Below are 53398 nucleotides of genomic sequence, written 5' to 3'. Positions count from 1 at the left end.
GAGAGAGAGAGAGAGAGAGAGAGAGAGACAGCATGACCAGGGAAAAGGTAGAGACAGAGAGAGGGAGACACAGCGTGACCAGGGAAGGGGCAGAGAGAGAGGCAGACACAGAATCCGAAGCAGGTTCCAGACTCTGAGCTGCCAGCACAGAGCCGGATGCGGGGCTTGAACTGATGGACCACGAGGTCTTGACCTGAGCCCAAGTCAGATGCTTAACCGACTGAGCCACCCGGGCGCCCCTTAATAGGTTTTTTAAATAACAGTTTTTATTGAGCACGCACCATGTTGATAGATCCATACTAGGACCCATGAAACACAAAATAGCAGCCGTGGTCCCTGCTCCTAAGAATTAGCAACGTCATGGGAAAATTATCTGTTCACTTATCCAGCCTGATTGTGTGCCCGGCCCTGTCCTCAAGGTCTTCCAATATGCCCTAACTCATTTGATTTTCACAACGATCTGATGCAGCCATTACAAGGTGGTCATGATTATTATTCCTGTTCTAAAGATGAGGACGCTGAGGCGGAGAGAGACCTCGGTCACAGCCAGCGAGGGACAGAGCTGGAGTGAATCCAGACCCCGGCACCCGGGGCTGGACCGCCATCCCGGCGCTAAACTGTCCTCAGTGGGGTTGGCACAGACTGAGGCTTGGGAAGATGTTGCCTCAGGCCCTTTCCTCCTCCTGGGAGTTCATGACTCCGAAGTAATAAGATTGCATTTTATACAAAAATAGAACCATAGGCTCTCCAATTCACAAGGAACGCAAAGGTTGTGGAGTCCAACAACCCAGCTGTTCTCTGGAGTTTTGCATCCAAATAAACATCCCCCTTTTCACCCTTGAAGGCCACACGGTGATGCTGCTGTGGTTCCAAACATTCTTGGCTTTCCAGTTTGGCGGTTGCTTCCAGAGACCGTTTTTGAGCATGACAAGAATCAGTCTCCAGAGACTCACATTTATTTTTTTATTTTTCCACCCACAGTGTTATTACCTAGTTTTATCACACCAGTGATCTGCCAGACTTCACGCTGCATGTCTTCTAACTATTACTGAAAGTCAGATCCGCTGCACGGCACTCACAGCCTTGCCACCACGGAGGTTATTCAGAGAATGTTCCAAAGGCTCTAAAAGCTATTCCTTGTGAAAAGCTAAAAAACTAAATCAAACCAAACCAAAGCTTCTGATCAATGGCAGCCTCTTTAGAAGGGGCGGGGTGGGGGGGGGATCGTCTCCTGTGGTGACTTTTAAAGGAGAGGACTCATTTGGAAATCTCAATTCTACACGTTTGTTAGAAATACCAATCTCAGGGCACCTCTTTCTGCCCACGGATCCTGTCCCCGTGCTTGAATATGTGCGTGCGCACGCGCGCGCACACACACACACACACACACACACACACACACACACAAACAAAACAATCTCACTGCCTTATGGCCATTTTCTGTCTGCTAGGTTATATACTCTAGAGGGCAACTGTTCATTTTGCCCACCATTGTATCCCCAGCACCTAGCATAATGCCTGACTCACAGTGGGTGCTCAATAAATGCTGTTGAATGGATGAATGAAATGATAAACCAAGTCATAACAGGAGCTATGACCAGTAAAGGGAGATTACAGATGGTGTATGTCCGTGGGGTGCCCTCAGAACCGAGAGATGGTCACCTTCCAGGGGAAATGAAAATCAAGGCATTCACCCAGAGGTAGAAGTGTTTCCCCTTGAAGGTTTGCGGATGTGCTGCTGTTGAAGACCAGGGAAACCCTCAGAACCATTCCAGGGTATACAGTCAGATCGAGAATGAAAAGGGCGTATAAGTAAAGTAATGGTTTCGTAACTTGGCTAAGAACAGAACGTCCTATTCGAGTGCAGGCATGGGGGAATCCACCCGCAATCTGGAAACCAGCAACCCGAAGAGCAAACACAAATCGTGTGATCTCCGGTGACAGATCCCAGGGAGAAGGTGCCCTGAGCGGTATGCCAGGCAGAAAAAGCCATCCCTGCAGAGATGAGGGACACCCGAGTGACCGGTCCCCAGTGCCGCCAGTGGTTACAATCCCCTGACCCCTGGCCTCTGATGGCACACTCTAAGGAACTGCTAGACAACAGTTTGTTTTCCAGGAGGCTTTCCGAGAATGGGCGTTTAGAGATCTGGTTGATCAGATTTTAGGGAATGTAACTCAGGTGAATCGGTATGAATAGATTCTCTTGAGCCTGGTGAACTCCAGATGCATTGACAGATCGTGCTTCTGGATCTGCACGGTCCAGCCTTGAGCCACAGTGATCCCCACGTTACTGCCTTTGGCATCTCTTAAGCTTTAACAAAGACAGTAATATGCGAGATGATAATAGCAACAACTATTGAACGCTTACTATGTGCCAAGTATGGTTCTAAGCACTTTTCTGGGAGGACGGGGGTTTACGTTGTGGTAAAATATACATAACAGAAAATTTACCATTTTGGGGGCACCTGGGTGGCCCAGCTGGTTTAGCATCCAGCTCTTGATTTCGGGCTCAGGTCCTGTTCTTGCGGTCTGAGGGATCAAGCCCCGCATTGGGCTCTGCGCTGACAGGGTGGAGCCTGCTTGGGATTCTCTCCCCATCCCCGCCCGCCCCTCCCCTGCTTGCACACATGCACACACGTTCTTTCTCTCTCTCTCTCAAAGTAAATAAACTTAAATTTTTTTTACCATTTTAACCATTCCAGTATCTGTCTGAATCCCTGCTCTTAATTGTTTGTGGTGTATACTTAGCAGAATTGCTAGATCGTGTGGTAATTCTATGTTTATAAATGCTTTTGTGTAATAAGTCATTTAATCATCATAGCAAACCTTACAAAGGAAATAGCATCAGTATTTTCATCTTATGAATGAGGCACAGAGAAGTTAGGTAACTTACTCAAGCTCACACAGCTAACAAATGGCAAAGTCAGGATTTCAACTCAGGGAATCTCCCTTCAAAGCCCAAATTCTTTCCCCCCTTTTCCTCCAGAGCTCACATTCTTTTTTTTTTTTTTTTTTTTTTTAACGTTTATTTATTTTTGAAAGAGAGGGACAGAGTATGAGTCGGGGGTTGGGGGGCAGAGAGAGAGGGAGACAAAGAATCCGAAGCAGGCTCCAGGTTCCAAGCTGTCAGCACAGAGCCCGACGCGGGGCTCGAACCCACAGACCGCGAGATCATGACCTGGGCCGAAGTTGGACACTTAACCGACGGAACCACCCAGGCGCCCCCAGAGCTCACATTCTCCACCACCATGGCAGAGCAAAGATGTTGCAAGATCTTCACAAGAAAGATGTAAGCAAGAGATAAATGTGGGTGTTACAGAGAGTGGATTGTACTGGAGTTCAGAGCAAAGAATCATGTGAACTGGCGTGAAACTGGGATTAAAGCTGAATCTTTTTTTGTTTGTTTTTTAAGTAGGCTCCACACCCAACATGGGGCTTGAATTCACGACCCTTTGATCAAGAGTCGCATGCTCTACGGACTGAGCCAGTCGGGCGCCCCTAGGGATGAAGGCTGGATCTTAAAAGCGGCTCAGTCGAGGTAGGGAGAGGGCACGGAGGTGGACTGAGGGTGGTGTGTTCAGAAGTCTATACGTAGAGCAGACTCTTCATGTGGAATTTAAATGTACAACGGTTGTCGAGATCAGACTGGGAAAGCTCCAGTTCCGCAGGTAATGGGGAGTCGTTGAAACATTTTGAGGATGGGGACAGGGTGTACGTACATTTTGGAGTGATTTCTCAGGCGGGAGCGTGTGCAGGACAGGTGGGACCGGGTCAGGTCTGGAGTCAGAGCCAATTTGGACAGCGATCTATCTAGACAGGGTGCCAAGAGGGTCTGGGCCGGAGGAGGGCAGTACAGGTGGGAGGAGACGCTTGAGGCTGTGACAGATACCAGACAGACCAGGTGACAGAGGGACAGATGAATGATAGTGGCAAGAGAGGACACATCAAATGCCAAAGATGACTCTGAGGTTCCAGCCCAAGCGACTGGGATAATCCTGATGAAGGTGACTTTTGGTCACACTGAATGTGAAGTGACAACAGGGCATCCAAATGGAAACGTCCAGGAAGTTGTTGGAAATGTAGACAAAGAGCTGGGGGAAAAGTTTGGGCTAGAGAAAGAAAAGTTGCAAGAAATCTTTGAGACAACATGAGCAGGGGAGGGGCAGAGAAGAGAGGGAGACATAGAACATGAAGCAGGCTCCAGGCTCTGAGCTGTCAGCACAGAGCCCGACACGGGGCTCGAACTCATGAGCTGTGAGATCACGACCCGAGCCGAAGTCGGACACTTAACCGACTGAGCCACCCGGGTGCCCCATTTTTTTTTAAATGTTTATTTATTTTTGAGAGAGCACGAGTGGGTGGGGGGAGGGGCAGGGAGAGGAAGAGACAGAGAATCCCAAGCAGTCTCTGCACCGTCAGCAAGGAGCCCGACATGGGGCTCCAACTCATGAACCGTGAGATCATCCCCTGAGCTAAAATCAAGAGTTGGATGCTTAACTGACTGAGCCGCACAGGTGCCCCAACAAGAAGTTTCGTAAAGAAAACAAGGAGTTTATCAGGGGGAGGCCCCCAGAGCTCCTCCTGCAGCCCCAGTGCTCTCTGGCCCCTATCTGCCAGAGGGTCCCAGGCCAGCTGAGGAAATGACACCCTCCTGGAGCCACCCAGGTGGACAGCTGAGCCTCTCCCTAGCCCAATTCAGGGTGCCAACATGTCCTTTTCTCTTCATTTCAACAGGACCAGCTTGCATTTTTCATACCAAACATTGTCTAAGATCCACTGGTTAGAAGGCTTTGGACCACAAGAAACCAACAAGAACCGTAGTAGTAAAAACTGGCTCAGGCAAGAGTGATCAGTGGACGCTAAATAGGAGAGAGGTCTCGATGAGGATCAGGATATTTACGCAGTCTCAAACTACATCCCTGCAAATTACTTATTAATTACAAAAGGATTAATAATAACCATACAGTAGAGAAACCAGACAACGTCCTCACCAAGCGATCAAAACTAACATTTCAGGGGTGCCTGGGTGGCTTGGTCGGTTGAGCGTCCGACTTCGGCTCAGGTCATGATCTCATGGTCCATGAGTTCGAGCCCCGCGTCGGGCTCTGTGCTGACAGCACAGAGCCTGGAGCCTGTTTCGGATTCTGTGTCTCCCTCTCTCTCTGCCCCTCCCCTGTTCATGCTCTGTCTCTCTCTGTCTCAAAAATAAATAAACGTTAAAAAAACTAACATTTCATTGTGGAGCAAAAAGAGACCATGTGTCTCCCACTGTGGTACCCTGAGAAGGACACCCTGTCCCTCATGTAATATTCAGGTCAAAAATGTGTAACCTGTGGAGCGCTTGGTTGGCTCAGTCATAAGAGCATGCGACCCTTGATCTTGGGGTTGTGAGTTCGAGCCCCACATTGGGTATGGAGATTACTTAAAAAATAAATAAATAAAACTTAAAAAAAAATCTACTTTGAGAGGGAAAAATAATGTGTAAACCGAAACTAATAATGAGGAAACACTGCACAAACCAAATTGAGGAACATTCTATAAAAGCCTGTTAAAAGAGTCATGATATCATGAAAGCCCCCCCCCCAAAAGGCCTGAGAAATGGTTACAGATTAAAGGAGACTGAACGGCAATGACAATGACATGTAATATGTCATCCTGAATTAGACCCCGTGCTGGGAAAAGCAAATACTTTACAAGACAACATTGAGACTGTTGACAAAATTAGAATATGAACTGTGGATTAAATAAAATTCTTGTATCAGTATACTCTCCCAGATTTGATAACCAGACTGTGATTGTGTAAGAGGATATCCTAGTTCCTAGGAAATACACTGAAGAAGAGTATAGAGAATAAAGGGGCATGAGATATGTCATCCATTCTAAATGGATCAGGAAAAAAAAAAAGTTGTCTGTGTGGGTATAAAGGGAGGATTAGAAAACAAATATGGTCAGGGGCACCTGGGTGGCTTAGTTGGTTAAGGGTCCAACTTCAGCCCAGGTCATGATCTCAGGGATCGTGAGTTCGAGCCCCGTGTCAGGCTCTCTGCTGACAGCTCAGAGCCTGGAGCCTGCTTCGGATTCTGTGTCTCTCTCTGCCCCTCCCCGACTTGCGCGCTCTCTCTGTCTCTCTCTCAAAAAGGAATAACATTAAAAAAAAAAATAAAAAAAGAAACAAATATGGCAAAACGTTAGAAGTTGGTGACTCAAGTTTATGAGAGTTCTCCTTACTATTCTTGCAACTTCTCTGAAACTAAAATTATTTGAAAATAAAGTTAAAGACAACCTCTCCCCGGCACACATCTAATTTGAACTGGCTTACACGGGGAGGCAGTTTATTTTCTCACGTAACAGCAAGTCCAGCGGAATGACAGGCTACAGGTTAGTGGTCCAGCGACCCCGTGATGTCAGAAAATCTAGGTTCTTTCCGTCTCTCCCTTGCTCCACCTTTAGTACGGACTTCATCCTCAGGCTGGCCGGAAAGGGCCCTGGCAGTCCCAGACTCACACACAGACACAACTGTGCCAAGGGAGAGAGACCATTCCCTCGTCCGGCTCTCTTTTGCCTGGATTCGTTTCTCTACTTTCTACTCAGACATATTGCTCTCGCAGTTAACTCTCTCTCTCTCTCTGGCATCAGCGCTTTTCATCATGTTTGCCCCACCCCACTGGATCATTCCATCGGCATGCAGACACTCAGTAATATCTTTGCTCTTGCAACAAAAACAGGCAAAGTGCTCTTCTAGCCACCACTCCTATTCTCTGTATAGCTAAAGCCCATCAGTCGTGTTACCTACATCGGTCTTCATTACACACACACACACACACACACACATCATTGGTGTCTTTACTCCCATCAGCTATGGGCTTTGCCCCCACCACTGCACTGAAACCACGGCCTCCAGCTTGCCAAGGTCACAGTCAATTCCCAGCCCTCAACTTAGCCAAATGACACTGTTGATCATCCCCTCCTTAAAACTCCTTTATCACCTTTCAGGACACATCCTCTTCACGTCCTATGTCCCTCCACCTCTTCTCTTCTTGGCTTCTAAACATCAGGGTTCCCACAGCTTGGTTCCTTGATTGTCCCAGGTGACTTCCTCCAGGCCCATGACCTTAACACCAAGTGTACTCAGATCATCTCCAAATTTTCACCTCTAACCCAGCCTCTTCCAGGGGTTCCAGGCTCATATACTGCCTGTCTGCCTGCTTTCCTTCCTTCCTTCCTTCCTTCCTTCCTTCCTTCCTTCCTTCCTTCCCTTCCCTTCCCTTCCCTTCCCTTCCCTTCCCTTCCCTTCCTTCCCTCCTCTCCTTTCCTCCCTCCCTCCCTTCTTTCCTTTTTCATTTTAGTATGGGAAAATTCAAATCTACAGAAAATAAAGAGAATAGAATGGTGAACCCCATGGTCCTAAGTGCCTCCATGATGTCTTGCCATGGGTTCCTAATGAGTATCTCAAAGTTAACTACAGCCAAATTAAAACTCTTGACACCCCCTCAAATACGCTCCTTTCTCACTCTTTTCCTTTCTATATGCTTACCCCCAAACCCAGCTTGTCATTCTTTGTTGAAGGACGGGCAAGCAAGGTCCAGACCACGCAGATCCTGTTATTCACCCTATGAAATCCCAGCCCTGGAGCTGGTAAGGGCTGCACGCTTATCTCTGCCCTCAGGGTAAATATACACCCTCAGTAGATAGGAGGCTATAGAGCCCTTACCGACCAGTGCTGGGAGGTTACCCTTATTTAAAAAAAATTTTTTTTAATCTTTATTTAGTTTGAGAGAGAGACAGAGTGTGAGCAGGGGAGGAACTGAGGGGAGGGAGACACAGAATCCGAAGCAGGCTCCAGGCTCTGAGCTGTCAGCACAGAGCCTGACGCGGGGCTTGAACCCACGAACCCCGTGAGATCATGGCCTGAGCCAAGGTCGGATGCTTAACCGACTGAGCCACCAGGCGCCCCATCCTCATTTTAATGAAAACTAAACCCAAGGGCTGACACAGAAGCTCTCTCATGTACCTCCCCCTTCCTGAGAATGTCAAGTGAGCTGGAGAGGAGCCACAGAGGTGTGTCTTAGGTTACAACCTTCCTATTGCTGCCACACGCAGGCCACACACCTGCTGGGACACTCTCCTGCTCTTCGTTTCTCAGCCTTAACATCGTCCCAAATCTCCCCTTTCTAGCCCTTGGCTAACTTCCCCATCCACTTCTTACTCCGGTCTGCTCTCTTCTCAAGAGGAGGGCAAAGCATGTCTTCCCGACCCCTGTCAAAGTAGGTTCTTCAAGGGACCAGAATGGAACCCCTCGTCTTCATGCTGCACAGTCTGCAAGACAGTGAGTTTTGACTCCGAACTCCCGCGCCAGCTCTGGACATCGATTTGTTCATTTACGCAGCAAATATTTCCTGAGCACTCTCTCTGGGTCAGGCGCCGGGCTGGGCACTGGGGATACAGGAATGAGGAAGATCCACGAAGGGGGCAGCAGATGAAGTAGCTGAGAAGTCCTGAGAGATCATCTTACACACGGCCTCACGTTTTTTCAGAGCTCAGTTGCCTCCGTCCTCTCTTCATTCCTCACATCCTTTTATGTAACCGTTGTGCCCTGCTGAAACTCAGGCCGAAGATTTTCAGAGCCCAAGGGAACAATCACAATCAGCTTCTCATTGGAAAGCTGCTCCTGTATAAGGCATCAGTATGCCTCAAGGGCACCCGGTTCCTTTGTTTCAGGAAAAAGCACTAAAATCAATCTTGTAGATACGGAAACGGAGAGGAACAGCTTTTTCTGAAATGGAGACGGAGGTATCCTGACTCCGAAGCTAAACTGGCCTTAGGGTGCTAAAGGCAAAGGGCAGAGGACTGTGGAGGGGAGGAGAGGTTGTGTCTGTCTCCTTCCTGGCCTCCTCTGTCTTGCTTCAGGTCCCATATGGTTTGAAGACAAGGGCTAGAAGCTTAACCAAACCATTCACAAATGGCTTTGGGAGACTTGGACCGTGCACTGAAGCTTTGGGGTGCGCTGACAATGCTTGCCACTAAATCGAGGAGAGGGGTATTGTCCCCACATAGACAGGCAGTCCACCTTCTTGGGGCACCCGGAAGCATGGGGGCCTGGGCTCCCCCGAGAAGCTCTGTGGTCAGCCGGTGGGAGCTGAAGCCCGGTAGAAGATGCCCGGTGACAGACTGGCTTATGGATGCTCGTGAGGCACCTTTGGGGACTCCCTGAGAGAGCTGGGGACCTTGGGTGGCACTGACTTTCCCCTCGGGCAGTCAAGGGGGTAAAAATCAGAATTCTTGGGGCACCTGGCTGGCTCAGGCGGTGGGGCGTGTGACTCTTGATCTAGGGGTTTTGGATTCCAGCCCCACGCGGGGTGTAGAGATTACTTAAAAAGAAAATCTTTTTTTTTTTTTTTAACGTTTATTTATCTTTGAGACAGAGAGAGACAGAGCATGAACAGGGGAGGGTCAGAGAGAGGGAGACACAGAATCCGAAACAGGCTCCAGGCTCCGAGCTGTCAGCACAGAGCCCGACGCGGGGCTCGAACTCACGGACCGTGAGATCATGACCTGAGCCGAAGTCGGCCGCTCAACCGACTGAGCCACCCAGGTGCCCCAAAAGAAAATCTTTTTTTAAAAAAATCAGAATTCTCTAAGGATTGTCTTACTTGCCTAGGATGGACCCAAACCCATGATGGGGTGACCCGTTCTGCAGAACTAATGTCATCTCTGGCATTCACGCCCGACAGTCTGCAGGCCTCTGCTGTTTGCTGCTGGCTTAGCGGGCAGTGTCCAGAGACGGGGCACAGCCTGGCATCCAGATGTCCCGTCCGTCAGTGGACAGGCCGGGCACTGAACGTGGGCCTGCATTCCGGAGGGGAAACTTCGGCGGCTGCCGAGGGAAACAACGTCCCTCTGCTTGGGGCACCACCTGACACAGCCCCAAAGCTTCTCAGCTTGACCTCTCTGGGTCCTCGCTCCTTGACTTCTCACTGCCATCTCTCCCGTCTGATCTTTCCCCGTTCTTGACTCAGATACCAGCCGCTGTCTGCACATCACCCCCACTCTTGTGGTAGCACCTCTCCTCCCCAAATCAAGTCCCAACTCATCGCAGCTCACGTGGTGTGTGTGTGTTTGTGAGTGTGTGCGCACGCGTGTGTGTGAGAGAGAGAGAGAGACAGATAGACACTTTCCAACTTCCCGGAGGCTCCTTGGCCTCATCAGTGAGTTCTCAACAAGTTAGATAGTTACTACTACCCCATTGGACAGACAGACTGAAATGGAGACTGGCTTGCCCAAGGTCATCAGGGCGACAGGCAGTGCTGGGGCACTGGGACCACCAGGCTCCCCGTTCCAGCCCAGTTGCCCCCTGCACCGCAGTACCGCCTGCATGAAGTGCGCCGGGCACAGGGATGGTGTGTCCCTTGTCCTCTAGGGCATTTCCAAACGGTCATATTTTCACGAACTCGGTCCGGCTCTGGGACCGCATGTCCCAGGATATGTGGTGATGGAGAGTCTCCTGGCATCACAGGGCCCAGGTCCCGTCCCGAGGGAGTGGAGCCATGAGGCCTTGTTTAGTGGAGGAAGAACACCGGGCCCACGCCTGGCTGGCCTCTGTGAGGGGAAGCCGATGGCTGCTCGCTGCCTACCAGGAGCCTTTATAAGGCCGTCGTAAAGGTCAGGGCCGGGAGTCACCCTCAGTCAGCAGGTCGACCGGAAAGCCAGGTGTGAGGATGCTGAGGTCACGTTCTAGGGAGCAAGGAAGAATTAGGTCTCCCTCCACCCTCCTGCCTTGCCTCTCCCTCCCCTCCAGGGATAGTCTGTCATCAGTCTCACTTCCTGCCCAACCACAAAGTGAGGGGCCACGGGTGGCATCAGGAATGCTGAGGCTTTCACGGGGAGCAGATTGCACAGCAGGAGGCACTACTGCTGAGCCCCCCAATTACTTGGGGAGCTGCAGGGAGAGCCGGATACAAGCAACAGCCACAGCTGTGGGGCGGCAGGGCCTGAGGCAACCCCACTAATCAGGTCCTCCAGCCCCCGGGGTAGGCTGGCCTCTTGGCCTGAGCTTGCTTTTATGGGGCTTTCTAGCTCTTTTCTTGGAGGAGAGAGCCACATCCCTCGGCTTCTGGGATTGCTGCCTTACAACATTGCTTCCTGTGTCTCCTGTCCCACCTACAGTGTCCCCACTTGGCCTTGTTGGGTTCTTTTTAGCAGCCGTGCCACAGATGGTCCTGACGGTGGAAATCACCTCAAGGCTGTAAACTTCCTCCAGTCCCAGAGAAGGGGCCCACCTTTCTCCTCTGTCACATCCTTCTAGTTTCCCTTACTCAGTGAGTCAGAAAGGGAGTAGGGGATTCTCATTCTTATTTCGTTTATACTTTCTGTGAGAGTACTTTCTAGGTCTAATTTTAAAATGTTTTTGCGAGGGGTGCCTGGGTGGCTCAGTTGGCTGAGGGTCCGGCCCTCGATGTTGGTGCAGGTCATGATCTCAGGGCTGTGGGACCGAGCCCCGCATCAGTCTCCGCACTGGGAAAAACCCTGGGTGGAACTAGTGGGAGTTGAACCTAGATCGCTGCTGGCCTGCAGGGTTGGCCTGTGCAGCGTCGTGAGGACCCCTGAATGGGGGACAGGGAGCAGCTCAACGGTGAGGCTGGCGGGTGGTATGGAAGCGGCGAGGCAGCTGGTGCCCTGGCCGTTCTCTAACGCCCGGTTTCATCTCTGATCCATGGAGGTGACCTTCCGAAGGCTGGCTGTGAGGCCCCCGCTCTGGTTCTGCTCACCCCAGAATGAGCCCTGGCCGGGCTCTTTGCTCAGTCTGGAGCTGTGTCTCCGGAGCTAAACGGTCTCCGCTTGCTTTCGGGAGGGGAGAACAGGCAGGAAGCGCTGGCACTCGCCAGGCTGAGCGTGCAGAAGGTGTTCCAGACTCCGGGCAGCCTGCCGGCCCAGGTCCAGGCCCAGGTGGCTATAGGCTACGGGCTGGATGACTCAGGTTAAGTTGTGCTAGACAAACAAGCCAGTATTCTCAACCCAGCCGGGTGACGACTGTAATTAGCTTTCTTTTTTTTTTTTTTTTTTCTTTTCTTTTCTTTTTTTTTTTTTCCAACGTTTATTTATTTTTGGGACAGAGAGAGACAGAGCATGAACGGGGGAGGGACAGAGAGAGAGGGAGACACAGAATCGGAAACAGGCTCCAGGCTCCGAGCCATCAGCCAAGAGCCCGACGCGGGGCTCGAACTCACAGACCGCGAGATCGTGACCTGGCTGAAGTCGGACGCTTAACCGACTGCACCACCCAGGCGCCCCTGTAATTAGCTTTCTTGTCGTCATTATCCCACCTCATTCAGAGGGTGGGCTTGCGGGGCCCGGAGCCAAGGCCTGAGGAGATGGGCAGGAATGTGGTTATCTTGGTCTGTGTCTTGTTGCCCAAGATGCCTTCTGATGCTTCTAGAGCTGGGCTGGGAGCTGAGCCAGCAGCACCTGCATTGTCTGATGATGTCACGAAGGCTGCTGGGCTAAAAGAGCCTACCTCGGAGTAAGAGAAAGGGGAAGAAATTCCGGGATGTCTCTTTCTCCTGAGCCCAACGTCTATTCTTTCACTGCTCCCTTCTCTCAGGGGACCCAGAAGGCCAGGCAAACTGGAGAAATGGCCAGCGAGACAAGTGGGCTGGACCCAGTAGGGGAGCTGAGTGGCCAGGTGTAGAGCTAAGTATTCTCATACCCGCCTTGTTTAAATAATACTACAAAAAATTAGCTATGTATTTTTAAACATTTTTTAAAGGTGTATCCATTTTTCAGAGACAGAGAGAGAGCCTGAAGGGGAGAGGGGCACAGAGAGGGGGAGACACAGAATCCGAAGCAGGCTCCAGGCTCTGAGCTGTCAGCCTAGAGCCCGATGCGGGGCTCGAACTCACAGCCCGTGAGATCACGACCTGAGACGAAGGCAGACGCTCAACTGACGGAGCCACCCAGGTGCCCCTGCTACACGTTTTTGTTGTTATCATTTTTTTTTTTTTTTTACATTTATCTACTTCGCTTCTCAAAACATCCCGACGATCTAGCTACTTGCACTAGCCTCATTTTATAGATGGAGAAACTGGGGCACAGAGGAGCTGGCTCGGATGCACACAGGTGGTAAGCAACGAATCCAGAATCTGAACCCAGGCTACCGAGCCCGAGCCCATGCTTGTAACTCGCACAATCCTGCCTCTCTCCTGCTGTCATCAGGGTGTACAAGGAGCAGCACACAGCATCTCAGGATGCAAGGCCTGACCCACTCACAACACCCATGGTGTGATCTTAGCTGTCATCCTGGCCTCCAGACTCCTCCCTGTAGAAGCAGAGGTAGTGGAGGGGTTATCGAGCCAAAGGGTCTTTCCAATGGGAGTTGCTAGTTCTATGGCTCTGGTCCACATGGAACAGCACTGGGGAAAGGTCCTGCTCTTCTCCTCTGAACAGCCCACGGGAAGTGTTTACTCCTGATTATCAAGGACAGCCTCGAGGGCATTTCAGCAGGGCAGTGATAAACTCGAGGCCTGGTGCCCCTGACTAATGGAGCAAAGCTGCTTCCCCACTCCATACCTCAGTTTCCCCCACTGGACTCAGTGGAGACAATGACCTCTTTGTGCTCAGTGTTACTGTGAGTCATGATTAATTACCATTAGTCACAGGCTTTGGAATCCTCACAAGAAAAGGGTCATCTGCTAGGTCCGGGCCACACTGCGGTCATGATGAGACACCATTCTGGCCCATGCCCCTATGAGCATGTCTTCAAAGCGTCACTAGTGGCTTGCCTAGCTTTGTGGGTTGACCCCGAGGTGACCCAGCTCCGAGTGCTGGTGCTGAGACTGGCAGGAGATGACCCCTCAGGAGGGCTACCGCATGTGTGCTGATGTCCCTGCCAGTGGCTGATCGTCCCCTGGGTTTCCTCTTACAGCTGAATTCCTATTCCAATCTGCTTCTCAACCGTGCTCCTCTCTCTCGCCTCTAATCCCGGGCACAGGGTCCTAACCCTAAGTTTTTGTTTTTGTTTTGTTTTGTTTTTTCCTTCTGTGGCTCCTCAATAAACATCCATTCTATTTCTCTCTCTCCCTACTCACTATCTCGTGTTTTCAGTCCATTTCTTTTTCCATCCTAGTACAAGCCTGTGGTAGAAACAAGGCAGCTTCAGCCTGTAAGGAACATCAGTTTGGTTAAGAGAGAAGACCGGTAGCAAAGCAAGGACAATGGGAGACTGATGCTGAAAATGAAAATAAGCCACTTGAGAAAATAAGAGCAGTAATGTCTGCCACTGGCGATCTGTTAGTCGTTCATACAAAGCGGGGAGGCAAGGTTTGTCTGGTCTCTCTCTGTTCCTGCTAGAATTCAGAAAGCCTGCAAGGAAGTCAGATGCGGAGCATGGGGGCCATCTAGCGGCTCCTGGCAGGTACTGCTGCACCACCGCTCAGCACCGAGGCCACGCATCTGATCTTGATTCGCAAGGAGGCTACGGGGACCTCAGCTCAGACCTCAGCTCTTCCGGGACGCGGCATGATGGTTAAGGAGGGGGGATCTTCTAGTCACTTAACATCTGCTAAGTCGCTTTTCACTTGACACACAATTTCCTCGAATCTACAAAAGAATCTATCACGTCCACTTTCTTCCCTTATTAGAGGAGTAACTTAAATGGAAGACCAAGACCACGGCACAGCCGGAAGGTCTCAGGGCAAAGATGTAAAAGGCATGTCAATAGAAAGAAACGGGATGATGGGCAATGTGGCCCAAACCTAGGTGGTAAGGGTTAAAAGGACAGTGTTCAAGTGGTGGTTTGCTTCTGTAGAAGCGGCCATTTCTTTTCTTCGTTAATGTGGCAACCACAACCACCAAAAAAGCACACATAACATAAAACATACCATCTTAACAATTTTTTAGAGTAGTGTTGACTACATGCATACTGCCGTGCTCAGATCTCTAGAACTTCTTCATCTTGCACAACTGAAACTCTATACCCACTGAACTTCCCCCTTCTCCCGGCACCTGGTAACCACGTTCTACTTTCTGTTTCTGAGTCTGACTCCTTTAGATCACAGTGGAATCACACAGTTTTTGTCCCGGCTTCTTTCCTTCGGCATAATGTCCTCAAGGTTGATCCATGTTGTAGCGTAGGACAGGATTCCTCCTCTTTAAATGGCTGAATAATACTCCATTGTACATATACCCCATTTTCTTTATTCATTTGTCCATGGACATTCAGTTTGCTTCCAACTCTTGGCAACTGTGAATAATGCCGCAGTGAACGGGCATGGCCCGTGAACAGGCATGTGAACGGGCAGTGAATGGGTGTGTGGCCATTTCTCTGTTAACAGCTATGAAGAGAGTCTGCTCACAAAAGGACGGGCTAGACTCCACAGCGGGGCGAAGGTGGCTTGAAGGTGAACAGAAGGAAGGGAGGGAAGGAGGGCACAGCTCCCTCTATATCCTTGACTGCAGGATTTACGACAGGTCACCCTCCTGCCCAGTCTATCAACTGTGAAAAACGATACCACTATGAGCTGGTAAGCTACAAAGAATGGGTTTTGCATATTTGTTTGCATATAAAATATTTACCAGAATGAGGTAATACATTACTTGGCCAACTTTCAAGATAAAGCTTTATTATTATTCTGTCTGAACACTCCCACTTACTGCTATTACTTCTATTGTTTCTCACCTACCTTCTATCACAGGCATACAAAACAGAACAGGAAAAACAACAAATATGAAAACTTAGATAGCTGGGGGTGGAGAGAACATAAAGTGACCAGAAACCTTTGCTAGGCCACAGACTACTGATTGTAGAATTACAAAGACTAAGGAGACCATTTTTTTTTTTTTAATATATGAAATTTATTGTCAAATTGGTTTCCATACAACACCCAGTGCTCATCCCAAAAGATGCCCTCTTCAATACCCATCACCTCCCCTCCCCTCCCTCCCACCCCCCATCAACCCTCAGTTTGTTCTCCGTTTTTAAGAGTTAAGGAGACAATTTTTTTTTTTTAATTTTTTTTTTTCAACGTTTATTTATTTTGGGACAGAGAGAGACAGAGCATGAACGGGGGAGGGGCAGACAGAGAGGGAGACACAGAATCGGAAACAGGCTCCAGGCTCTGAGCCATCAGCCCAGAGCCCGACGCGGGGCTCGAACTCACGGACCGCGAGATCGTGACCTGGCTGAAGTCGGACGCTTAACCGACTGCGCCACCCAGGCGCCCCAGGAGACAATTTTTAAATTAGCCACACAAGCGGTAGGGTGACGATTAAAAAAAAAAAATCCAAAGAACGTCACACGTCCCATTTTAATACATGAGCTTTTTATTCTCTCAAGTTTTCTTCTAGTCGTGGCCATGTAAACCACAGCGGAGGTACATGCCCTTGCACCGTTTTCCACACATGTCACAAACAACTTTCTGCCCCGCGACGGATTTATTACAACGATCATTTTAAGAGTTCGAATTGTGTTCCGCCGATTTGCACTCTGTGGAGTTAATCACTCTTCAACCGTCAGATGGTTAAGTTACATTCAACTTTTTGTGATAAGTAAGCATGTGCTGAACATCTTCCGGTAGATCACTTTTTCTCTTTTGAACTATATTCTTGGTTAGGAGGCAGATAGCAGAGTGTTAGGAAAGCAATGAACTTCTGCTTTAATGTCCTCACTTGTGAAGTAGAGATAGCAATGTGACTTCCTCATAGGCTTGTTCTGAGGCTCCAGTGAAATAAAACACGTGGTGTTTAGAAAGGTGGGTACCCACAGCCCTTACAGGGAATGACAGCTATCTGTAGCAGTAGTAAATTCAATTTTCAGGGGTTCTCCTGTTCCAGAATGTTCTTCTCTGGCTCAGGTCGCACGAGAGACGCGGGCTCCGGCTGCAGTCTCTGCCTCTCGAAATGGCTCGAAACCCACCCTGCCACCCAGGCACTCACATGTGTGTTTCCTTCTCCTTTGGTCCTAGTTAGGCTGGACAAGACTCGCTAGGAAATGGGCATGGAAGCTAAACAATGATCTTCTTATCTCTGGGACCTTGGTTTCCTCATGAGAACGGTGGGGTCCTGGAGGTAAACCTCCTTCCTGGTCAGACATTTTATGTTCCTACTCCCATCCTCCCGATGGCTGTTCCTCACCTACTGTGGGCAACAGGTCCATTCCCCCCCCCCCCACACCTACCTACTGCGATAGTGATAGGCAGCTGACAGAAGTGAAGTCAGAAAGCTGAAAAGCGTATTATTAAAGTGGTCTGAATCTTTGGATAATCTGAATAAACCACCAACTCTCCGCGGCCTACTGCTCCTCCCCACAGACCTCCATACAAACTTGGCTTCCCCTTTCCTGGTCTTCCTAATTGGCTTCAGTTCCACAACAGACCAGAGAGGCACCATGGAAAGAAAAACAGTGACCACCAGCAACACTTGAGCCACAGCCATGAGAGAGAAGAGAGAATGGGAGGCAGATGGAATGAGTGGTCTCTAATTAGAGACGCGGCATCTACTTCAGAGGCATGGGTCAGCTGACCCAGATGACCGCTACATAAAGCCAAAGAAAACCCAGGGTAGGAATAAAACTAAAAATAGCAAGGAAAACTGAGGAGGAAGTGTTTGTACTTTTGCTGCTGGTCAAGCTGTACGTGCAGCTGTTTTTGTTGCTAGGGTGGAATAGGGTGGGAAGGGATTTAAAAGCTGGCTCCGAGGGAGCCACGACTGGTCTAAGGGCTTGACGAATGAGGAAAGCCCCCAAACAGCATGTTGCACCCGCTAAATCGATTAAAGTTGGCTAAAATTTAAAAAGAGCTGGGCAAAAGACTCACCTCTGGATGCCAGCGTCCCACGGGCAGTTGCAAGATAGTCCTTTCAGCTGTGAGGGGCAGATCTCAACTCTGTGCTCGGGAAAGGAGGATCACAGAGTCACCACGCTGGAAGCTAGTCCCAGCTGTATGACCATGGAAAGATCAGAAGGGTGGGAAACACGGATTTAACTGCAACTCTGCCACATTCTAGCTGTACGACAGCACTTATTGTTAAATGTCATTGAACTTCAATCTTTCCCAAAGCTACTTGGATGGGAAGTGCAACCTTTGCTAAAACAGAATCCTTGAGGGGCACCTGCGTGGCTCAGTCGGTTGAGCTCAGGTCATAATCTCACGGTCTGTGGGTTCGAGTCCCACGTTGGGCTCTGTGCTGACAGCTCTGAGCCTGGGGCCTGCTTCAGATTCTGTGTCTCCCTTTCTCTCCGCCCCTCCCCTGCTCATGCTTTGTCTCTGTCTCCAAAATAAATAAAAACATTAAAAAAAAATTTTTTTTTAAACATAGAATCCTTGAGACCTTGGTGGACCAAAACAGTAAAAGGAGAAGCCGAAGGCAGGGAGGACTGCCCAAATGAGGGAGTCTAAATGACCCGGAATAGCAGGGGGTCTCCAAGATACGGCCATCCACCCTGATGCTGGGACCAAGACTGCAAAAGAAGGTTCTCACCTGCGAAGTAGATAGGAAGGCATTGGAAGTTCCATTTGCTGGCAGATGATGAACACAGAGATTCCACAGCATCCCCATAAGCTGCCTAGTGTGGCTAACGAAAGTAGGAAAATTCCTACAATGATGGCTTATAATGCCACCTTGGAGGATGGTAAAGTAGCAAAAATGAAATTTTAGGCAGTTATCTTTAAAAAAAAAAAAACAACTTTCATTTATCTTGAGAGAGAGAGAGCACGCACATGCAAGCAGGAGAGGGGCAGAGAGGGGGAGAGAGAATCTCAAGCAGGCTCCGAGCTGAGCAGACTCCACCAACCTCACGACTGCGAGATCACAAGCTGAGCTGGTATCAGGAGTTTGGACGCTTAACCGACTGAGCCACCCACGTGTCCTTAGGCAATTATCTCTTTTAAAAGGGCCTGCCGAAAGATAACTGTATTTCCAAGATTTTAAGTAATCCGTACACCCAACATGGGGCTCAAACTTACAACCCCAAGGTCAAGTTGCATGCTCTACCGACTGAGCCAGCCAGGTGCCCCGAAAAATTGTATTTTCAGATAAAAAAATCAAATCATGGTGGGGGTGGGCTGGGTGGCTCAGTTGGTTAAGTGTCTGGACTCGTGATTTATGCTCAGCTCGTGATCTTGTGGTTTGTCGGTTCGAGACCTGAGTCGGGCTCTGTACTGGCCGTGTGGAGCCTCCTTGGGATTCTCTCTCTCTCCCTGTCCCTCCCCTGCTCACGCTGTCTCTCTCTCTCTTGAAATAAACTTTAAAAAAATTTAAAAAGGGGCACCTGGATGGCTCAGTCAATTAAGCGTCTGACTTCAGCTCAGGTCATGGTCTCACGGTTCGTGAGTTTGAGCTCCCCATCAGGCTCTGTGCTGACAGCTCGGAGCCTGGAGCCTGCTTCGGATTCTGTGTCCACCTCCCTCGCTCTCTGCACACCCCCCCCCCCATGCTCTGTCTCTCAAAAATGAATAAACGTTAAAAAAAACTTAAATCAGGAAAAGTGGGTTTCTAGAGAGGCCATGCCAGAAAGAGTTATAGGAAGAACTCACAAGAAGAACAAGTAATAGCCCAGGGCTGAAGTGATGTCCTAATGTGTGGAAGAGACCAGCAGCTTTAGGAAGAAATTCATGAACTCAATGCCATCTTTATCGGTCAGGGTTCTCTAGGAAAACAGAACAGGTAGAATACATATAGACACATATGAAGAGATTTATTATGGGAACTGGCACACACAATAACAGAAGCTGAGGAGTCCCCTCCTCTGTCTCACGCAAGCTGGAGGCAAGCTGGTGGTACGGTTCCAATCCAAGCCTGAAGGCCCGAGAACCAGGAGGTCCGAGGTCCAAGGAAAGAAGATGAAATGTCACAGCTCAAGGGAAAAAAGCTTTCACCCTTCCTCTGTATTTGTTCTGTTCAAGCCCTCAATGGATTGGATGATCCCCACGCGCACTGGTGAGGGCGATCTTTACTCCTTCACCAACTCAAAAGCTAATCTCTCCCCGAAACATCCTCACAGATATGTCCAGCAATAATGTTTGCCTGCTATCTGGGCATCCCTCAGCCCAGTTAAGCTGACACATAAAATTAATCATCATGGGGCGCCTGGGTGGCTCAGTGGGTTGAGAGTCCGACTTCGGCTCGGATCATGATCTCACGGCTCGTGGGTTCGAGCCCCGCATCGGGCTCTGTGCTGATGGCTTGGCGCCTGGAGCCTGCTTCGGATTCTTTGTCTCTCCCTCTCTGCCCCTAACCCACTCGCATTCTGTTTCTCTCTCAAAAATAAGTAAACGTTTAAAAAAAAATTTTTTTAAGTCAATCATCACGCCCTCTGAGAACACCCATTACCATTTGAAAGTATACTCAGTACAGCCTAGCGGAGTATGTACCAGAAACTTGAAACCGGTAGCCTCAAGCCTCAGGTACGCGGTGACACAGGCTGACGATAAGGTGGATGGCTTCACCTCCACGCAGCTCTCTAGATGGCAGACATTTAAAACGATGAGCCTTGACTTCAACATACTGGATCCTCTTCTCCGGTCCTCTGGAACATCATTTCTAGACAGACACTGACCCCAAAATGTTAAACAATACAACTATTTTCTTCCCTCCCCACCTGGATTCTTGATCTTGAATGGCTGGCCAGATACCTCGAGGTCACCCGATTGCTCCTTTTTCTTCATGCCCAGACTGTTCATGTTGAAGTTGTCCTGACATTATTCTCAAGCCACCCTCTGTCCTTGCCATCGTACCTCCCTTAGAGCCTTCCTGTCTCCCCTAATGCGTGCTATCCACACACACCAGAATTATCTTCCTAAGCACTAATGTCACTTCCCCGCTCAAAAACTCTTCAATGAGTTTTCCGTTTTCCAACAGAATCAAGACCACGCTCCTCAGCAGAACATACAAGATTCCTATCTGGCCCAACTTTTATTTTCTTTTCCTCTCTCTTCTATCCCTCAGTGCAAAGGTCTAGCCACAGCAGAACACCTGCTCTTTCAGGAACACGTGAAATTCTGCTCATTTGCTCACAACATTCCTTTAACCTCAAATGTCCTTATTTCATTAAGTGTCTATCGTGAGCCAGGCAGTTTCAAGTGCTGACGTTATAAATAAGACAGACAAGGGGGCGCCTGGCTGGCTTGGCTGGTGGAGCATAGGACTCTTGATCTTGGGGTCAGGAGTTTGAGCCCCATGTGTGGGGGTAGATTTAAAAAAAAAAAAAAAGGGGGACAAGGTCCCAGTTCTCACAGAGCCTGTATCTACCACTCATCTCCAGGTCTAGCTCAAATCTATACCTTCCTGAAAATTCTCTCCAATTCCATACGGGAGAGTTGATTCTTATTTCTCTTAAATAGGCTCTATGCCCAACGTGGGGCTTGAACTCACAACCCTGAGATCAAAGGGTCGCATGCTCTACCAACAGAGCCAGCCAGGCGGCCCTCGCTTCTTTTGTTATACTAATTCTTCCAGAGTATTGAGCACTCTGTCTTGTGCAACAGGTGTCTATAAATGTGACTTTCAGCCTGGGAGACAGACTCCTTGAGGGCAGGAACCAGGTAGTCCTTCACCTTTGCATTACCCAAGGGCTTGTACAGGGCCTTGCACACGGAAGAGACGGAATGTTTCTTGAATTGCACAAAGCCCATCCCAAACTGCTTCCATTTATACTTTAAACACACACTCATAAACAAAACTTGTGGAGCTTTGTCTTTTTTAAAGAAATGTGGGGGCGCCTGGGTGGCGCAGTCGGTTGAGCGTCTGACTTCAGCCAGGTCACGATCTCGCGGTCCGTGAGTTCGAGCCCCGCGTCGGGCTCTGGGCTGATGGCTCAGAGCCTGGAGCCTGTTACCGATTCTGTGTCTCCCTCTCTCTCTGCCCCTCCCCCGTTCATGCTCTGTCTCTCTCTGTCCCAAAAAATAAATAAATGTTGAAAAAAAAAAAAAAGAAATGTGACTATTTTCCCTGGAAGGAGGTATAAATTAAAAATTGCAGTGGAAGGGCACATGGATGGCTCAGTTAGTTGAGCATCCAACTCTTGATGCTCTTGGCTCAGGTCATGATCTCACGGTTCAAGAGTTCAAGCCCCACATAGGGCTTGTGCTGACAGTGCTTGGGATTCTCTCTCTCTCCCTCTCTCTCTGCTCCTTCCCCACTGATGTGTGCACTCTCTCTCTCAAAATAAACTTAGAAAGATTAAAAAAAAATCTCTCTCTCCCTCTACCACTCTCTAGATCACAAGTGTGTGCACTTTCTCTCTCTCTCAAAAAAAAAAAAAAAATGCAGTGGAAAGACTTTTAAAAATTTACCCACATTATTATAACCTAGAATTAGGGTTGCAGTCCTTTTGAAGACCTTGTGTTAATGATTCTACACCACTCCTAAAGTGGTGACCTAGACGACAGGAGCTTCCAGAGAGCAGACTTCAAACTCACTTAGTCACCAGTCAGCAAAGGGCTTACCCCCTTGGCCCAAAGGCTCATGTCCATGAACATTAGAGAGCTGCCCGGCAGTGTGCCCCTCTAAGGAGACCACGGGGCCTGACAACGCACGCTCACACTAAAGGCAAAAGAGCACCCCTACAAAATAACCTGGAAGCAGCCTCTCCTGGCCTCAGCCACTGACAGGGGCTTCATTCAGAAGAGATATCAACACTATTTACCCTTTTAAAAATTAGGATTGAAAAATGACAAATTAGAAAATCTGACATGCATTAAAAAAAGGGACTCTCCTTCAAACTAAAGAGATTTATGTAACCCATGATCTTGAATTGGATCCTGGCTTAGACAAATCAAATGTAAAAACATTCGGAATACCCAGGAATTTTGCATATGGACTGGGTATTAGATGATAAGAGATCGTTAATTTTCGTTGGGTAAAGAAAATAGAAAAAAATGTATTTAGAGACGGAAACCAAAGTTTTAGCAGGGGCAGAATATTATGATGTCTTATTTTCTTTAAGATACTGGAGTATAAAAGTGAGTCCTAATTGGTCAAGCGTCTGACTTCGGCTCACGTCATGATCTCGCAGTTCGTGGGTTCAAGCCCCACGTGGGGCTCTGTGCTGACAGCTCAGAGCCTGGAGCCTGCTTCGGATTCTGTGTCTCCTCCTCATTCTGCCCCTCCCCTGCTCACTCTCTGTCTCTCAAAAATAAACGTTAAAAAATTTTTTTTAAAAAAGTGAGTCATAAAACAAACTACAGTTACTCAAAGAAAATATGACATTTCAGAGAAATGTCCCTTTATCAGTGTCCCTTTATCAGCTTTCACGGTCCCTTTATCAGGGAGCAGTCTTATTTAGACGGGGCAGGTCAGGGTCAATCTTCACCACAGAGACTGATGCTCACCAGCAGCAGTGAAGGAGCCTGGGGGAGTCCCCCTCGGGGGGAGCCATGTACCGGAAGGCATGTGGAGAGGGTGTCTCTCCTGAAGGACCTTCCTCCCTCACCTTGCCTATTGTTGTCAAAGTGAACAGAGAACACGAACAGCCTACCATTCACTGTAGCACATCAGGAGATCTCCCGGTGACATAACGAACACTCTCTGGTTCAGAAATACCTCTTTGAGGGGCGCCTGGGTGGCTCAGTCGGTTAAGCGGCTGACTTCGGCTCAGGTCATGATTTCACGGTCCGTGAGTTCGAGCCCCGCGTCGGGCTCTGTGCTGCCAGCTCAGACCCTGGAGCCTGTTTCAGATTCTGTGTCTCCCTCTCTCTGACCCTCCCCTGTTCATGCTCTGTCTCTCCCTGTCTCAAAAATAAATCAAGTGTTAAAAAAATTTTTTTAATTTAAAAAAAATAAAAAATTAAACAAACAAACAAAAAAAAGAAATACTTCTTTGATGAGAATCACAAGCAAATTTCAGGCTTTGCGGCCAATCTGAAAACGAAAATTTTGATTCTGCCTACTGCTCCACTGACGTGTGCTCAGTGTCTGCCTTGTTTATAACAGCCCAGAGGCAAGGAGGAACACAACTCACCGGCAGTAAGAATCCTAATAAGCATTTTATTAACACATTCTGTCACATTCTTGGGACACAAGGGTCTTCACAACACCAGCCCATACTGACAGACACCAGAAGAGCTCAAGTGCTCGGTCCTCCATCTAGTTTAACAACCCCGCACTCCCTTAACAGAGCCAGGCTTGGCGTACTTCACCTGTCCAATCCCGGCACGGAAACAGGCTTCCCCTCAGGCAGACGGCAGACAGTGACGCTGCCTTTTACAAAGATGGGGGATCCTTGTGGTTAAACCGGGATGGAGAAATCCGCCGCCCAAAAGGGAATTCAGACTCTTGCTTCTCCAAGTCACTCATTCCGCTTCTCTCCAGGAAGGGCTGGAATATCTTTAGGATGAGCATAAGGATTCCCACTGCCGGAATATTCGGAATACCTTCCTTGATTTCTCAGAGAGACTCTATAGGTAGAAAAGCTCATTGTTAGAGATTAAATTCTTTTATAGAGATGAAAGACGGGTAACGGCGTTAAGGCTTCGTCTATAAATTCCTCCCACAGGGATCTAGGTACATCTAGAATTGAATAAAACCCATTTTATATTTCGTATTACTTTATATTGTATACATAACACACACCTAAAACCAGACTAAAAATCTGCGTTCTGTCACAAGACTGCTAACATACTCTGAGCCTCTAACACATGGCTCATGTCCTCCCTCCAAGTATCTTCATCTGTCCTCATCTTTGTGAGGCTGACACTCCTGACCCACCATTAGTGCAGTGCACATATCCACCGGTTTCCGAATTGGCCCTAGTTCGTTATTTCTTGTGAACAAAGATTCACATTCATGTGATGCTTCACTGGGGTTAACAGTATAATTCAAGGCCAAGGAGTAAAATAAATGACTCTTTAGAGCTTAAACTATGACCCTGGCCTTCTCAGCTTCATTTTTAGCCAGCAGAGCTAATAATAGGAAGACTCTCACCGCCACTTGATCATGCCTATGAAGTGATCTGAGATTCTGAGAAATGGTGTTACAGGGAGACAAAACAATTCACTAAAAGATAAAAGTTCTCAGTGAATCAGAACACGCTGATCTCTCAGCCTTTGAGAGGCACAATAAAGAGCACAGGGTCTCAATGAGAACATAAATAATAATCTAGCAGATAATCCATAAAGTTATCTCCAGTTTCTGACATCAGATGACATTTTCACTGTTTTCTCATCCTCTTTGTGGATGAATGTTTCAATAAAATAAAAGTCCCGGGGTGGGAGGTGAGGGTGGGGGGAGTTTGAGCTCTTACTAATGACCAAGGGGAATTTAGTTAATACGGTGACAACGTTAAAAGGAACTTAAGTTGAAAAACAACATAAGCTTTTTTCTAACGTGAGGATCCTTTGTGTAGCCTCATTAAGCTCTGAACTTCCCAGTCACAGCAGCTGTGGGAAGGTTAAAAGACAAACCACCAAAAAGGATCTTAAAAGTCCTAGAAACCAGGGTCAATTATGAGGCCAACTTTTCCCACTACAAAAACAAAAAACCCCGTAAAAACCCTGTGGGATTTCTTGTTAGTAAGACAGTGACAGAGGGGAGTCAATAAAAACTTCCAGTACACTATTTCATGAAGATCTAGGCAGAAGAATTTACATGCAGACATTTGTCTTCAGATAGCTTGATGTATTTTCAAAGGTTTTAAATTAGAAAAACGGAGATTTTCTTCCTGCGGAAAAACCTGGAAAGCCTTCATTTGTGTAGGCTACAGGGTACAGATGTACATTCTCGGGCTCGCTATCGTTGTCCCCAGTAGAATCCCATGATCCTGTTGAGCCACGAACCTGGGACCACTTCCTTTAAACGTGTACCGGCAAGTATTATTTTACTTTGTCCTTGGAGGTTACGGAAATCAGAAATTATTCTATCTACACCGTGCTAAGAGGCAAATTTGGCAATGAGCCAGCAAAGGAAAGAGAACCCAGTTTCCGTGATTCCTTAATGCTTACCCTCCTATCACTTCCATCCTTTACACACAGTAAACACGTGACCCGTCTCCTCAGCTGTCACGATGGATTTGCATTTACCCACATGTGCAGGTAGCAGCAGTCACTACTGCCGTGGCTTGCTGAGGCTCAGGGCACAAGTCTGGGGCTGTGGAACAGAGCCAAGTAACGTGCCCACCGTGAGGAATGAAATCGCAATCTTGGGGTCAGGGCACAGTACTCAGAGGGCTAAGCTAACTGGCCAGGCTCCAAATGCAAGTGACAGCAACTGATAGAAAAAGCAGCTGTTGTGCAACAGGAGGCCGGAACAGCTGCCTCATCATCTAGTTCTGGTTCTGTATTCCTTTTCTACTTTGAATCACTTTAGTTGAGAAGACAAAGAATTTACCAGAATTTGATGGAATGCCAAATGCTAAACTGCAGGAAGACTGAATCAGTTCCACGCCTGTTCTCCCGGACGAACCCGGACTCAGTCTAACCTGACTTATGAGAGCTGAGGGCAGGCAGGGTGCTAATTATAGGACCAGCCCCTGTTCCTCATCCCATAAACAGCGAGTGCTGCACACACAGAGGTGACGGCTTATCTCACCATGGAGTCTGTGTCAGCTGGCTGGCTGGACTGCTTGTGGGCCAAGAGGATGTTCAGCACGGCCTTCCAGCCTGGCTCTGCCGCAGCACTGGCATCTGCCTCAGTTCTGCCATCCTCCCTGGTATCCTGGCCAAATGTGACATTCACCCAAGGGCACCAGTCTCTGTGCTGAGAGGTGGGATCAAAGAAGCTTCGGGAAGATGTGTCCTGAGAGGAGGAAAAGAAACAGTGCTGATGAAGGGCAGAGGCCACGTCAATCCAGAGAGGCACTGCTGTGACTTGTCCAGTTCAGAATCTCACAACTGCCCACATTTCCAATTTGATGTCTCCTTTAAACACTGCCTATGTCGGGGCACCTGGGTGGCTCAGCTGGTTAAGCATCTGACTTTGGCTCAGGTCGCGATCTCACGGTTCATGAGTTCAAGCCCCGCAACAGGCTTGCTGCTGTCAGTGCAGAGCCTGCTTGGGATCCTGTCTCCCTCACTCTCTGTCCCTCCCCAGCTCATGCTCTCTCTCAAAATAAATACACTTTAAAAAAAAAATTTGAACACTGCCTATGTAGTGCCCACTCTCTTTCCAAATTCTTTCATTCCCTTTGTGTTAAATCAACAGCACCTGATCAGGTATGTCCTCCCATCCCCCTGCCAGCCCCATGTGCGTGAAATAGTTACTACCTCTGCAGAATCCATTCCAAAGAACTGAAATGACAAACCTCTTCAAGTTTTTTCCTTTTGGTCACCCAACTATCCCATCTTGAAACTTACTCACATTGTCTTCTCACAGCCACAGGACCACACCTGCTTCTCTGTACTACGCGGTGAGGGTCTGGCGTGCTGTCTGCGCTCCATGACCTCTACACGCAGGTGGACTCACCGAGCTGCTAGAAGAGCAGAGGCGAGCCCGTTTGGCTCTCCGGAGAGGGCTAGACGGCACTTCCAGGCCAGTGCCGTCTCCTGTTCCCATACTTCGGGTCACAGGACGAGTTCTGGTGGTGGGGCTAGCAGCCTCTGGCTCAGGACGGTCAACGGGACTAGAAGAGTCCCAGCTCCGAGTTCGGGAGACGACAGGGCCTGGGCTCCTTTCAGCCTGAAGGAAAGAAGAGGGAGGAGAAGTACACCAATGATGGAAATGACTATGGTCAGAAGACGTATTTCTAGAAGCAGGTGCAAACAAATACTTCACAGTTTAAACTGTGAGAATTTACTTTCTGAACTGTCGACATATCTAAACTCTTCAAAAAATAATCGATTTTTATACAAAATCATGAATTTAGCTTCTGTGTTGCAACTGGTGAATAAAAACATGCGGTATTTTGATCACTGTGGTCAGAACTAAAGCTTCCCCACCTAAGTTAATCTCCAGCTTTTCCACCACAACACTTTTGGCAAGAATGCTTTTTTTTTTTTTTTAATGTTCATTTATTTATTTTGAGAAAGTGTGAGAGAGAAAGCATGCATGAGCAGGGGGAGAGGCAGAGAAAGAGGAGGAGAGAATCCCAAGCAGGTTCCTCGCTGTCAGAACAGAGCTTGACGTGGGGCTTGGTCTCAAGAACCACTGAGAACATGACCTGAGCCAAAATCAAGAGTCGGAAGCTTAACCAACTGAGACATCCAGGCACCCCAAGAACGCTTGCTTACTTGCTTTATTATTTTAAATGTTTTTTTATTTTTGAGGGACAGAGCACGAGCAGAGGAGGGGCAGAGAGAGAGGGAGACACAGAATCGGAAGCAGGCTCCAGGCTCTGAGCTGTCAGCACAGAGCCTGATGCGGGGCTCGAACTCATGAATCCTGAGATCATGACCTGAGCCGAAGTCAGACGCTCAAGTTGGTCTGAGCCACCGAGGCGCCCCCGAGAATGCCGCTTTTAAAAAGGCCACCCCAACAAGCCAAGTAAGTCTATACCTGCTCGGAGCCAGGGGAAAATGTGGCATCCTGACTCCGAGTCATCATCCTCCGAGGAGATTCAGGCACCAGAGGGAAGCGCTCTGCCCGCCCCTCAGGGCCTTGGATGGGGGAGCTGGTCAGGCCAAACGATGCATCCAGTTCAGTCATGGAAGACTCCATCTGCTGGAAGCCCCAGAGCCCCACCTTCCTCGTACACTGTGAACAGCTTATCAAGGAGAGCTGCATGGGTTCCAGACAAGAACTAGGTAGGAACAGAAAAGAGAGTTTTCTCAAAAGGTAACACTTCCAAGGGACTAAGTGTAATCATTTGTGAGAATGCTTTATCTCATCAAATAAGTCTCTGGAACAGTCCAGTGGATTGGGAATCATGGCATCTCGAGGCCCCTGTCCTCTGATCTCAGGACCCCAACTCCAGTGTCGCTCACAAAGTTCCTACAGAAAGATCTAATGGTCTTGGTGTCATCTCGAAGGCAAGACTACATTAAAGGTTATTTTATACATTTCTTCTGTTCTTTTTAAATGAAAATATTCCTGGGGCACCTGGCTGGTTCAGTCAGAAGAGCATGTAATTTTTGATCTCAGGGTCTTGAGTTCAAGCCCCACAGTGGGTGTAGAGATAACTTAAATAAACTTTAAAATAAACAAACAAACCTTAAATAAAAAATATCCCTTGATCTATCAAAGAATGCGTAGTTAAGGTAAATCAAGATTGGTTCAAACAGTTTTTTAGTTTTTTAATATTTTATTTTTAAGTTATCTCTATACCTAACAGGGCTGGAACTCATAATCCTGAGATCAAGAGTTGAATGCTCTACCGACTGAGCCAGCCAGGTGTCCCAGTTCCAACAGTTTTCTATCTCAGAGGGAGTCTATGCTAAATTGAGCAGCTGGAAGAGAAATACCAACATGGAGGCTCAGAGGACTCTGGCTGACGTTTCCTTTGGTAGTTTTTATGAACTCAACTGATTTTTCTTCCTTTCTATAAACAGAAAGGAGCTTCACTGCTTACAGGAGCACATATTCCCAGCTGGGAAGCGATAGTAAAAAAAAAACCAAAAAAACCAAAGTTCAGGTGTGTCCAAGAATTCCCGCGTTCTAATTCTGGAACTGTTACTGATTCTTATCATCCCCTCACCACCCTCTTAGGTTTTCTTTGTCTGCTTTTCTGACAGGAAAACACCAGGTGATCTACAAATACTATCAGTGACTGATGTAAACCAGTGTATGACGATATCAAAGTTCATGTCACCCTGCAAATTCACTGACTGACCTGCATGCCCAGCCGCACAGAGAGAGGACACAGGCAGTGACGTGGACTTGGATGTCTGAGCCTAATTTGCTTACAGCTTTTCTCTCATCCGTTCGGTGATCAAGTTCGTCTTCAAGCAGGTGCAGGAGAAGACTGATCTTGTCTTCTGTCAAGCACTATAAAGGAACCAAGGTTCCTTAAATTAAACGTCCAACCACAAAAATGACATATAATGATGTACTTAGATGGTACAACGCAAAAATCATGAAAGAAGTGCCAAACACGAAGACGATTCTCTTCGTTACGGAAGGCTTACTTCCAGGACAGGGCTAAGGTATTCCAAACCTTTCTGAATTGCTCTGAATCTACTGACTGAGAAAGGTAGCAGTTTTCCTAGAACTACTAAATCTTTTCTTAGTACTAATTTGTTTTCAATTTACCAATTGCAGGGGCACATGGGTAGCTCGGTCAGTTGGGCGCCCAAGTCTTGATTTTGGCTCAGATCATGATTTCACGATTCATGGGACGGAGTTCACTGTTGGGCTCCAAGCTGACGTGAGGAGCCTGCTTGGGATTCTCTCTCTCTTCTCAGCCCCTCCCCCACCTCGCTCTCTCAAAATAAATAAATTAACTTAAAAAAAAATCAATTTACAAGAGTGCCTTGGTGGCTCAGTCCTTTAAGCACCTGACTCTTGATTTCAGCTCAGATCATGATCTGACCATTGGGGAGATTGGGTTCTGCGCTGACCGTGAGAAGCCTCCTTGGGATTCTCTTTCTCCCTCTCTCTCTGCCCTTCCCCTGCACGTGTACTCTCTCTCGCAAAAAAAGACATTTACCAGTTGCGGATTTTCTCTCAAACCTGTACACTTCAAACCAAAATAGGAAAAACAGATTACTATTTATATCTTGACCTGACACTAAATTTACTTCTTGACAAAATGAGAACTTACCAAGGTCTTTATTTTTGTACTAAGAATAATAAAGAACTGACAAGGTGAACAAAAAAGCTGCCTTGGCTAGGGACAAGGGACATTTATAATAGGCACAGAGGGTAACACTTCAGTTAAAATCCAAATGGCCTCGCAACTTGAAGAAGCAAAATAATAGCTACTATTTCCTACAGTAAAGCTTGTCTCCAGAGTATGTGCAGGGTGATGAAACAGGACACTAGATAGGGACACTAAAGATAGGGCAGAGCATTTCTAATTTCTACTCACAGGGGAGAAGGGAGTTTATAACTTCTCCTGGAGTATTTTCTTTGGGAAATGATAAGCAATAAATCATATGAAGTCACATTTCAGTATCTTCTGTTAAATAGTTTAAGTAACAACTCAAGATAAAATTGAATGTATGCCATTTAAAGAATATCTAGAAGTTTTGAGGGAACCATTTACTTAACTGTCAATAGCTGCCCTTCTAGCAGAGACTGAAAAAGTCCAGTTGAGGGGCAAACAACTAGCTCTCTTCACAGCAATCTGAATCCTCTGGTCATTTAAGGAAATGCTTCACGTACAAGTGCTAGTGACAACTGAAGACCGCTGTAGGCTCGCTAAGGAAAACTCACCATAGTTTTCAAGTCCTCTGGCCTCAGGGAAGGAAGCTGAAGGTCCAAGTGACAAAGGCTTTGAAAACGATCTGAGAATTCGCTAACAAGAACAGCAGGCTCATCCAACGGCAACATCCCAAATCGATCTGCGGACAAGGTAAACTGGAAGATCATATTTGTGTAAATGGTAAAAAGTCAAAGACGTGTATGGAACGACAGGGGACAGGTACTGATAAAACTGATCAAGCACTTGAAGATATTAAGAATTATTGACTTTTTTTGACAGAGCTGTGATGTTTTTGTGAATATGTGTAAAAAAGTAGATTTCTCGAGAAAGGTTTCTCAGAAGCAGTCAGGTCTAAGCTGAATTTGAGACCAACAACAGTGTGCAAAAGCAAAGGCCCAAAGGATGGGACAGGGGGACAGGTGCGGAGTTTCTCAACAGTTTCACGGGACTGGAACCCAGTGCGCCTGTGGGGAAAGTAGTAGGAGATGGGGTTGAAGTGTAGAGAGTAACGAGACCATGATTTTACTAACGTATGTGAAAAGAAATTACCAAAAAGATTTTTTTAAAGGAGGAAGTGATATTATAGATAATATGCAGTAGTTTAGAGTAGAGATCATAAAGGGCCAGCTGGGATACAAAAAAAAAAAAAAAAAATAAGCTTAGCAGACATTAAAGTGACCTAAGGTAATAATCCCTGCAAGATACTGGTGGCATAAAGATGGAGAGAAGGAGCATCCATGTTATAAAACTCTTAACGATCAATGACACTTCATACTGTAAGAAAAATAGGGCATAGTAATATATAGTGTTAAATTGGGATAATGATATCAACTCCTGATGTTAAATAGAAATCTAGCAGTGATGGTTTCACAAGCCCACAAGTATGTCACAACTTACCAAACAGTATACCTAAATATGCACATTTTATGTCAATTATTCCTCAATAAGGCTGTTTAAAAAATGGGGGGGGGGCGGTTCTGGGTGGCTCACTCAGTTAAGGGTCCAAATCTTGATTCTGGCTCAGGTCAACAATCTCACAGCTGTGAGATCGAGCTCCATGTGGGGCTCTGTGCTGGGTCAGACTCTGAGCTGGGCACGGAGCCTGCTTAAGATTCTCTCACTCGCCCTCTGCCCCTGCCCCGCTTGCCCACATATATGCGTGCTCCTGCTCTCTCCAAAAAATAAATAAACAGAAACAGAAAAAAGAAAAGAAAAGGGCATCCAGGTGGCTCAGTCAGTTAAGCGTCCAACTTTGGCTCAGGTCATGATCTCAGTTTGTGAGTTCGAGCCCCGCATCAGGCTTTGTGCTGGCAGTACAGAACCTGCTTTGGATCCTCTGTCTCCCTCTCTCTCTGCTTCTCCCCTGGGTAACCTCTCTCTCTCAAAAATAAACATTTAAAAAAAAAAAAAAAGAAAGAAAGAAAAAAATCTCTTTTCCAGTTTTATTACTAAGAGGTACAGGGGCACCTGGGTGGCTCAGTTGGTTGAGCGTCTGACTCTCGATTTTGGCTCAGGTCGTGATTTCACGGTTCATGAGTTCAAGCTCCACGTCGGGCTGTGTGCTGAAAGTGCAGAGCCTGCGTGGGATTTTCTCTCTCCCACCCCACCCTCTGTCAAAATAAATAATAAATAAAAACTTAAAAAAAAAAAGAGAGAGATACAAAAGTAGTTAACAATAGCACTTTTGTCCGCCATTTATTGTATCATTAACAACCAGATTTTGGTCTCTAATATTATTAAATATTATCAAACTATTTAAACTTGTTGCCAGTAACCAAATATGTCAAAAATATATGCCATCAATTTATTTTTATTTTTATTTTTTTAATTTTTTTAACGTTTATTTATTTTTGAGACAGAGAGAGACAGAGCATGAACAGGGGAGGGGCAGAGAGAGAGGGAGACACAGAATCTGAAACAGGCTCCAGGCTCTGAGCTGTCAGCACAGAGCCCAACGCGGGGCTCGAACTCACGGACCGTGAGATCATGACCTGAGCTGAAGTCGGACGCTTAACCGACCAAGCCACCCAGGCGCCCCAACCATCAATTTAAAAAGATGTATCATTTTACAAGGAATGTCTGATTATAAAAAACTAAGATCAACAAAAAAGGTATGGACTTTACAAAATCAAGCGAGGTTTAACAATAAAAATAAAACATGTTCTGATGACCAGTGGCTCAGGTTTGACAAAACTTAGGAGAAAAAAATAGATCCCAATGTCCTTCTGATCACCTTCCAATTTAGGGTTTGGTCTGATCCCTACAATTCTAAGAAAATACTAGTAAAAATTGATGAAGGCAAAAGAGCAAACAGAAGAAATTAAACCCATCATGTAAATGTTTTAACATGAATTAAAATATGTTTTATAACTAACATGTGAGTATTTGGTCTACTTCAGTGTTTGATATGTTCAAAATAATCAGTCTAGTAAATTAGTAATTATAATTATTATAATTTGAAATGTTTAAAGGGATTTAGTTTTGTTTGTAAATACTGGTAAATGTTAGAAAAAAATTACCTACAAAACTGTATTTATTAGATATGCTTAATAAATAAAAGCACTAAAAGTACAGATAGTTGTCGGTGTTCCTTTCTTCACACTAAAGTCTCTTGAACGTGAAAGAACCAAACCAAGGGATGATATAACTGAAAGGTCACATTTCAGATTTGGGAGGTAGGATGGATAGGACCAGGTGGTGACAACAGGGAAGAGCATCTAAGGTGACTTCCAGGTTTCTGGCTAGGACAACTGGTAGGGGGGGTGGGGGGGTGGGTGTCAGTACCATTTACCAAGATGGAGAACATAGAAGATGAGAAGCAAGTTCTAGGTATAAAATGAAGCATTCAGTTTTGTATATGTTGAATTCCAGGTCTGCAGCAGATATTACATGGAAATGTTTAGAAGGCAGCTGGAAATGAGTCAAGCTCAAAAGAGAGGTCTGGATAGGAGTTAAAGGTATGCAAGTAGGTGGCAGCTGAAGTTATGAATAGGACCAAGAAAGCTGAGTGTGTGTAGTACCAAGAGGCAGGAACCACCAGCAGGGTCCTGGGCAGATCCTAGAAACCTGGACAGGGCACACGGAGAGACGATTCACATCCTCAAGGAGCGAATGTGGTTGTACTATCCAGAGAAATAGCTGGGCCAACAGCAGAAACTTCTGTTACCATGACCTTCACTTTACAATGTTATTTCTTGGGTCACCTGAGTGGTCAGTTGGTTAAGCGACCGACTGCAGCTCAGGTCATGATCTCGCAGTTTGTGAGTTCGAGCCCCGCATCAGGCTCTGTGCTGACAACTCAGAGCCTGGAGCCTACTTCGGATTCTGTGTCTCCCCCTCTCTCTACCCCTCCCCTGCTCATGCTCTGTGTCTCTCCATCTCTCGGTAACAAACAAACGTTAAAAAAATTTTTTTTTTTAAATGTTATTTCTTGGGGTGCCTGGGTGGCTCAGCTGGTTGAGCGTCCGACTTTGGCTCAGGTCACGATCTCCCGGTTCATGGGTTCAAACCCCACGTTGGGCTCTGTGCTGACAGCTCAGAGTCTGAAGCCTGCTTCGGATTCTGTGTCTCCCTCTCTCTCTGCCCCTCCCCTGCTTATGCTCTGTCTTTGTCTCTCAACAATAAATCAATGTTTTTTTTTAAAAAAAAGTTTAAAAAAAAAACCTGTTATTTCTCGGGGCACCTGGGTGGCTCAGTCGGTTAAGCATCTTACTCTTCCTTTCGGCTCAGGTCACAGTCTCACAGTCTGTGGGTTCAAGCCCTGCATCAGGAGCGGAGCCTGCTTGGGATTCTCCCTGCCCCTCCCCTGCTCACTCACTCTCTCAAAATAAATAAACACGTAAAAAATGTTTAAAAAAATCATTTCCTAATAGTCCCTTTCTAGCACCTGTTCATCTATCAGTAGATGGCACTCTATGAACATTTTCAATCTATTTTTTTTTGTTCTTAGTGGTTATTCATGGAATATTCCCAGGTGTCAGTGACCCTGGAATTAGCCTGAGTTGTCCTACTGAAATAATAAAAAGTATACCTACTTTTTGGCACTAATGTCTGGTCAAGCATTAAGTTTTGCACCTGGTCTTGGTGAGCCCTCCAGAAGGCTCTGCTGTAGAAGTTACTCACTCAGCAGGAATATGCCCATGTGACCAGTAAAATATTTAAAACTCCCACTTGTGACATTTTGGGCTCCCTCATTCTGAAGCATTTTGTGCATACAACACTTAAGAGTCTTTAAGAGTCCAAGATACTATTGGGGCACCTGGCTGGCTCAGTTGGTAGAACACACGGCTCTTGATCACAGGGTCATGAGTTCAAGCCCCACATTGGGCATGGAACCTACTTAAAAAAAAAAAAAAGAGTATAGATAAAAAAAAAAAGAGTATAGATACAATTAAAAAGAAAAAGAACTAAAAGAACTAAAAGAACTTTAAAAGACATGAAAATATTGGGATGCCTGGGTGGCTGAGTAGGTTGAGCATCTGACTTCGGCTCAGGTCGTGATCTCACAGTTTGTGAGTTCGAGCCCCGCATCAGCCCCGCATGAGCCCTGTGTCAGGCTCTGAGCTAAGAGCTCGGAGTCTAGAGCCTACTTTGGATTCTGTGCCTCCCTCTCTTTCTCTGTCCCCCCCACCTTGCTTGTGCTCTGCCTCTGTCTCAAAAATAAATAAACATTAAAAAAAAATTGAATTAAAAAAACATGAAAATATTAGCAACTGCATCACCTTAATATTTTTCACAAAACAAGTTCTAAATCAAGATCCTAAGACCAGTAACAAAGGAGCTATCACGTATTTTATAAGGCAGGGCATTCTAGAGTATGAGGCTTCATAAAATTCCTGTCTCTTTGCCTAAGTATAAATTTTGGAACCCTAAAGTAAACATATCCTGCTGTTAGTTTCTCAGACTACATAGTCAGATTCACTCTAAAGTAGCCTAGTTTTTTAAAAAAGTAATGATTAAAGTCAATAACTCAAGTGAAGACAATCACAAATTCACCGGATTCAAGAGAGGGCTTTGGCTTCAATGCTGTTGTTTATATTGTGTCACTTCACTGGGACAAATTATACATTTGTAATCACTCTCATCTGGCTTCCCGTGAGTTGGTTTTAGGAACCGAACCCCAACTCCATTTAACTGCCACGGTTAGTGCACCAAAGGAAGCCTGGGGAGAACATGGGACTGCTTGCTATGGGGGGCAAAGCAGAGAGTTTGAAAGCAGATAAAACCACAGTTTTGCCTCCTCACCAGTTGGTTTTAAGATTCCTGATTCTGGGTGCCGGGGTGGCTCAGTTAGTTGAGTGACTGACTCTTGATTTCAGCTTGGGTCATGATCCCAGGTTCGTGGGATCGAGCCCCGTGTCAGGCTCTACATTGAGCCTCTTTTTTTTTTTTTTTTAAATTCTCTCTCTCTCTCTCTCTCTCTCTCTCTCCCTCCCTCCACCCCTCTCCCTTACTTGCATGTGCGTGCTCTCAAATTAGAAAATAAAATAATAAAACAAAAATAAAAACGTTAGGAAAAAAAGATCTCTGATTCTGTTTCCTCACTTAAAAAACTGTGTTGGTAATCTACCTCCTAGGGCCCCTGTGAGAATTAAATGGGATAATGTATGCATGGCTAAGCTGTCAAATGCCCTTAATAAAGTTAAGTAATAACCTAACAAGTAAATGAATGTAAATTCTTCTTTAAAAACCCAAATAGAAAGGAAAAAAATGAAACTTCAAAGACTAGATTTTCACAAAGAAACAGACAATATTAGAAATGCAACAACCAAGAAGGGATGGTCAATGGGAAATGCTGGAAATAAGTACCTGGGGAGGGGCTGTCTGGCCAGAAACAGAACTTCTCATGGGCGGTGCACAAGGCTTTCTTCAGCTCAGCACATCGGTCCTTATCTGAAACCCATACAGGCAGCAGTGCCTTAGAAAACACTATAGGGATTCAAAATCTAATGACTAAGAACCTTTAAGAGTGTGGATAGAATTAAAAATAAAAATGACTAAGATAATTTTAGAAGATATGAAAATACTAGCAACTGCATCATCTTAATATTTTTCAGAAAACAAGTTCTAAATCAAGATCTTAAGGTCAGTAACAGTATTATGTATCTTATAAGGCAGGGCGTTCTAAAGCACAAGGCTTCATAGAAGTGCCTTGTCTCTTTGCCTAAGTATAAATTTTGAAACCATAAAGTAAATATACTCTGCTGTTAGTTTCCCAGAATACAGAAAGTCAGGTTTACTCTAAAGTAGCTTAGTTTTAAAAAACATTAGTAACTGAAGCTAATAATTAGGACAAAGACAATCACAGATTCGCCTTGCTATATGTAACAGTACACATTCTTTGATCAAACACAAGTGACTGATCTTCTTAGAAAACCAGTCTAATATATCTTTGAAAATGGAGGAAAATGTAATTTGTACTTTATACTTACATCTGTCAAAATCAAAAGCTGGTTGTAAACTGGCACAGAGAAAAGCCTGACAGCTGGAACACTTGAGCATATCACATTCAACTGTGACCCAGCCGTACTTTGCACAGACAAGTGGAGACAGCTCAGAGGGCTTACCTGCCCATTTCAGAGAGTATTCATGTTAAGAAAAACAATGCTGCAAGTATATTAAGATGAGTAAGTCAGAAATGAAAACTTTAACTCATTCTTTACATATATAGGAATAAACACGTTAGATTAAGAGGAAAAGCAAGTAAGGAAAGTTTGGAAAACTAATTTTTACTTTTTTATTTTTTATTATTTTGAGAGAGAGAGAGAGAGAGAGAGAGAGAGAGAGAGAGAAATATCCCAAGCAGGCTCCATGCTCAGTACAGAGGCTGACATGGGGCTCGATTCCAAAACCTGGGATCATGATCTGAGCCGAAATCAAGAGTTGGATGCTCAACCGACTGAACCATGCAGGCACCCTGAAAAACTATTTTTAAAGCACAGGCAGGGCGCCTGGGTGGCTCAGTTGGTTAAGCCTCTGACTTCAGCTCAGGTCATGACCTCATGGCTCATGGATTCATGCCTCACGTCGGGCTCTGAGCTGACAGCTTAGAGCCTGGAGCCTGCTTCAGGTTCTGTGTCTCCCTCTCTCTCTCTCTGCCCCTCCCCTGCTTGTGCTTTGTCTCTCAAAAATAAATAAATGTTAAAAAAAAATTTTTTTTTAAAGCACAGGCACATACTTCACAGAACAACGGAAGTCATTTGAGTAATAACCAGAGGGAAAAAATTTTGAACTTTTCCTCTACAAAGCCCGATGTATTCTACATGTTTAAAATGTTGATGCTGGGGCGCCTGGGTGGTTCAGTCGGTTAAGCGGCCGACTTCGATTCAGGCCATGATCTCGCGGTCCATGAGTTCTAGCCCCGCGTAGGGCTCTGTGCTGACAGCTCAGAGCCTGGAGCCTGCTTCAGATTCTGTGTCTCCCTCTCTCTGCCCCTCCCCTGTTCATGCTCTGTCTCTCCCTGTCTCAAAAATAAATAAACGTTAAAAAAAAAAATTAAAAATAAATAAATAAATAAATAAATAAATAAATAAATAAAATGTTGACGTTATTAATGGTTGTGGGGTGGAATACAGAAGCCATTCCCTTTCGCTTATTGTGAAATACTAGAGATTTAAAAACACTTCTAAAAGTACAGGGATATCCCTCAGCAATAAGGATGGTAAAAGTCAAACAAGCAGAAATATTTTCTGCCACTCATCTATGCTCTTTTATTTTACCATGTTTGCTTTTACGTTCTAAAGAATAGTCAGTAAAATTAATAATGATAATATTCTTCGTTATTTCCCCTGCCCAAAATTTGATTATTATGAACTAATGTGTGCACGTAGTCTATGTGTGTTAAACAGGCTGAGAGTACCCAGAGCATCTAGAAGTATGCGCTTGGGAAAATGTCCTAAAACATCTATTGATCTTTAAAACTCAATACTCAACATTTTACCTAAAGAGCTCTATTTTACAGAGTACACACACACACACACACACACACACACACACCAACACACACACAACACATGAAAGAAGATGCAGGAAACTTCTATATTTTTATAAGGGATACAGGAATTTGAAAACATTCTAATATTAGCAAAAGAAGGACTGAAGCCTAGAAAACAGAATTTAGATACAGATGTTAAAGGAGTTGGCATCACCTAAAATAAAAGTAACAGGATTACTTAACTGGCTAAGTGAAAGAAATGATTATCATACTCAAAGCGGTGGTCAATTTATATCCAATGAAAACAAAAAAGAACAAAGGACAAGGTTCCTTTGCAGAAAATGAGGAATTAGTCCAAGGTACGGCAGTAGATGATTAAAATACCTTCCTCTTCCTGAGAAATTTAGTCCGAGAGCCATCAGGCGGTGAGCAAGGAGAACAGCCAGGAGGGTGAGGGAGGCAGTTCAGCACAGGGTGTCAGAACCCAAGTTGGGTAAAGAGGGGCTGCACCTTGAGGTGTTGGGAGTCAAGTGGAGTGTAAAGAGAATCTCTACAGGGCCCCCACTCACCAAATCAGGGATAAGTGTAATATCAAAACATATAATGATAGTAACAGATTAAAATCCACTGAAAAAGCAGCCCATGCTGCTACAAATAAATAAATTACATAAAGTTTGATGAGGAATGGGATATTTGTATATTTTCAAAGCACCTCTGCACAAAACACTTTTTTTAAATGTTTGTTTATTTTTGAGAGAGAGAGAGAGAGAGAAAGAGCTAGAGCAGGGTAGTGGCAGAGAGAGAGGGAGACAGAATCTGAATCATGCTCTAGGCTCCCAGCTGTCAGCACAGGGCACAACTCGGGGCTTGAACACATGAACTGCGAGATCACGACCTGAGCCTCAGAGGTACCCCCCCACCCCGCGCCCCGCCCCCACACTTTTTAATTACAAAAGAAGTGTTACAATGGAAAAGACGGGCAAAGATGGGCAGACGCTCCCTAATCAAGTGATCAAAGTGATTATCACCAGGAAAGGGATAAATCAAATTCATGTGCCACCTGACAGGATACAGTGAGAACACAGCACCATTCTGTGATATTCCTAAGCTACTTGAATCTAACTATAAGGAAACATCAGATGGATGTGAATTGAGGTACTCTCTACAAAACTACTGGCCTGTAATCTTCAAAAGTATCACGATCATGAAATTCAAGGAAAAACAAGAATCTCAACTGGATCCTTTCGCTATAAAGAATATTATTAGGGGGTACTTGGGTAGCTTAATTAGTTGAGCATCCGACTCTTGATTCTGGCTCAGGTCATGATCTCATAGTTCGTGAGTTTGAGCCCCACATTGGGCTCTGTGCTGACAGCAAAGCACAGAGCCTGCTTGGGACTCTCTCTCCCTCTCTCTCTCTCTCTGCCTCTCCCCTACTCACTTTCTTTCTCTCTCTCTCAAAATATTTAAACTTAAAAAGAAAAAAAAAGAATATTATTACAACAACTGATGAAACGACTGGGGTCTGAGGGTTGAATGACAGTAATTTATTATGTGAAATTTCCTGATTTTGATGGCTGCATTGCAGTTACATAGGAAAAAAGTCCTGGTGTGTAGGAAATATCTGGGGGTAATGAGGTATCACTTTGGCAACTTACTTAAAGGTAGCTTAGAAAGGAAGTTCTTTGTAACCTGTGCAACCTTTCTGCAAGTCTATAATCGTTTTATATTTTTAAAAAATCACTCTAGTGAATAGAAAAGGGCACAAGTGATGGGATGTCACCTGTGAGATTAGGTTACAAAAAGAGTTTAGCTTCTGTCTTGCTCTCTTTCACTTGCACACTCCGATGGAAGCCAGCTGCCACGTTTTGTGAACTGTCCCTGTCAATAGGCCCATGCTGCAAGGTACACAGGGAGGTCTCTACCCGAGAGCCACTATAGAGCCGAAGCCCTCAATCCAGTAGCTCGTGGGTGAAGCTTGGAAATGCATCTTTTCTTAGCGGAGCCTGGAGATGACTGCAGCCTGTGAGGAACCCTGAGCCACAGGACCCAAGTAAGCCATGCCCAGATTCCTGACCCACAGAAATTGTGACAAAAAATGTGTTTTTTTTTAATGCTTATTTATTTTTGAGAGAGGGTGAGTGAGCGGGAAAGTGGCAGAGAGAGAGGGAGGCAGAGGATCCAAAGCTGGCTCTGTGCTGACAGCAGGGAGCCCAATGCGGGGGGGGGGGGGGGCTCAAACTCATGAATCATGAGATCATGACCTAACCTGAAGTCGGATGCTTAACCTACTGAGCCACCCAGGCACGCCCCATGTTTGTTGTTTTCAGCCACTAAGTTTTAGTGTAATTTGCTATACAACAGATAACTAATATATAGGGGAAAATCCAGAAAGAGACAGGAAGTGTAGTATACATAGCCTCATGCTATAATCCTGGCTCTGCCATTAGCTAGCAGGCTGATCAAAGGCAAGTCACATAACCTACCTGAAACTGTTTCCTCTTCTGTAAATGAGTATAATAATGATACCTATTTTCACGGGTTTAAGGTGAAGACTGAATGTGATAATATACATGAAAACACACCACATACAAATGTTAGTTACTATTCCTTTTCCTCTCAAGCTCTTAGTGTTTTCTTCTGCAAAAAGAAAAGGTCAGAGGCACCTGGGTGGCTAAGTTGGTTGAGCATTTGACTCTTGAATTCGGCTCAGGTCATAATCTCGAGGTTCGAGAGTTGGAGCCCCATATTGGGCTCTGCACTGACAGTGCAGAGTCTGCTTGGGGTTGTCTCTCTCTCTCTCTCTCAAAATAGTTAACAAAACAACAAAAAGCAAAGGCCAGATCATCTCAAATATCCCTTTGAGGAATAACATTTTATGATCATTTATGAACATTTCCTATAAAATATCTTACCAAGTTTAATTCTTTTTTTTTTCCCCCAAGTTTAATTCTTAAATTTACAACATCAAAATAAGTGCTGTTATTCCTCGTTCCAGGAGTGGAAAGTGCAACTCACATGAACTAATAAAGAAGGATATAGAAAATGTTTCCACCCTGCTAAAGAAGGCTTCTTTGCTTGTAGATTCCAATGGCGGCTGTTCCGCTTGGGGTGACCCATTAACTGACTGGAATGTGGCAGATGTGTCCTTCCTAAAATAAAGTGGCAGAACTCTCAGAAATCTTTCACAGCATCACTTTCCCTAAACATTTTGCATCTCGCTTCTCGGCACATCACAGCGTCAATCACGCCACGATGGATTTTAACCTTTCTAAAAATCATTTCAGTAATGTCATTCCTCTGCTTAAAATTATTAATTAGGTTCACAATAATTATTAAATAGAATCCAAATTCGTCAGTCTGGCATTCAAATTTCTTTACCGTTCGTTCATATCTAAGTTTCAAGTCATTTCTACCTCCACGGTGCTCCACTAATCCTATACCGGAGAACTTCTAGCTCACTTACTGTTCTCCAACAGTATTTCACACAACTTTAGTAAACACAAAATGAGACTCAAAGCTTCTATGCATTATAAATTTAAGCCATCTTACAAATCGAACTCCTTTAAACACAGAGAAAAATAATTTTGATAGGTTTCTACCTGAGTCGACCATTGATACCCACTCTCCCAAAACAGAGTTTCAGAATTCAAATCAAAGTAAAGATCTTTGGGCAATTTCATGAAAAAAATTCCGGGAGGAAAAAACCCAACAATACAATTATCTATTTTTAGTGAAAGGCATTTCAACAGCACCTGGAAGGGGTAGAGGGAGGGATCCTTGAGGACAAAAATCATCTTAATAAAAACAGGATGACAGCAGCTATTATAACTCGAAAGATATAAACTCATTCTGGGAATCTTTCTCAGAGAGCCAGCCTCAGGGAGGTGCAGTTCTTGAAAGAAATTCAGAGGATCCATAAACTTGGATGAGAAAAAAGCGACGTTTATTTTATTAACCTCTAGCTGAAATTCAGCACTTCCTTCAAATACGAATGAAGGTACTAAAAAACCCCTCACAAAACATAGTAGCATCAGCAGTACTTATGAATTTGTCACCAGTGGAAATCACAGGCATTTTGTCACATTACGGTTGTTGAACATGTTGTGAAATATCACTTATGCCCATGATTACTTCAAAATTATGGTAAATAATAGACTTATTACTAGAGATTACTTAACTTTCCAGTAATGAAGCATGTTACTGCACTTTTTTTCTTTTACTATCTTGATAACCGCATTCTAAAGTAATTGGTCCCCTTTATGTTGCTATGCACTTTATTTTATGCATTTAAAAATATTCTGAGAAGGGATTCATAAGCTTTGCCAGGCTGCCAAAGGTGTCTAAGGCTCAAAAAAGATTAAGAAACCCCACTAACAGATGTCAGGTGCATATTCAGTTAGCAGTCGCCTTTTCTTCCCTTCCGCCCCCAACCCGTTTTATAGCAAAATGCCGCCCGTGGTGCTGAAACCAGTACATCCCGAGACTAAAACCGAGTAAACGTAGTAAACCCGGTCTCTTTCAGATCCCGGGACGTTGCCAACCCTACAGACAAAAGTGCCGACCCAGAGGATTCCCCCCACCCCCGCGCCCCGGGCCCGCGTTCCCCAAACCCTCTCCAATCCGCCGGCGCAGGACCCAGGGTGGACTCGTGAACTCACGCTTCGGCGCCTCCTTCTTCTGGAGCAATCCCCTCATCTATCAGCTGCCTGACTTTTTGGGGCGTCCCTTCTGGGGAGCGAATAACCGCACCCCAATTCTTTTCAACCCCCGCGGCAAACGCCTGCCCCTCACTGGGCGCCGCCATCTTGGTCCGTTGCCGACTTGCTTCCCCGCGGGCTTGAAGGCTCAGGAACTTCCGTTCTGCGCGGTTAAGATCCTCCTCTGGAGGCGCGGTCCGGCGCGTTTGCCCACGCAACTCGCAGAATCTGACCGCGGGGCCCACCCCTTCGTGGCCATCTTAGAGCGAGGTAAACCCTCATTACAGAACGAGGTAAACCGCCTTGGGAGCTCCTAGTGTTTAAGCCTAGGTTGAGGCTTATGATGTGGGGTGTTTGGAGCGGTGTTTCTGCAAATTCGACAGGGATGGGGGGCCAGGTTGAGTCTTAAATTAATTAACTGATAGGGCCTTCCTGAGTTCCGTGTTTTTACAAGGGAAGAAATGGCGACCGTTTCTTGAGAGTAAAGCATTTCGAACTTTTCTTAGAAACCGAGTTACAGTGGGTTTCTAAGAGAGAGAGAGAGCGAGTGTCTGTGGCATTGGCACTGAGCACCCTCCCTCCTTTGTCTAACAAGTATTTATTGAGTGTGCCCTACTGACGCCGTCCTAGGCGTTGTCAATGACAGCGAACAAAGGAGACAGGTGTTAGTGAAGTTAGATATTCAACAAATACGTTTTCCTGTAGTTTTGAGATTATGATTGGAAATGCTCCGAAGACGTACTAAGTACTAGGGACCCAATTTAGTCTGTCCCGGGACAATCAGGTGCTGGAGCTAAAATAGATGTGATTGGGGGAAAGAGATCAGATTGGAAGGAGTTTGTCTCATACGATCAACTGGCAAAAAAGACTTGTGACTGAGCAATAGGCCGAGATGAAAGTGAGACCACCTTTAGCATAGGGTTGTGGAGGCAGTGTTGCACCACCGAGGGCCCCCTTTAGGAATAAACTAAACCTCCTAGCTCCTGGGAGTACCACCAGCAGGAAGCCCTTCCCTCAGCTGTCAGTTCCTGGAGGAGTTACTTGAATGAAAAGAGCCATTTGCCTTCCCCAGGGAATCTGCATCCAGGGACTAATCAAGAAGGGGATATAAAAGGCCCAGCATCCTTGTCCCAACTCAGGACAATGCTAAAGGGCCATCCAGCTTTGGAGTTTCCTGTAGGGTCCCCTGGGGCCAACCTTGAGACTTCATGGCAGTCCAGCTTCTTCCCTGCCCTATCCTGCTTCCTTCCCCTCCTTTCCATGGTGTTAATCCCAAATGCCCTCTCCCAAACCCTCTGGCATGCTAATCTCACTCTCAGGGTCAATTTATCCACTTTGTTTATCCCAGGGAAGCAGACAGTTCTGCTGATAGCTCCAGCTGTCAGACTGTCTTTATTGTATGTGTGGGGTGTTGTTTATTTATTTATATTTTAGTAATCTCTATACCCAACATGGGGCTTGAACTCACAACCCCCAGATCAAGAGTCGCATGCTCTTCCGACTGAGCCAGCCAGGCACCCCTGTGTGTGTGTGTGGTTTTTTAAATGTGAGAATATACAAAAATTTATGTAAGTAAGCTTTTTATGCCGTGTTGGACCTCTTAAGAATGAGTCAAATATACTATGTTTGCTAAGTACAATTCTTTCATAAAGTACAAAGATGTGTCCAACAGCAAGATTGACGTTTTCAGTGAAAATTTAATTTCTATAAAACATGACTAAGTTTTTAAGTGGATATACATTTATCAAACATTTTTTATTTCTTATGGGCTACTTTTTATTGATATGTAACTTACATAACATAACATGGTTTTTAGTATACTCACAGAGCTGTGCAACCATCACCACCATCTAATTCCAGAACATTTCATCACTCCATGAAGGATCCTCATACTCATTAGCAGTTATTCCCTATTCCAACCTTCCCCCAGCCCCAGGTAACCACTAATCTATTTTTTTTTTTTTTTTTTGGTCATTATGGATTTGCTTTCGCTGGGCATTTCATATAAATGGAGTCATACAATAGGTATTTCAGAGATTTTTTTTTAAGTGATCTCTACACCCAACATGGACCTCAAACCTACAATGCCGAGATCAAGAGTCGCACGCTCCACCGAATGAGTCAGGCAGGTGCCCCGATATGTGGCTTTTCGTATAATGTCTTCAAGGTTCATTCATGCTGCAGCTTGTATTAGTACCTCGTTTTTTTAATGACTGGATAATATTCCATTGTACGGATGGATGCCTTATTTTGTTTTTCCATTCCCCGTTGATGGACGTTTGTGTTGTTTACATTTTTTGACTGTTACGAATAATGCTGTTGTAGATATTTGTGTCCCAGTTTTTGTGTGGACATAGGTTTTCATTTCTCTAGGGTATATATCAAGGAGTAAAATTTGAGTCAGCTGGTAACTCTAACATTTTGGAAACTCTTAAACTTTTCCAAGGTGGCTGTACCATTTGACAATCCCATTAGCGGTGTATGAGGGTTCTAATCTCTGCACATTCCTGTCAACGCTTATTGTCTATCTTTTTTATGTTAGCTAACCTAGGTAATGTGACATGCCATCTTTTGTGCTCTTGATTTGCATTTCCTTAATCATAGTGGTGAGCATGTTTTAAAAAATTTTTTAATGTTTATTTATTTTAGAGAGAGGGAGAGACAGAGGGCAAATCAGGAAGGCGGTGGGGGGTGGGGGGGGGTAGCAGAGAGAGAGAGAGGGAGACACAGTATCCGAGGCAGGCTCCAGGCTTCTAGCTGTCAACACAGAGCCTGACGTGGGGCTCGAACTCACGAACCCCGTGAGATCATGACCTGAGCTGAAGTGGGACACTTAACTGACTGAGCCGCTCTGGTGCCCCAAGTATCTTTTCATGTGGTTATTGACCGTTCTTATTTGGAGAAGTGTCTATTCAGACCCTTTGCCCATTTTTCAACTGGGTTGTCTTTTTGTTGAGTTTTAGGAATTCTTTATGTATTCGTGACATTAAACTCTTCTCAGATACATGCTTTGCTTATACGTTCTCCTATTCTGTAGGTTGTCTTTCACTTTCTGGATAATGTCCCTTGATGTGTAAGTTTTAAATTTTGTTGAGATCCAATTTTTCTGTTTTATCATTTGTTACTTATGCTTTTGGTGTCATATCTAAGAATCCCTTGCCAAATCCAAGATCGTGAAGATTCACCTCTATGTTTTTCTTCTAATACTTTTATGGTTCTAGCACTTATGTTCGGGGCATTGATTCATTTTAGATTTATTTTTATATATGGTCTGAGGAAAGAGGTCCAGCTTGATTCTTTAGTGTGTGGAAATCTAGTGGTTCGAGCACCATTTGTTAAGACTGTTATTTCTGCATTAAATGTACTTGGCACCCTTGCCTAAAATTGGCCACAAACATAGGGTCCATACCTCTTTTTAATGAGGCATGTTTACTAGTGTTTTTTAATTTCTTCATTATATGGTATTTATAGTTTGTATTTATCCAAGGATTCCTTAAGTCTATGAGACGTTGTACATGTTCTTTTTATACTAAAAGAATTAAACATGACTGTACATTTTTCCTCGAGAGAAACTTTTCTGGCTAATCTATAACCTCACAGACATATAAAAGCAGGAGCCTTTTACCCATCCAGGTCCCTTTGCCTTTATGCCAATAAAATTATCTAAGGCCAAATTCAAAGAACTTTTATTATCTAAAAAGTTGCTAATGATTAAAATCAATAACATGTCATAATTTCTTTATTTTTTTACTCTGAAAGTAATAAAGTCATATTCTAGAACTTTCTAAAATTAGAGATAAGGAGAAAACAATCCATAATTTCACTCTTCAACACAATAACCATTAGCATTTTTCATCATTTCTCTCTTTCAGACTTCGTACTGATTCCACTTAAACCAGGGAATGTGAACTTGGATAGTATACTGGGTTGAATAGTGTCCCCCACCCCCCCACCAAAAGTTATGTCTCCCTAGTACCTATGAATATGACCTTATTTGGAAATGAGGTCTTTGTAAATGCAATTAAGTTAAGATGAGGTCACACTGGATTTGAGTGGGCCCTAATCCAAAATGACTGGTGTCCTTATAGAAAGAGGGAAATTTGGACACAGAGATGCACAGGGAATGCATCATGTCACAAGATGGGAGTGATGTAGCTACGAGCCAAGGAATCCCAAGGATTGCCAGAAACCACCAGAAACTAGGAAAGGGACATGAAACAGATTCTCCCCCAGAACCTCCAGAAGGAACCAGTCCTGCTGACACCTTGGTCTCAGACCTCTAGCCTCCAGAATTGCGGGAAAATACATTTCCATTGTTTAAGCCACCTACTAAGTGGGATGTTGTAATGGCAGCCCAAGCAAGCCAATGCACCAAGGAAACTAATAGGGGAAAAAGTCCCATGATTTTCACAATCCCCTAACTGAAATTTAACATTTCTGTCAATAGAAATGTAGGCAATAAACTACAGTCGTATTTTTTTCTTTTCTTTTTTAAAATTTTATTTAAATTCCAGTTAACATACAGTGTAATATTATTTTCAGGTGTAAAATATAGTCATTCCACACTTCCATAAAATACCCTGTGCTCATCACAGTAAATGCGTCCTTAATTCCCATCAGCTGTTTAAACCACAGTAGTATGAATTGTACTGTCACTTTGTCACCCATAGAAATCCAGATATTGTCATATACCACTAGAGTTACTGCAAGTACCTTAAAATATTGTTTATACCGTTTTAAATATAGTAGTTATGGAGACTCCCACTCAACTTTGTTATTTCATGTGTTAGTATAAGAGGCATATGATTTACTATATCAAAAAATTAATTCTTTTAATATTTTGATAGCTATCTTTTAGTATAATTAGTCTCCTTGGTAATTTTATACATTTTATTTTATGCATTAAAAAGATTATTCTGAAAAAAATATCCATAGGCCTTACCAGGCTAAAAGAGTTTCAGAATCCTTGATTTAAGCAGTGAAATTTGCATGGAGAAACAAGAACATAGTCTTGTGAAATCTCTCAGGGGAAATGAAAGTCAGTGGAGTTTTTCAGCCTACCATGCAGCATGGATAAAGGTATTCCCAGATCCACCCAGACCTTGACAAATTATCTTTCCCATTTAGAGGAATCCTCCCTCCCAAATCCTATTCCTTTGTTTGTTTTTCGGTGTGAAAGATTATTCAGGTGCTGAAAGCAATTCCAACTTTGCTTGAATTTATTTGGAGTGTCCTTGGATTTCTTTACATCTTTTCATTTGCTTTTTGCTGTGTTTGTAAATTTACATCCTAAAAGACAACGGGTGCTGTTTTGGGACTAAGAGATCTTCACTCTTACTGTTTCCACCAAAGGACAGAAGAATGTCTGCAGGTTAAAAAAGAATAACGAAATCCTGTTAAAAACTAGTAAGAATGTGCCCAAGACATATTGTATAGAAGAACAAAAACTGCCTGCAGAATACACCGTGTAATCCCATCTGTGTAACAAACTAAAATAGAATACCTGCATGTGTGTGTAAAAGATCTGGAGGGGCATCTGGGTGGCTCAGTTAAGCATCGAACTCTTTTTTTTAATGTTTATTTATTTTTGGGAGAGAGAGTGGGGAGTGGGGGAACAGAGAATCCCAAGCAGGTCCGTGCTGTCAGCTCAGAGCCCCATGTTGGGCTCGAACTCACGAACCATGAGATCATGACCTGAGCCGAGATCAAGAGTTGGATGCTTGGGGTGCCTGGGTGGCTCAGTCCCTTAAGCGTCCGGCTTTGGCTTAGGTCATGATCTGGCGGTTCACGAGTTCAATTCCCACATCGGGCTCTGTGCTGACAGCTCAGATCCTGGAATCTGCTTCAAATTCTGTGTCTCCCCCCCACCAAAAAAAATAAATAAATATTAAAAAAAAAAAAAAAAGAGTTGGACACTTAACCAGTTCAGACGCCCCCAACATCCAAGTCTTGATTTCAGCTCGGGTCATGATACCACAGTTGTGAGATCAAGCCCCATGTTGGGCTCCTGCTTGGGATTCTCTCTCTCTTCTCCACTTTCCTGCTCATGCTCTCTCTTTCTCTCTCTTTCTCTCTCTCTCTCTCTCTCTCTCTCTCTCTCTCTCTCTCTCTCTCTCTGTGTGACTCTGTCTCTCAAAATAAATAAAAATAAACTTAAAAAAAAAAGATCTGGAAGAATAGACATCAAACCATTAATGGTCTTTTTTTTTTTTTTAATTTTTTTTTTTCAACGTTTATTTTTGGGACAGAGAGAGACAGAGCATGAACGGGGGAGGGGCAGAGAGAGAGGGAGACACAGAATCGGAAACAGGCTCCAGGCTCTGAGCCATCAGCCCAGAGCCCGACGCGGGGCTCGAACTCACGGACCGCGAGATCGTGACCTGGCTGAAGTCGGACGCTTAACCGACTGCGCCACCCAGGCGCCCCATTAATGGTCTTTTGGGGGTGGAGAGTAGGATTGGGTAGCAAGTGAATGGGAGAGTTTCACTTTTTCTATATCTTCTATTTACAGTTTATGCAGTAAGGATGTATTCATTATTTTACAAATCAGAGTTTGATATAAAGACTCAAAATCATTTTCCATGTGGCTCTTGGACCAATCTTGGGACTATTACAGCTTTATGTCTTTTTATCTTATTTCACCTCTCCCAGCTGACTAATTAAAAAGCATTTTTTAAGAATCTACTTTGTGTAGGGTGCCTGGGTGACTCAGTCGGTTAAGCATCCAGCTCTTGGTTTTGGCTCAGGTCATGATCTTACAGTTTCATGGGTTCAAGCTCTGCATCAGGCTCTGCACTGACAGTGCAAAGCCTGCTTGGCATTCTCTCTCTATCCCTCTCTCTGTGTCCCCCACGTGGGCTGTCTCTCTCGAAATAAATAAACTTAAAAAAAAAAGTACGTTACGTAGGAAATCCCTCACATTTGTATTATACTGTATGGTTTACACCTGTTTCTTACAACTCTAGCGGTAGTATATTAATTAGGATTATATTGGTTTCGCGTGACAAACTCAATTAAATCTATCTTAAGCAAGAAGGAGCATTTGGTAGAACAGTATGTCTTAAAATGATTAATGTTCATTCTCCCTTTTGATTTTATTCATCCTGTTTTACACAGAAGAAAACCTCCTCTTCAATGTTGACATGTTATTTTTATCAGAAGTTCAATGCATACATTATTTATAAGCTTCTTATATATGCTTATAGTGCTTTAAAAACAAAATCAGAATAAACTTCTAAATTAAATAACCATATATTCAAAACAGTTCACATTACTGAGTGATGTTTGCTGAACTATAATCACCAATGTGGGAGAAAAGTAGAAAAATATGGCCTGGTTTAGGCTCTTTATTTAATCTTGTGTGTGATTTAGTTTCAATAGTATTAACATATGCAGGGAGTGCCTGTTCATATAAGCTTACCACACCAAAAATACAAAATGATATTAATAGTTTCAAGGTTTTGTTTATTTGTTTGGGATGAGACTTAATACTTGACAAATCTTTGCCAGAGAGCATTCTCCTGAAGTCAGTTTAATGAGATGTCACTTAATATCTTCATAAAATTATCTTGTTCCTTTGCAGTTAAGTTAGTGTCACTTAAATCTGAATCAAATGAATATGTAAAACAATTATTACTGGAATTGGTAACAGTAAATCCTATCTGGACTTCAAGTTCAATATTTCAGATGTTGAAAAAACTGTCCAGGGGCACTGGGCTGGCTCATTCGGAAGAATGTGCCACTCTTGATCTCAGGGTCATGAGTTTGAGTCCCACGTAGGGTATAGAGATTATTTAAATAAATAAATAACTTAAAAAAAAAAAGTCTGGTCTTAGCCCAGAACTTTCTATTAGATTACTGAAGTAAATAAGTAAATATCCAAATGACTCTATCACATAACTTTAAAAACGATTGACCATTATTCAGTTTTCTGTAGAAACTTACATTTCTTATTGGACTTGGAACATTAGGAGCACTGTGAAACTCGCTTTTGGATTGCTTTCTGTGATGGCATGCAACCTTCAAATATTCCATGAGTGTATTTTTTCATGTTATATGGCAGTCCTTGTCTTCTTCTCATTAGCCTGCAACAGCTAAAGTAATATGTTACTACATCTCATTATGTCATTTTTCTGATGTCAAGTGTAAAAGTAAATTTATCAAAAGACAATAAACTAGTTTAATTCTGTTTCAGTCTTTCAGTTATAAAGCACTGCTACAAGAGTGTTACTTTTTTAGGTTTATTTATTTCTACTTTTTTTTTTTTTTTTTTTTTGAGAGGGAGAGAGAAAGTGCATGAATGAGTGGTGGAGGCAGAGAGAGGGAGAGAGAGAATTCTAAGCAGGCTCCATGTGCTATCAAGCGCAAAGCCCGATGTGAGGCTCAAACCCATGAACCATGAGATCACGACCTGAGCTGAAATCAGGAGTCCGATGCTTAACCCACTGAACCATCCAGGCGCTCCAAACGTTTTTTTTTTTAATGTTTGTTTACTTTTGAGAGAGAGAGAGGGTGAGGGAGAGAGGGAGAGGGAGGGAGGGAGACAGAGGATACAAAGCAGGCTCTGTGCTGACAGCAGAGAGCCTGATGTGGAGCTTGAACTCACAAATGTGAGATCATGACCTGAGCTGATGTTTAACTGACTGAGCCTCCCAGGCACTCCTATTTGTACTTTTTAATGTACAGGTTCCAATGTAGAACTTGAACTCACGACCCCAAGATCAAGAGTTTACTGAGGTAGCCAGGTGCGAGAGCATTGTCTTTATAATTGATGATTATAAGACTACATGGCTTAGTGCTAGAGCAATATTGCATTTAAGTAATAGCCTAAACAAGTATTCCAATCTTTTGTGATACTGCTCAGAAATATGCATGTGAGAGTAGATTTTTTTTTAAGTTTATTTATTTTGAGAGAGAGCACAAGCAAGGGAAGGGCAGAGAGAGAGGGAGAGAGAAAATCCCAAGCAGTCTCTGCACTGTCAGTGCAGAGCCCCACTTGGGGCAAGGCCCCGGTTTCATGAACCGTGAGATCATGACCTGAGCCAAAATCCAGAGTTGGACGCTTAATGGACTGAGCCACCCTGGTGCCCCAACATGATAGATCCTTAGTGTGGCCAGGAGAAGATATTTGGGAGCAGAGGTCTTTTCCCTGAGGGTGCTGCCTATAGGCAGGTTCACCCACAGCAATGGACAGCCTCCCATATAAATCCTCAACCCAGTTCTCTGGAGTGATCTTTGAAAACTAATCTGATCATGTCACCTCTTTTCTTAAAGACTTCAATGACTCCTCACTCCATTAGGATTCAGCCTAAGCTCCTTAATGAGATTTGTCTTTCCGGTGTCATCTTAAGCAGAACTGTTTAATACCTTCCCTATCCAAAATGAAATCTTGGTTTTACCTTTGCAAAGTCCAAGGTCTTTTTTCCACATATCAAAGGCAAACTCAGGCTTTTATGTTTAAAGCTACACAAAGAAACATGGAAGCTTTGAAACAGTGGGATGTGTGTGTGTGTGTGTGTGTGTGTGTGTGTGTGTGTGTGTGTGTGT

The 53398-nt window shown here is 44.9% G+C and overlaps 1 protein-coding gene and 1 long non-coding RNA gene across 2 annotated transcripts; both read right to left on the bottom strand.

The window, feature by feature from the left end:
• Positions 1-16290: 16290 nt before the first annotated feature.
• On the bottom strand, positions 16291-18978 carry LOC121028346 (uncharacterized). Its single transcript, XR_005789191.1, has 2 exons — positions 18469-18978; positions 16291-17926 (listed from the first exon to the last, which is right to left on the bottom strand). It is a non-coding gene; the product is annotated as an uncharacterized LOC121028346 (long non-coding RNA).
• A 4974-nt stretch (positions 18979-23952) lies between these two features.
• Positions 23953-43998, bottom strand: ZC3HC1 (zinc finger C3HC-type containing 1). Its single transcript, XM_040471973.1, has 10 exons — positions 43814-43998; positions 42193-42304; positions 37651-37801; positions 37028-37111; positions 31231-31358; positions 29687-29841; positions 28414-28657; positions 27385-27597; positions 26512-26718; positions 23953-24383 (listed from the first exon to the last, which is right to left on the bottom strand). Exons 1-10 carry the CDS (start codon positions 43957-43959, stop codon positions 24315-24317), a joined length of 1509 nt encoding a protein of 502 aa, XP_040327907.1. The 5' UTR covers positions 43960-43998; the 3' UTR covers positions 23953-24314.
• Between the last annotated feature and the right edge of the window lie 9400 nt (positions 43999-53398).

Source organism: Herpailurus yagouaroundi, unplaced genomic scaffold (assembly GCF_014898765.1).
Source record: "Herpailurus yagouaroundi ecotype Mexico unplaced genomic scaffold, PumYag 100, whole genome shotgun sequence".
NCBI classification, from domain to species: domain Eukaryota; kingdom Metazoa; phylum Chordata; class Mammalia; order Carnivora; family Felidae; genus Herpailurus; species Herpailurus yagouaroundi.
Note: the sequence above shows the minus strand (reverse complement) of the source record. Positions and strands in the feature narration are given on the sequence as shown.

What these genes read in the sequence shown, in the direction of transcription:
- ZC3HC1 (XM_040471973.1), bottom strand. Translation starts at nt 43,959, where the DNA reads ATGGCGGCGCCCAGTGAGGGGCAGGCGTTTGCCGCGGGGGTTGAAAAG. An exon ending in CTGTGCGGCTGGGCATGCAG is followed by an intron (nt 28,658 to 29,686) that starts GTCAGTCAGTGA and finishes GTTCCTACCTAG; the next exon opens with TTCTTGTCTGGAACCCATGC. An exon ending in TCTGCTCTTCTAGCAGCTCG is followed by an intron (nt 26,719 to 27,384) that starts GTGAGTCCACCT and finishes TCCTCCTCTCAG; the next exon opens with GACACATCTTCCCGAAGCTT.